The following is a 58411-nucleotide window of genomic DNA, read 5'->3' as shown; positions in this document are numbered from 1 at the left end:
AATGCTGGAGGAAGAGGAAGAAAATCTCCAGCTCAACAAAGAGAAAGTGGGAGCAGAGCAAAAAAAAATGCTGGAGGAAGAGGAAGAAAATCTCCAGCTCAACAAAGAGAAAGTGGGAGCAGAGGAAAAAAAATGCTGGAGGAAGAGGAAGACAGTCCCTAGCTCAACAAAGAGAAAGTGGGAGCAGAGCAAAAAAAAAAAAATGCTGGAGGAAGAGGAAGAAAATCTCCAGCTGATGCACCCTGGCCAGAAAATGCTGTATTTATTCACTCAGACACTGGTGTAATTAAGTCTATGAGTGAATGCTGGGAAACTGGGAAAAATAGCTACAACCACAAGAAATGAGAGAAAAAGTGACACAACAAGCTTGAAAAAAATGAAATGTCTGGAATTTCCAAAAGAAAGAGAACAAGAGGTCCACGGCACTCCGATGTCCTCAATATCTCAATCTCCAGCTCAACAAAGAGAAAGTCGGAGCAGAGCAAAAAAAAATGCTGGAGGAAGAGGAAGAAAATCTCCAGCTCAACAAAGAGAAAGTGGGAGCAGAACAAAAGGATGTCAGAGGAAAACGGAGACAAGCTGTACCAGCCTGATGAGATGGGGTCGGGGTCAGATCCTAGAGAGTAACAACCAGGACACAACCTGACCAATCAGGGGACAGAGGCAGCAAACATAGCGTGAACAGGACGCCTCACAGACATGATGTGAGAGGAGCAGAGTGGAACCATCACCACTTCCAGCGCATGCAGAGTCAAAAAGGGATTCAAAATAATGTACAAGCAACACTGGGAAAAATAGCTACAACCACAAGAAATGAGAGAAAAAGTGACACAACAAGCTTGAAAAAAATGAAATGTCTGGAATTTCTAAAGGAAGAACATAAATATGGTCAGAAAAAACTCTTCTTCTCCGAGTGACGTAACTAGAAGAGACAGACCGTTTTCACGGGTATGGGAGGGGCTGCCTCTCTGAGCAGGAGGAAAATAAGGAAAGCTCAAGCACACAGGCACAAAGGAAAAACCCGCTTGGGAGGGGGGGGGGGGGGGGGGGGGGGGGTGCTGAGTAAATAACTATATAACAAGGTTGAAACATGCAAAAAGTGAATTTTGCATGATGCAGCCCCTTTAAGGATCACGTGAAACCCATTCCTTTATTTCTGCATGTCCCAAATAAATAAATAATTCAAATCAAAACTCATTTGAGCTGCTGTTGCCTTTCTATCATTTCTAACTCATCCCTTTCCATCCTCCTCTCACTGGATAGTTTTCTCTTTTTCACTATATTCTCTGTCAACCCAGAGATAACTGTGTGATGATCCCAGTTTGAGAACTGTGGAAATTTACTGCAATACATTCCTTGAATTCTTAATGTCCAAAAATAAATAAATAAATAATTCAAATTGTAACCAGGGTTAATGACCCCCAAGTTAATTGTTTTGTCTGTTCTTGTATATTTCTGATTTCCCATTGATTGTTCAAAATTAGTGCTTCAAGTTGGTCACTAGGTGTCAGTAGAGAGCTGTCATTGTCCCTAGAAAGAGATTCTGGTGCACGAAAAAAAAAGGGTGGGAGTGGCTATCTCACTGAGATCCGCCATCTTGGTTCTCTCCCCTGGCCTGCGCCAGACTATTCAGACGTTTTTGAGCAGAAGCTTTGATTATTTTAGACAAGAGATAAGATTCAGATTATTTGTGTGACCGAGATCGACTCCAGGACTGCAGGAGTTGACCAGATGCACCAGACCCCCATTGAACCCCGTGTGAACAGATGTCCCGGCTGGTTTTTTTTGGATCCCGTTCAGCGACCCCATTCTTCAGAGCGTGCCACTCTGGGTGATGTCCATCTTCGTCCCCTTCTTCATCGTCTCCATCCCCCATCTCCACCATCTTGGGCCATCCCATGGACACTCGTTTTAAAGGGGCGGTAGGATTTTTCTGAGTGCACTCAATAGTTTTTTTCCTTTATTGGTTTTCTGGTTTTGATTGCCTGGCCGGCCAGTGTGTATTGGACATTTATCTTGACTGAAACAAGAAGATGTGGGTGAAATGATTATTGTAAATAGTTGATTCTTTTGTTGTTCCTTCAATATATTTTTTTGAACTGCCAATTGTTGTCGTGTTTGAATGAAGGACAGAAGGTCCAGTTAAATAGATAAAAGAAATTTCCAACCAACCTCCCTCCCGAACCTAGACCACACCAAAACCTGGTGCAGACACGAGGGGAGGGTTACAAAAGTGGCGCCCAACGTGGGGCTCGGGGCAATTTAAATTGAGTTCCACCCCAAATTGTACTGATAAAGGATATTTGATTGTTGACTTGAATGATTGTGTAACTACTGTGTTTACTTTGAAGTCAGACACACTTGAATAAGAATTCATATTGTGGAAAATGGAGCTTTGCAATCAGTTTGACTTGCATGGGCCGAGCACCCTCTATGTCACAGGTGTAGAAGAAGCATATACAGATGAGGAGATAAGTGACTTCTTTGCAGTTCAAGGAGCCATAGCTACGATCGTGAGGGTCCCTGATGAACCAGATCAGCCAAAGGGCAGGACCCTCATACAGTACTCCTCAGAACGGACCATTTCAAGACTTGATCCTGCGATCCTTGGCCGCCTGCCAAGCCCCAAAGATCCCACAGTTATTTGGCATGTGAGTACCATTCGTGAAGTCTGTCAAGAGGAGCTCAGAAAAGAATTTGCCCAAAAATGCTTGGCCGAGCTTAGTACTTTTGCTGGAAAAAGCAAAGCTGGCTTTTGGGCTATGCTTCAGAGTGAGATGCGACTGGCTCAGTTCGATTCGGGCCCCCCGCCAAGCCCTGATACTCACCTTGAATCCACTGATCAGTCTGCTCCTATATCTGGCAATGAGAAAAGAGCCACCAGTCCATGCGAAAACCCATCTTCTGACTCACCTCCTCCCACCAGTCTCCCTTTTCTCAGTGAGGGCACAATTAACCCACCCCAAGTTCAGAAAGTCATCGTTGAGCACTTCATTCGTAGTGATGCACCATTGTCCAGTTAAAGCCCGAGCAGAGTCAGAACTTTCTCTGGCCGTACCCCGAAGTCAAATGGCGAGGTCGACTATGATGCCTGGCGCACCCAAGTGGATCTGCTTCTTAATGATACCACATTGCCTGACTCACAGAAAGTGAGAAGAATTCTAGAGAGCCTGCTCAGCCCAGCTGCTGACATTGTCAAGCCCCTTGGTACCAATGCGCGTCCTGAAGCTTACCTCGCCCAGCTTGAGTCAGCATTTGGTGTGGTAGAAGATGGTGAAGAGTTATTTGCAACCTTCTTGGGCTCAAACCAGAATTCTGGAGAGAACCCCTCTGCTTATTTGAACCGTCTCCAATCTCTCCTTACGAAGGCTGTTTCTCGGGGGGGCATTCCAGCCAAAGAGTCTGACAAATACTTACTCAGACAATTCTGTCGAGGGTGCTGGGATCAGAGCTTACTCATTGGCCTTCAACTTGAGTGCAGAAAATCCAATCCCCCGTCGTTTCCAGAATTGTTGCTGCTTCTGAGAACAGAAGAAGACCGGCGAGCAGCTAAGATGGATCGAATGAAAAAGCATTTAGGAAGTACAAGGGCTGCATCACACGTGCATTCAGTGTTGAGCATGCCAGACTTTGATGAGGAACCTGTTGCCACGGCTTCCAAGAAACAAGATACCAGCTCCCAACTTGAAAAAGAGGTTGCTCAACTCCGGAAACAGGTGGCACAACTAATTCAGAAAGAGAGAAAGGGATCACAACCTGAACAGACCCAGAGCAGCACAGGGAATGAAACACCCTTCCAGAGTGAAAATCTAGCAGTCCGTGTCACTAAACCTGAGCTGTCATCCCAAACAGGCGGCCCACCCAGAGCATGGTTCTGCTTCAGATGTGGGGAAGACGGCCACATTGCAGTAAAGTGCATCAACCAACCTAATGCTGATCTTGTCCAGAAGAAACATGCAGAGCTCCGAGGTAAACGTGACAGATTTTGGGCCCAGCATGGAGCTCGTGGAGCATCTTTAAACTTGTAGAAGCTCCTGCTGCGGGACGACCTGGAGCTGAGGGCGTTGATCAAAACAGTCCCATAGCAATGATCCACAATGTCGAGAAGATGAAAGCCAAAGTCTCTGAAAGCAGTAATGGGTGCGATTACTACCTTCCTCAAGGGCTTGTGGGTCCTCGCTGTGTCGCTACAATCTCTGTAGAAGGTACAAAATGTGAATCTATCCTGGATACTGGGTCCCAAGTCACAACTATTTCAGAGACATTCCATTCCAGATACTTGGCATCACTCCCCATTCAGCCTATTTCTCATCTGCTTGAGGTTGAAGGGGCCGGGGGTCAGTCTGTACCCTATCTGGGTTATGTTGAAATCCTCCTAACTTTCCCTGACAGTGTAACTGGAGCAGAGGACCAAATGACTGCTTTAGCACTTATTGTTCCAGAGTGCCACTTCAACAGCAAGATTCCAGTATTGATTGGCACAAATGTCTTGTTGCAGCTCTACCAGCACGGGGTAGACAGTGATAAGCCAACATTTTTGAAAAGATCAGACAGCTTTGCATTGCTCCTTCAACATGTTGCTCGGTTGCATAATGATGATATCAAAGCTTGTCCTGTTAAGTTGCATGGAAAAAGTCCCATCACCATTCCAGCAAAGCACAAAATGTGCATCTTGGGAGATGTCAGGGTGGGGAGTACAAACTTGCACTCCTCCTTTATTCTTGAACCCCATGAGTCTTCTCCTCTGCCTGGAGGGTTGATCCTTGAGTGTGCATTAATGAACATCAACTGTAAGGCCTCAAGCAAGATCCCTGTTGTTCTCAGAAATGTGACAGACCACGAGGTCACTCTTGCTCCAAAATCTGTCATTGGTGAAGTGTCAGCTACTCAGAGTGTAATGCCTTTGAGCTCTGCTCACTCTGAGCCCACAGATTCTGGTTCTACAGGTGAGAAGCTTGCATTCGACTTTGATGACTCACCAATGCCTGAAGAGTGGAAGCAGCGAATTGCAGACAAGCTGAACTCTATCCCCGAGGTCTTTGCTGTCGATGAGCTTTCCCTTGGTCACACAACCGCTGTGAAGCACCATATTCGGTTGCAAGACCAGACACCTTTCAAAGAGCGCTCAAGGCCAATACATCCCAGTGGCTGGGAGGCTGTAAAGCAGCACCTAAGAGAACTCCTGGATGCAGGAATAATAAGAGAGTCTGAGAGCCCTTTTGCATCACCAGTGGTATTGGTGAAGAACAAAAATGGGAAAATTAGGCTGTGTATCGATTATAGGAAGCTAAATGCCCGCACTATGAAAGATGCATATGCTCTCCCTAACATTGAAGAAACATTTTCAGCCCTGAGCGGAGCAAAGTGGTTCTCAGTTATGGACCTTAAATCTGGTTATTACCAGGTAGAGATGGCAGAGGATGATAAGTCTAAGACTGCATTTACATGTCCTTTGGGGTTTTATGAGTTTAACCGCATGCCACAAGGTGTCACCAACGCACCAAGCACCTTCCAGCGGTTAAAGGAAAAGTGTGTTGGAGACCTGCATTTGAGTGAAGTTCTGGTGTTTCTGGATGATCTCATAGTCTTCTCTGAGACCCTTGAAGAGCATGAGATAAGACTCATGAAGGTGCTGCATCGTCTGAAGGACTATGGTCTGAAATTGTCACCCGAGAAGTGTCATTTTTTCAGGTCATCTGTGAGATACCTTGGTCATGTGGTGGATGCTGAAGGGGTCCACACCGATCCAGACAAAACTGCTGCCCTCAAAGACTGGCCCCGTCCCGTGAACAGAGAGGAGCTGAAGTGCTTCCTGGGTTTTGCAGGATATTACAGGCGCTTTGTGGAGGGCTATTCTAAGATCGCAAAACCCCTTAACACTCTGACTGCCGGGTATTATCCACCCAAAAAGAGGGGCAAAACATACAAAAGAGAAAAGCCCAAGAACTTTGTGAGTCCTCACGCCCCCTTTGGTGCAGAGTGGACAACCGAATGTGAGATTGCATTCAGATCACTCATTGATAAGCTAACATCAGCTCCTGTTCTTGCTTTCGCAGACCCCAAAATCCCATATGTGTTGCACTCAGATGCGTGCTCTGGTGGCCTGGGAGCTGCTCTCTATCAGGAACAAGACGGGAAGCTCCGAGTGATAGCCTATGCCAGTAGGGGCCTATCGAAGAGTGAGAAAAATTACCCCACTCACAAGCTAGAGTATCTAGCCTTAAAATGGGCAATTTGTGAGAAATTCAGTGATTACTTGTACGGCACAGATTTTACCGTTCTGACAGATAATAATCCGCTCACATATGTCCTTACCTCTGCCAAGCTTGACGCCGCGGGCCACCGCTGGCTAGCCGCTCTGTCCACCTTCAGCTTTAACATCAGGTATTGAGCGGGGCATACTAACAAAGATGCGGATGGTCTGTCTAGGCGACCACAGAGTGCACCTGAAGAAGATGAGGAATTCCGGCAGGAGAAAGACAGAATTAATGAAATGACGAGACGCGTTTTAGAGGGGGAGTCGCAGGAGATCCCCTCTGAGGCCATCTCTGCAGTACGTCAGCGCCATTCAGCTACGTCACCACGACTTCTTGTTCTTGCAGAGTCTCTTGCCATAGGAGCCTCATCAGTGCCTGATCTGTTTGCTGACCAGGGCCAAACCACCCTGCCTGGAATGACAAAGGAAAGCTGGTGGAAAGCACAAAGAGAGGACCCATCAATTAAGAAAGTCATCACCTGGGTGGAAAGTACAGTAAAGCCCAACTTCAGAACTGTGAGTAATGAGCAGGCTGATGTGAAGTTGCTCCTCAGGGAGTGGAACAGGCTCGAACTCAGAGATGGGATCCTCTACAGAAGGTGTTTTGATCGAGGAGACATGATCTATCAGTTCATCTTGCCTGAGCAGTATAGAGAGAGAGCTCTACAGGGTTTGCACCATGAAATTGGTCATCTGGGCTCTGAGCGTGTGCTATGTCTAGCTCGAGCCAGGTTTTATTGGCCGAAAATGGCAGAGTTCATTGAAAGAAAATGTCAAACCTGTGAGCGATGTTTCAGGAGGAAAGCTAAACCACAAAAAGCTGCTCCCATGGTAAACATACAGACAACTTACCCACTGGAATTGGTGTGCATGGACTATTTATCCCTTGAACCTGATAGCCATGACACCAGGAACATTTTGGTCATTACTGATCATTTTACAAAGTTTTCAGTGGCAGTACCAACAAAAGATCAAAAGGCAAAAACCGTCGCCAAAGCTCTCTGGGAGAACTTCCTGGTCCACTACGGCTTCCCAAGCCACCTTCACAGTGATCAAGGAAGAGACTTTGAATCCCATACAATCAAGGAGCTGTGTTCACTGATTGGAGCAGAGAAGGTGCGAACGACGCCCTATCATCCCCAGGGAAATCCGGTTGAACGCTTTAACAGGACCTTGTTGAGCATGCTTGGAACCCTGGAAGAAAAAGACAAACAACATTGGAGAGACTTTGTGGAGCCCCTTGTACATGCTTACAATTGCACAAGGAATAATACAACAGGCTATTCACCATACGAGTTGATGTTTGGCAGGCAGCCTAATCTGCCCGTTGACCTCGTCCTGGGTGTCAGTCCTCCTACAGAGACCTATAAAACACATTCTGAATATGTGCAGAACTTGCGTCAGCGTCTACACGAAAGTTACACACTGGCTGCAGAGAACTCCAAAAAGGCAGGAAATAGAAACAAAATGCGCTTCGATGCCAAAGTCAGAGCTGCTGACTTAGTTGATGGAGATCGGGTCCTGGTAAGAAATGTCAGCATTCGTGGGAAACACAAACTGGCAGACAAGTGGGAGCACCCCATTCATATTGTTGTGAAACGAATTGAGGGTGGCCCTGTGTATGTGGTGAAGCCAGAGAATAGCAGAGGCCCGCTCCGTACACTTCAGAGATCTGTTGCTGCCGTGTGGATTTCTGCCTGTTGAGGAGACTCCAGAACAGAGACCAGGGCTTGGGAAACCAAAGAAAATGGAGTTGAGGAGCAGTAAAGTTCAACCTCCACAGACTGAAGATGAAGATTCACAAGAAGATGGGAGGGATGAAGAGGAGGAAGTCTGCTTCCTGGACAGACATCTGCAGCCTGCTGTGTGGGGCCCTTATGTGCAGGAGATGGAGAGCACACCACTGACACGACCTCTGATTCAACTGAACCCTGACGCCCCGGAGTTCGAAGCACATTCTTCTGCTGAGTTGCTGACTGGGTCAGGCATAGGAGTGGATCAACCTCTTGCTCAGTCACGGGATCATGTCATCGTGGATATTCCAGAAAACAGTCTGTGTGACACATCACTTGAAGAGGAGAGGAGCAAAGATTCTCTGACAGTTAACAGAGAAACTGAAAAAACTCTGTCTGACCAGGAACATGTGCTTGTTACTCAGGAACATCAAGAGGAAGTTGATGTCACTCCAGAGACTGCATCAGTTCAACCAAGACGCTCCAACAGGGAGAGACACCCCCCACCCAAATTTACCTATGATGAGTTGGGAAAACCCCTGATTCTGGCTCTTCACTCATTCATTGAAAGCCTGCAAGATCGTATTTCTCAAATATCTAACTCTTACCAAGTGTCTTGTGAAGTTTAAATTACATGCAGGGACTCATGCAGTTAAGAGGGGGAGAATTGTAACCAGGGTTAATGACCCCCAAGTTAATTATTTTGTCTGTTCTTGTATATTTCTGATTTCCCATTGATTGTTCAAAATTAGTGCTTCAAGTTGGTCACTAGGTGTCAGTAGAGAGCTGTCATTGTCCCTAGAAAGAGATTCTGGTGCACGAAAAAAAAAGGGTGGGAGTGGCTATCTCACTGAGATCCGCCATCTTGGTTCTCTCCCCTGGCCTGCGCCAGACTATTCAGACGTTTTTGAGCAGAAGCTTTGATTATTTTAGACAAGAGATAAGATTCAGATTATTTGTGTGACCGAGATCGACTCCAGGACTGCAGGAGTTGACCAGATGCACCAGACCCCCATTGAACCCCGTGTGAACAGATGTCCCGGCTGGTTTTTTTTGGATCCCGTTCAGCGACCCCATTCTTCAGAGCGTGCCACTCTGGGTGATGTCCATCTTCGTCCCCTTCTTCATCGTCTCCATCCCCCATCTCCACCATCTTGGGCCATCCCATGGACACTCGTTTTGAAGGGGCGGTAGGATTTTTCTGAGTGCACTCAATAGTTTTTTTCCTTTATTGGTTTTCTGGTTTTGATTGCCTGGCCGGCCAGTGTGTATTGGACATTTATCTTGACTGAAACAAGAAGATGTGGGTGAAATGATTATTGTAAATAGTTGATTCTTTTGTTGTTCCTTCAATATATTTTTTGAACTGCCAATTGTTGTCGTGTTTGAATGAAGGACAGAAGGTCCAGTTAAATAGATAAAAGAAATTTCCAACCAACCTCCCTCCCGAACCTAGACCACACCAAAACCTGGTGCAGACACGAGGGGAGGGTTACAAAATCAAAACTGATTTCAGCGACTGTTGCCTTTCACGGACTGTGAGGACTCTGTCAGAAAATGTAACCACTACAGTACAGAAGAGAAACCATTTTGTTATAATTTACCCTGCAATTTAATAATAATTCAGCTCAAAAATATGTGGGGTGTTTTTTTATTTTTGAGTCCAGAGTGGAGCAGTAGAAATAAGGTATCAGTGACAGTCTGTGAAAAATACAAGCTACATTTTTTAAATCACCCATCCATCCATCCATCCATCTTCAACCGCTTATCCAGGGCCGGGTCGCGGGGGCAGCAGTCTCAGCAGAGATGCTCAGACTTCCTGTCCCCAGACTCTTCCTCCAGCTCCTCTGGGAGGATCCCAAGGCGTTCCCAGGCCAGCCGAGAGACATAGTCTCTCCAGCGTGTCCTGGGTCTTCCCCGGGGCCTCCTCCTGGTGGGACATGCCCAGAACTCCTCCCCAGGGAAGCGTCCAGGAGGCGTCCTAACCAGATGCCCGAGCCTCCTCAGCTGGCCCTCTGGATGTGGAGGAGAAGCGGCTCTACTCCGAGCTCCTCCCTGGTGGCTGAGCTCCTCCCCCTGTCTCTCAGGGAGTCCAGCCCCCCTACGGAGGAAGCTCCTTTCAGCCGCTTGTATCCAGGATCTTGTCCTTTCGGTCATGACCCAAAGCTCAAGACCAGAGGTGAGGGTGGGAACGTAGACTGACCGGTAAATCGAGAGCTTTGCCTTTCGGCTCAGCTCCTTCTTCACCACAACGGACCGATACAACGACCGCATCACTGCAGCTGCTGCACCGATCCGCCTGTCAATCTCACCTCCACCCGCCCCCCACTGTGAACAAGACCCCAAGATACTTAAACTCCTCCACTTGGGCCAGAGTCTCTCCACCGACCTGGAGGGGGCAAGCCACCTTGTTCCGGTCGAGGACCATGGCCTCGGATTTGGAGGTGCTGATCCTCATCCCTGCCGCTTCACACTCGGCTGTGAACCGCCGCAGTGCATGCTGTAGGTCCAGGTTCGATGAAGCCAACAGGACAACATCATCTGCAAAAGCAGAGATGAAATCCTGTGGTCCCCGAACCGGACCACAGAACACCACTCGGGTTCAGATCAGGGAGGCCGTGTGATCCAATCACCCCCCTCCAGGTCTCACCGTCGCTGTCCACGTGGGCGTTGAAGTCCCCCAGTAGAACCATGGAGTCCCCAGTCGGAGCACTGTCCAGCACCCCTCCCAGGGACTCCAAGAAGGCCGGGTACTCTGCACTGCTGTTCGGCCCGTAAGCCGAGACCACAGTGAGGCACCTGTCCCCGACCTGAAGGACCAGGGATGCGAACAACACCTGGCGCTGAGCTGTGGGGCTATAAGCAAACCCACACCAGCCCGCCGCCTCTCACCGCGGGCAACGCCAGAGAAGTGGAGAGTCCAGCCCTTCTCCAGAGGAGGGTTCCAGAGTCCAGGCTGTGTGGAGGTGAGTCTGACTATATCTAGCCGGCACCTCTCAACCTCCCTCACAAGTTCAGGCTCCTTCCCCCCCAACGAGGAGACATTCCATGTCCCTAGAGCCAGTCTCTGTGTCTGAGGATCGGGTCGCCGGGCACCCTGCCGTCGGCTGCCACCCAATCCACACTGCACCCGGCCCCTACGGTTCCCTCGGCGGGTGGAGCCCACCAGAGGATAGAGGAATCATTCCCAAAAATAACCACTGACCAAATCTATGGCGTACATACAAGAGATTCAGCCTCATGATGCAAAGACCAGATAGAGTGTTGTGGAGAGCAGTCGTTTTTAAGACCATGGTCTTGACTTGGTCTCAGTCCCTTAAAGGTGTAATACTGGATTGTCTCGAAAAGACGAAGCCAAACGTCTGTTACTCACTTTTTGAACAACACGCATTTACCAGACCATCCGCCCGGCTCTCCTGCTTCTCCCAGGGAACGCCTATCAATGGCGGAAGCGTGCGAGCACGTCCTCATCTTCTCCGGGCGTGCACGGCTCTGTTTACAGTTTCTGCGATCGGCCTCGCTCATAAAGCTTGTTTTCCGAAACAGTTACAGTTTCATTATGTCAGACTCGCCATCGGTAAGCACTAGCTGAAACGGAGGCTCACGGCTACATAAACACTCTGGATGCGCAATACGTAGAACGTGATTGGGAGCGAGCACACAACGGCTTGAGGAAAGCAGCTCGTCAGAATGATTGACAAACAGACCCACCAGTTATTTTGATGATCCACCCGGAACTCAAAGCAAATAGAAAATCCTGTATTACACCTTTAAGTGTTGGTCTTGATTTTGATTCTTGATTCTTTCGTCTTGTCTCGAGCTTCCATGCTCTATGTACAGTCAGACACTCGAGGTCAAGCTGTCCAGTGGAGTTTTCTTCCGGTTGAAATTTGTTAGAGGTATGATCCATGTGAAATCTTTTAAGTGAAATCCTTTCGTTTTATTTGGAACAAACTAAAGTTTTCATGCAACATAGGGAATGTCATCTGAGAAAACTGAAATCACTCCAGTCAACCAGAAACACACAGTACATTTATAACTTCATGAAGACGTCCTCCTCTTCCTCCTCCCTCATCGTCTTCCTCACAACAAGGATGAACCGGAAGTGACAGAGAGCTGAAACAAAGCTCCAGAAACTTTACAAAAGTTCACTTAAAACTAGAAACATGGCGGAGACTTGATTATTTGTACTTTTCACGAGAAAGAAAAACACATTCACTGTGATCAGGAGACAGTTTCAGGTCCCAAAACAATGTCTGTCTCCATGACAACAGCACAAATTCTGTAAACAATGGGGGGCGCTGTTGGATGTTTTTGGAAAGAAAACACATAAGGAAAGTTCCACCTGAGGAGCGCCGTTGTCGTGGAAACAGGCCCCCAAAATGCAATCAAGGGGCTGTCATCATTTCATGATCTCTCAGCTGAATCTCCACTGAACTCAAACACAAATCACTTGAATCCAGATCACTTTGGACCATTTCAGAGTTTGGATTCATATAAATGACAATATGTTCATGAAAAAAAATACAATAAATGACAGAAAACATTTTCATATTTAAAATCATCAACAATAGAGTACCAAAATATGTTTTTTTTCTAACATTTCAACTCATGGGGTTTGATTTTGTTCATAATATTTCAAATAAATTAAGAATTGATGATAAAAAAATGTTGCACGTTGCCTACAACAAAAACTAAAAGTAAATATCACGTTTCTGGCTTCTTCATCAAGGTGAATATTGATTTATTAGACACGTTTCACCGTGCCGGTTACATGTTAATGCAGAAAATGAAAGTAAATACTCTGAGTATCTACACATAATGTTCAGCAGCAGGGAAGCAGTCACCAGAGGGGCTGTGGAGCAGGAAGTTGCAGACCCCTGAGGTGGTGTCCGGGCCTTGCTGCTCTCCAGAGACGATGGCAGACCTCCAGACTCAGGATTCACAGGCCCTGCTCCTCTGGCGCCTTGTGTCCACTCTATGACCAAAGAGAAAGACCATCAAGCAGAGATCCTGGTTATATCAGCGCCCATCTGCAATAGCAAACGCTTAAGCTCCATCATGCTGACTTTATTTGAATCATTCATTTCATGCCTCACACCTCTAAGGCTGACGGTCGGTCATGGTAACTTATATCACCAAAATATGAAAGATGGTTTCAGTTATTTCACACTTGTGTTCACAACATAATTCCATCTGTGTTCGTCAATAGTAATCTGATGCCTTCGGTGAATAATCCAGAAAATAAAGTAAAAACATTGAATTAGAAGGTGTGTGCAAACATTTGAAGGAATGGGAGTCAGGAGAGAAAATGTCCTGACACTGAACTTCTTGCTCTTTAAATTCTTCCTCTTATTCAGGTTTTGTGGAAATAAGTCAAGTTTCTTTATCTGTGGCGAGCTGACAGCTCTAATGTCGCTCTTACCTGCAGAACAGAGACGGAGCTGTGTGAGCAGACCGGAGCGGAGGACGGCTGGAGGCTGACGGGCAGCGGGGGGGTCTGGGTGCTGAGGGGGGCCACGAGGGGCGACAGATGGAAGGAAGGGTCCTGACGGGTCTGACGGGGTCGGGAGGCGGAGGTGTCTGACTCGGGGGGAAAAAAGGCTTGATCGTCTCTGAGCTGCTGGAAGTCGGAGTCTGCTGATCGGTCCGAGGGGGAGGGCGGAGCCGAGCGGTCCCCGGGGGACGCAGAGGAGGGGAGGGTGGGGGTTAACGTCATGGTGCTGTAGGAAGGTGGGACCACGGACATGTGACTCTGAAGAAGCTGCATGATGGCCCCGATGTTCGCTGACATGCCAGACTCCAGCCTGCAACACAGACACCATCTATGGGATACAGATCAGCTTCCACGGTGTGTGTGTGTGTGTGTGTGTGTGTGTGTGTGTGTGTGTGTCCTTTAACTTTATTAGATGAAGTCAACTTTTATTTTCTACAGAGAAACAGGAAGGGGTTGGGTGTGACGGTGGATGAGAGTTTGAGCCCACCTGCTGATCTGCTGCTGCAGGGCCTCCAGTCGGTCGCCTAAATCCACCTTCTGCCTCCAGGAGACGACAGGCGGAGGAGAGCAGGGGGGGGTGGTGGGGCTGGAGGGCCAGTGGGAGGTCCGGGGGGGAGGAGGAGGGCAGAGTGGAGAGGGGGTCCTGGGGGGCTCTGCGCTCCAGAGCGGACAGACGCCGGAGTCTCCTGCAGGTGAAGCAGGTATTGAGCCGAGTGTGGCGTCGTGCCGGTGATTCAGATCGTCTCTGAACGTTTACCGCCTGTTCTGTGGGACTCGTCCTTGCAGCTGGAGCGGCCCCTGGTGCTGCAGGTCTGGACGGGACTGGTTCCCTCTGGATCTCCCGGGTGGGCCTCCTCACCGGAGAACACCGGGCCGTATCTGCACACACTCTCTCTTACAAACTGCTGCTTCCTCACTCAAGAGTTGACAGTTTGGTCAGTTATGTAAAAATCATGGCCTCAGATGAAAAGAGAAAGCATGGTCACGATTATTTAAAATGGAGACACTAAACTTTTTAGGACGTGAATAACAAAACATACAAGATATGTTGATGCTGGTCTGGTTTGCTGCTGCCGCGGTGCTCCCACTGCTTCCTCCTCCATCCAGACGCCGCTCTTTGACCCCTCATGGAAACGCTGTCCCCTGCAAACACACACAGCAGTGAAAATACACTGTGATGACGGTGATGTGGTCCGTCTCGATATTCAACTCAAACAATGTCACTTAATAAGCCACGGATGTGAAAAAAGGAGCATTTTAGACGAGCAGGCCGGAGTCCTGACCTGTGTGAGCGGAGGACAGTTTGTGTTTGTGAGGCCGGCTTCCTCCGTCACCGTCGTCTCCGCTGAGAAGACTCACAGCGTCATTATTCACCTGCACAGCAGCACCAGCACGGGAACAACGTGGTCATTTGCCACAAACTACACAACCTTTGGGTCAATATTCACCAGGTTCACTCAGTTAATACCGGAAATAATCCATCAGGACTGCACTAAGCAGAATCAGTAACAAGCAGGGTGCAGCAGGTGAAGACAGCAGAGGGGCTTTGATTGACTTGACCATCGTTTATTTCTTGTTTTTAAAGAAATCATGAATTAAAAAGCAGCTTGAATGAAAAAGTGGAGTTTAAAACGAATGAATTTGTCCCTGCAGAAGAAAGGATGCCTTTCAAGTCAAGATCACTGAAACCTCCAGCAGCTTCCCTGACAGACAGTCTGATGTGTCCAGCAGGAGGCGCCGGTGAAACATACATCTCTCAGGTTGAAGGTTATTTCCAGGTTGGACCAGAAGTGTTCACAAAACTCAGGATACATATCCAGAACCTGCAACACAGACACCGACCAGAGTGAGCTGCACTATTGAAATAAAGAAAAAAACCTATGGGCAGTAAAGGCTGCATATAAAAACGGATCCCTGCATGTTTTTTTGTCTTTGTTTAACACCTTCTTGTAATCTTTTACACATTTGACTATTGGATCAATTGATTTCTTTATGAAACTCAGTTTTGCTTTATTTCATGTTATTGTTATATAGCCCTGTGTTCCATGCTGACTATATTATGCCGTATAAATAGTATCAGGATTTCATTATCCAGCTGGTTCCTCTCTGCTGCAGCAGCCCCACAGCATCAGTCAGTCACCTCGTCAAACAGACAGTGACGGTGACGGTTCAGCGCAATGCTCAAGGACACCGAGTCACAGCTTCCCAGAGCGACGCGAGTCTCCGAAACACCAGAAACAGTCACTGGATTTATCAGCGGTTTCTTCAGAGAGAAATGAAGTCAGAGAGAGAGTCGAGGTTGAGGAAAGATCTGACTCCTGCAGACGTGTTCAAGTCCTGACTGAAACCAAACGTAACATTCAAATCTATGAGTACAGCCTCTGTGTGCGGAGGCTACTGACGCCACCACCCAAACACACTCCGGCCGGACTGCGACAGCTGTTACCTCCAGCACATCTTCTCTTTGAATCTTGTGCAGGTCGCAGTAGGTCAGAGCTCGGACGTCAGCGCTGGACTTCCCAGGCAGTGAATACAGATTGATGGGTTCCCCAAATATGTCGTTCTTACCTGGAGCAGGAGAAACGGTGGATGTGTTCAATTTGACTTTCATGGCCTGCTGGAGCTGAACCCACAATCTCAAAACCAACAGATTATTTCAACAAGACAAATTCATGTATCCACAGACTGAGAGAACATACAGCCATACCCAGGATAGCGAGCACCACGTCTCCTCTGAGGATCTCGATGGAGCCTCTGGAGATGAAGTAGAGCGCCGATATCAGGTCTCCGGCGTGGACCAGAGTGTCTCCTGGAGGGGCGTGGGTGGTCTTGAACCGCATAGCCAGGGCCCGAAGACAGCCCTTAGTAGATCCTGGACAAGAGCAAAAACAAGTGCGTGGTCTTTTTTACAGCTGAATTCAGAAACATTTACAGATTCATATACTTGTCGCTTCATTTACGACCTTTGAAGGCTTTACAGTTCTGCAGCAGAGTCCTGTTGAGGTGGAGACAAATGTCTGCCTGCAGGCACTCTGGAAAGCCTTTCAGCACCTACGAATGTAGACGTCAGAGACAGAAGGTTAACGTCTCGCTTCATTTTGATTCAAAGACCGTCTGAGCCTAACAGGCTTGGATAGCTTCTCCAAAGACCAGTCAGATCCAACTCACTGCATTCATGTCGATGCCGTTGGTGTAGGACCAGGCGTGCTGGAAGTACTCCTCCAGCCGCTGCCGGAGAGGATTGGGAATCTGGTGGAAGCGGATGAACTCTCGAACCCTCATCATCTGAGCGTGGTAACGGGCCGTGCCGGAGTAAAGCCTCTGGATGATGGCGGACACGTTTCCAAAAATACTGGCATACATGAGAGCTGCAGGAGAGACGCGAGCGCTGGATCAGTCAGCTGCTGCAGGCACAGGGGGGTCTGCTGAGTCCACAACCCCAAAATATGAGGAGGAACCACTCCAACACCCTCCATGAAATCACCTCCAATCAGCATGATGCAGATGGAGAAGATCTTCTCCGAGTTGGTGTTTGGTGAGACGTTTCCGAAGCCCACGCTGGTGAGGCTGCTGAAGGTGAAGTACAAAGCCGTGACGTATTTATCCCGAACGGAAGGACCCGAACCCAGCACCGAGTCATTGTACGGCCGCCCCAGCTGGTCTCCCAGGTTATCCAACCAGCCGATCCCGGCCGACGTGGCCCGCTCCACGTTACCGATGGCGTACCTGAGGCCGAGGAAGCAAACCGGTTCACCGCCAGGGAGTGAAACACACGAGTGAATGCGCTTGGCTGGTGAGGTGGAGCGATGTACCAGATGCAGGCCAGCCAGTGGGCGATGAGGGCAAACGTGCACATGAGCAGGAAGAGGACGGCGGCGCCGTACTCTGAATAACGGTCCAGCTTCCTCGCCACACGCACCAGCCGCAGCAGCCGAGCCGTCTTCAGCAAACCAATCAGAGTGGTGGTCTTTAAGGAAAAGGTCCAGATGACAGAAATCATCCCGTCCTCTAAAGTCTTGTGCTTCTTCTCAGTATTCTTGACCCGCCATCACTGTTTTTCACCCTGCTCATACCTCTCCCTCGCCACCGGCCCGAACCACTTCCTCTCCAGAGCGCGAGATCAGAAGGTCGAAGGGAATGGCTGCCACCATGTCGATGAGAAACCAGCCTTTGAAGTAGTGGACGGCGATGCGAGACGACTGACTCACCACCTTTCAACAATCCACCACAGACAAACAGCAAGCCTCATTTTCACTGCAGGGACACGATCCTTTAATACATCTACAGAAAAATCCAGTTAGATCTCAGCTGTGAGGAGAGCACAGGATCTGAAGTGACTCGGACAATCGGATCAGTTCACCTCATCATTGGAGTTGACGTATGTGGTCCTGAAGTTGATGATAATGTCGACAATGAACATGATGTCCACGATGAAATCCACCACGCTCAGCGGAGAGCAGGAGTAACCGCAGCTCTGCATGGCTGCCTCCTCCTGCTCACTGAGCACCAGGAAAAGGAGGAATCCAGACAAAGTGGAGAAATCAAACCTGTTAAAACGCAGCTTCATCTTCAAGCGGTTGGAGGCTGGAGAGAATCTGGACCCACCTCAGCAGAAAGGTAGCAGAGTACGGTGTGAATATGGCGGTGTAAATGACTAAAAGCAGAATGACCCAGTCCCACACCGCTTTGAAGGGACTGTAGTGAAGGATGGTCCACTTCTGGATCCTCGGGGTCTGGAGCTTGTACTCAGGTAACACATCAGCGCCCAGAGAGAGGACCTGCACAGCTCAAACGGCCACAGAGTTTACACTCAGGTAAACACACTTAAGAGGAGCTTCTCCTGGCCAAAAGGCCGCATTTCAAGACATTTCTAATCTTCCTTGAAGTTTCTGGTGGCCTCAGGGCGGTTCCAGGCCCTCGGTGAAGGTACTGATGTGAGAGGGATATTTGAAAAAGTGTGTGGCGCATCAGCTGGACCAACCTGGGTGACTTTTTCTGTGACGTGGTGCGTTCTGTCCATCAGTTTGCAAGGTCTGATTTCCCCATCGGGCAGAGTCACGTAGGCCTCAGTCTTGGTGTCCAGTAAGCTCTGAGTCATTTGCTGAATCCGTACAAACGCCAGGAAAGAACATACCAAACATCAGAGAGAAAGTTCAGCATTTTCACTGACAGCAACAAGACGAGCGTTTGAAAATTCTACACAGCATGGTTGTGCTCTCCTTGACTTTGTAAGATTCATTCTCAAACTTTAAAAGGACAGAATCTTGTTGGGAGAAGTTGAAGTCAAGCTCCACGCTCCCAAAGCATTTCATTTAAACAGTACTTGAATGGCTCTGACTGGTGTGTGTACCTGGCTGTTTGTCCGGCAGCGCAGATCAGAGTCCGACGTCCCGACGGGAACGCTGCTCTTTCTAATGGTTACCATGCCGACTGAGGGAGAGCACAGCCTCAGTGTTTTACTACTGACGTCATTCAGCTCAAAGGGTAAAATTACTGCATTCTGCGCAGTGGTAACTGCTGATGACAGTCTATTGAATGAAGTGTGTTTCCTCTCACCCGTACAGCTGCGCCTCTGCAGCATCTTCTTTTCCCGGCAGTTCTGCTCCGTCTTCACGTCGTTCATCGATGAAGAATGTTTTATGTTTGCACAGTTACCGTCTCGCCTGGAGTCCCCGTCACCTTCGCTTCGACCTCTCCCTCCCTCTGGCCTCCTGGACACAGAGTGCATCGGTAAACTGACGGCTGAAGGAAAGAAGGTACGCTCGTCTTACTGCAATTCAGAAAGAAGATTCTGTAGGAAATCAAGGCGAAGAAAAGGATCGTCATGAGTTTAAAACTGAATGCAAGGTCCTGTATAACATTCTTTAGTTTGGGCACCAACAAGCAGAAAGCACTCCTCAGTGAGAGATCTTGTGTTTATAGTGTTTCTGGATTGATCAATGTACGAGCAATGGAAGCCCAGCTTTTTTTTTTTCTTCTAAAAATAACGACTCGGTGGTTTGTCCTCTCTCCAGGTGAAGTATCTTTTAATGAAAGTTGCAGGAACATAAAACTGATATTAGTGAAGCCAGCATGAGTTTCTTGGCTGAAAAGTGTTCCAACACAGCATGTCATTTGATTCATTTCAAGACAATTTTCTGCTTTGCTTTTCCTTTAAAGCTCCTCTTGATGCCACGGTTTCTCACTTTCTTCATTTTGGATACTGATACCTGGCATTGCTGGACCTGACAGGGGGACACAAAGACAGGGAGAGAGACAGAGGGTGAAAGAAACAAGGGAGTGAACAAGCAAGAGAAAACAGAGCAGAGAGAAGGACGAGAGCAAAGATACGACGGTCTTTCAATGAATGTGGACGCTCCAGACGACCGGCTCCTGCACCTGCGTCAAGGTAAGACAGAGGGCATCCTACGGACTTTTGCTGGAGAACACAGCCGGTCGTGGTCTGGGGCGTGAAGCCGAGGATCCAGGTATGAAATTACACCAGAGCGTCAGGAGTCTAACCCACCACAGAACAACAAGGTGACGAGTCTACATGTCGAATATGGAGAGTGACTGAAGGTCATGCATACGACCTCTGACCTCTGTGAAGATCAGAAGCAGGCCAGAGAGGCCCTCAGGGCCCAGACAGCCAGTGGCCATCCCAGAAACTCCCACAGATTCACACATGTACCCTGACCAGTGTGTGCTGTGCCTCTGGAGGTGGGGTTACCTCTGAGGAGCGTGGGCGGAGGCCAGCGGCAGCGCCACTGTCGGGGGGGCAGAAGCCGGGGCGGCAGCGGCTCTACCTGCTGCCCTGGTGTCCACCGGCACCCCACAGCCTTCCCCTTTATCTCTGTTCTTCCCATCACCCTCGCTCCGTCGCCTGGCAGGGCGGGAGTCGTGGGGTCTGAGCGGCGGCTCCTCGTCCTCGTCCTCGTCCTCGTCCTCCTCGCTGTCCCACAGCATGAGCTCGGCTGCAGCCTCTCCCAGCTGCTGCCTCTCAGGGAGGGACAGCAGCTTGTCCAGGGCCACGGACTCGTGTCCCAGAGGAAGGAGGTCCGGGTGGGGAGCGCCCAGCTCGCTGTCCTGTGACAGGACCCCCACGCTGGGGTTGAGGGAGCGCAGGAGGCGGCGGAGACGTCGACGTCGAGCTGGACGGCAGACGGAGGGAAAACATGGAGAAGTTACTCTACAGGCTGAAGAATGAAAACACAGATTGATTGGTTCAAATATTTAACATTACTCTTAGCTTTACCCTGTCATTCTGATATTTTACCTTCAATACTATTTATTCTTCTCTTTTCTGTGTAGAGCTACAGCTCATCCAAATTGGAAATGGTGGAAGAATTAGAAAAAACCAAGGAGATGAGAAGACTCATGAGGCAGTGTGGGAGAGTGGCGAACACTGTCCACACTCCTGGAGTGACAGCAGAGTGTTTGGAGCGTACCTGAGGTCAGCCAGGGGATCTGCAGCACTCTGCTGAGTTCCTGAACCGGAGAGCTGCTGGGTACTCTGGGATCAGTGGGAAGCTCGAAGTTCAGAATGAACATGATGACCAGACCGTCTTCATTCTTGACTGGAACAACATCGATCGCACACTGGAAACACACTCCTTGTGGTGAGAGAACAAATGAAAAACATCCATCTTTTTATCCATTTTCACAAGACATTAAGAGTTATTGTTTAGGATTGCTGCCATTTTTCATTTTTCTGTTTTTCCCGGGAGGGAACTCAAAACTGAGAGTGATTCCTGCACAGTTCATTTACTGAGACTATTTTTAAAAAAGCAGAAGTTAATCTGACTATAAAAATGTGTCCCTAACTTGCATGAATGATGGAATAAACACTTGTATCAGAAACAAGACAACCAGACTGGCACATCAAACAGCCTCGGATCACATGTTAGCGTCTTACAAACAGTGTGTTGCTTTGGTCTCTATGTGGCTCATCGGACTTGTTGTCATCACAGGTTCCATCATTTCGACATGCAGATCAGGTTCAAACAGGAAACAGTCTTTCTTCTGAGACACATTCAGAGCATAAAATACACAGCAGAAACAGAGCTAAAAGCTGTGAGACTGGAGACAACACACACACACACACACACACACACACACACACACACACACACACACACACACATATATGTGCATAAAAAAGTTACAGCGTGCACATTTGCAAACACAAATTCAAACTAAAATGAATTAAAAGGTTCAAACAGTGTGCTGTTGCTTTATTTGTGGAGATATTTGAAGTTCAGCAATGTTCTCTGTGGAATTCATCCAGCTGAGAGATAAATGTCAGTCAGGTTTTGACCCCATCACAGTCCATGTAAACAGCACATGGGGCTATTTCCTACAGTCGGAGCTTCATGCGTATGTCAGCCCCGTCAGTTGATGGGGTCACATCTTACGCCATAAAAGCTGACACAATACTCCAGTTACCACATTCAGTTGTCATGTAAACGCTGTAATGGGGTCCTCTGATGGGAAAGATTTTATCGTGGTCAAGAGGTGAGCGTGTAAACACAGCGAACGCCAGGCGTGAACGGCCCTCACTGCCATTCTGTGGTTTTCAGTGTGTAGAGTTAGTAGAGGCAGGTTCAAGGGATCCAACAGCCTGCAGGCCTGATGATTTGAGGTTACATGTGTTGCCATGGCAACATCATCATGCTTGGGCTGACGTCACTCCGGTGAGTGTTTTCCGTGTTGGTGAAGCTTGCTGAAGCTTGCGAGCGACTGAAGTGCTTGCTGTCTCTCTCTTGCTATTACTGTTAATTCACGAAGCAATCAAAAATCGGGGTTACTTTCGCCCCCGATTGACCAGTGAGCTCTCGTGAATTACATCTCTTCTCGGCCGTTAGCGCCACCGGCGTGCTAACTAGCTTAACGTGCTAACTGGCTTGGTCCGCCGGGACCGCTATGGCGTCCTCCCCTCTGTCTTCTTTTCTTCCCTGCTCAGTGTGCCGTATGTTGAGTCAGAACCCTGCCTCCCTTGACGATAGGGGTATTTGCGTAAAGTGCAGTGTATTGACAGCGCTGGAGGCCAGGGTAACCGAGTTAGAGGAGCGGCTGCGCAGATGTGAGGGGCAGGGCAGCGCTAGCTACAGCCAGGTAGCGGCAGGGCTCGCAGCCCACTCCCGCAGTGAGAGGAGTGTTAGCAAGCCTAGCCCCGCAGCGTGTCCCGAGCAGCCGGGGCAAGACCAGGACCGGTTTGTGACGGTCCGGAGGAAGGCTAGTGCTAAGCACCGCCACGTAGCACTCCAAGAACCGCTTCACGTCTGCAATAGGTTCTCTCCCCTCAGCGACGACACGCCGGCTGAACTGGACACGCTGGTGATTGGCAGCTCTATAGTTAGAGACGTGAAGCTGCCAGCGGTGAAGGTTAGGTGTTACCCGGGGGCCAGAGTGGGGGACATCGAGGGGAACCTTAGGCTTTTAAAACAGGAAGGTAGGAGATTCCGTCGAGTCGTGATTCACGCAGGCGGTAATGATGCCCGGCGGAGACAATCAGAGGTGCTCAAATTACAAGTAGCCTCGGTGTGTGAATTGGCTAAGTCGATGTCTGATGCCGTAATATTCGCTGGTCCCCTGCCCAATTTGGTCAATGATGAAATGTATAGCCGACTTTCATCATTCAATCGCTGGTTGTCTAGATGGAGTGAGGAAAACGGAGTTATTTTGCTAAACAACTGGTGCACCTTCTGGGGAAAGCCTGGGCTCATCCGCAGGGACGGCATCCACCCAACTTTGGATGGTGCAGCCCTCTTAGCTCACAATATGGCTGATCGGCTTCGTACCCTAAATTGACAATCCAGCTATGAGCCCCGGGCGCAGAGCAGTCGTGTAGAACGCTCCTCTGTTGATCTTGTTGATCCCGTCACTAATCCTGCTCCCGGATTTTTACAAGTCAAGCATGGAGGTTTACCTAGGCTAACAGAGACTGAGTCTGTCCATAGTGCTCAAAGCATTAAAAAAAGTCAATGGGCAAAAAGCTTAACACCTGTACGAGACAGAATAACTCTTCCAGTAGGAAATACATAAAATGTGGTCTACTAAACATTAGAGCAATCTCCACTAAATCTCTGTTAGTTAATGACCTTATCGGTGACAATAACATTGATCTCCTTGCTCTAACAGAAACTTGGCTCCAGCAAGATGATTATGTGAGGCTCAATGAATGTACCCCTCCAACCTATGTTAATTTCCAAACAGCTAGATCAACAGGTGGAGGTGGAGGTGTGGCAGTGATTTCCCACTCCAGTCTTCTTCTTAAACCCAAAACTAATGTTAAATTCAACTCTTTTGAAAACTTAATACTAACGCTTACTTGTCCAAATTGGAAGAATCAAAAAGCTGTGCTATTAATTATTGTGTATCGACCTCCTGGTCCTTACTCTGACTTTTTAACTGAGTTCTCAGAGTTTTTAAGCAATATAGTATTGACTCATAACAAGATCCTTATAATAGGTGACTTTAACATCCATGTGGATGATTCTGGTGACAGTCTGAGTAATGCGTTTATTGCAGTATTAGATAGTATCGGTTTCACTCAAAATGTTGATGAATCCACTCATAGTCACAAGCACACCCTGGATCTGGTCTTAACATATGGGATAGAGGTCAGGGACCTAAATGTTCTCCCTCAGAACCCTATACTCTCAGAGCATTTTTTAATTACTTTTCAGGTATTGATTGAAGACTACTCTGCTCAAAAAAATAAAAATTCAGCTGATACGGACATTATCTGAAAAATCTGTGGCTCGGTACAAAGAATTGATCCAGCCTGCATTTGCTGCATTATCTTGTGAACTCACAGAAATGAGCTTATTGACCAGTGGTGATAATAGTGATCAGTTTGTTGACAGTGCTATGCACTCACTAAAATCTGCCCTTGATGTAGTGGCTCCGTTGCAGCTGAAAACCAATCGACCCAGGCGCGTTGCTCCATGGTTTAATTCTGAAACCCGTGTTATCAAACAAAAAACTCGGCAATTAGAAAGACTGTGGCGTAAATCTAAATCAGAACAATCTCTGAAGGCCTGGAAATGTAGCTTGCTAAGCTATAAACAAACTCTTTTTAAAGCCAAGACATTATATTACTCTTGTTTAATAGAAATAAACAAAAATAACCCTCGGTTTCTATTCAACACTGTAGCCAGACTGACAAACAGTCATACTGTAGTGGAACCAGTAATCCCAGAATCTTTAAACTGCCATGACTTTCTTAAATTCTTTAATGATAAAATCATAACCATCAGAGGTAAAATCAGTGAAGCGCTTTCCTCAGATCAAGCTCAGGGAATCCAGCCACTGCCTCCACCTGAAATACCTGAAATACTAGATAGTTTCTCATCAGTAGATGGGGCTGAGATTACTTCGATTGTAATGTCTTCTAAAACTTCGACCTGTCTCCTAGATCCAATTCCAACTAAGCTTTTCAAAGATATTCTTCCAGTTATCTTAAATACGATCATAACTATAATAAATACCTCTCTAGAAAATGGCTATGTGCCACAGTCATTTAAATTCGCAGTAATCAAACCACTGCTGAAAAAACCTAATCTTGATCCTGATATTCTAGCCAACTACAGACCGATATCAAATCTGCCTTTTATTTCAAAAGTCCTGGAAAAAGTCGTGGTTAAACAGCTTTACCGCCACCTACAGGACAATAGTTTATTTGAGAAATTTCAGTCAGGATATAGAGCTTATCACAGCACTGAGACTGCGTTAGTTAAAGTCTCTAATGACTTGCTATTGGCGGCTGACGCAGGTCTAGTCTCAGTCCTGGTTCTCTTAGACCTCAGTGCAGCTTTTGATACAATCGACCACAATATTCTCCTGCAGAGGTTAGAATGTGAGGTCGGCATCAGAGGAAAAGCCCTCTGCTGGTTCAAATCCTATTTATCTAATAGGTACCAATTTGTTCACGTTAACCAACAGTCCTCACCGTGCTCCCAGATCAGTTATGGGTAGGGCTGCACGATATTGGAAAAAACTGACATTGCGATTTTTTGGGGGCTTGCGATATATTGCGATATATATTGCGATATTAAAAATAGAAGAATTTTCACCAGATGACCTGAATAGCTCTATTTGGGGAGATGGCCACTTGAGAGAAATACGTGGTGTTTCATACCGCTTGTCAAGCGTTTGGATCATTTTTTTAAATCCCTCTTTAACGATCCACGGTGTTCAATGGCACCATGTCTTTCGCTAGGTAAAAAGTTATTGCATCCATGATTTGGAGTTCCTATCATACGGTGTTATGCCGGCGAAGGCTTCTGTAATTGTTTTCTTGAGAAGATGAAGTTTCACCTGGGGTCTTGTGATGGCGTTTCAAATGGTCCAACAGGTTTGACGTATTACCTCGTGTTGAAGAAAGCACGACGAGGCACTGTCGGCCGAGGACGTTTTTTTGTTCCGTATCGTCTTTTTTTATAGCCGAAATACATCCAAATTTCACATGTTGACCTTCTTTTGGGGACTAAATCCTTCGTCGTTTCCTCCTGCATGTCGCCTGTGTTCAGAGTGTCGTCCCACTTTGATCAGGTTTGATCAGTCTGATCAGGATATCTCATTTAAAGCACACATCAACCTGGCTTGTAAAACAGCATATTTCCACTTGCGCAACATAGCTAAAATAAGAACATTCTACCTAGAAGCGATGCAGAAAAACTCATCCATGCATTTGTTTCTACTAGATTGGACTACTGCAACTCCCTTCTCGCAGCCTGCCCAAAAAGTGTATTAAAAAACTTTCAGTTGGTTCAAAATGCGGCCGCCAGATTATTGACCGGAACTAGAAGACGTGAACACATTACTCCCGTTCTAAAATCTCTTCACTGGCTTCCAGTCGAGTTTAGAGTTAGATTTAAAATCCTTCTCCTCACTTACAAAATCCTAAATGGGATGGCTCCAACCTATCTCCAAGATGCTTTAACGCCTTATCAACCAATCAGAGCACTCCGCTCTCAAAATGCAGGGTTACTGGTGACTCCTAGAGTCTCTAAATGGACACTAGGTGGAAGAGCCTTTAGCTATCAGGCACCGTTTTTATGGAACCAGCTTCCAAGTGGTGTCAAAGAGGCAGACACAGTCTCCACATTTAAGGTTAGGCTCAAGACGTTTCCCACCCACACACATATACACATGCACGTACACACACACCCACCTTCCCCAACCCCCTAACCCCCACAGCCCACCACCACTACCCCCTTATCTACCCACCTATCCATCCCACCCCCCAGTCCCTCACCACCACAACCACCCACCCCGATGCCCTGGACTCCTCCCAGACCCGAGTTTCTGCTTCCACAACCACTCAGGCTGCAGTTCGCTTGGCCTGCCGGTACCTGTTAGCTGCTTCTGGAGTCCCATGAGCCAACAGGGCTCGATAGGACTCCTTCTTCAGTTGGACGGCAGCCCTTACTTCCAGTGTCCACCACCGGGTTCGGGGGTTGCCGCCACGACAGGCACCGGAGACCTTACGACCACAGCTCCGAGCAGCTGCTTCGACAATGGAGGTGGAGAACATGGTCCACTGGGACTCAATGTCCCCAGCCTCCCTCGGGACATGAGAGAAGCTCTCCCGGAGGTGGGAGTTGAAAACCCTGCTGACAGAGGGTTCCACCAGACGTTCCCAGCAGACCCTCACAACACATTTGGGTATGCCAAGTCTGTTCGGTTTCCTCCTCCGCCAGCGAATCCATCTCACCACCAGGTGGAGATCGGTCGACAGCTCTGCTCCTCTCTTCACCCGAGTGTCCAAAACACGAGGTCAGAGGTCAGATGACAACAACAAAGTCGATCATCAACCTCCGACCTTGGGTGTCCTGGTTCCAGGTGGTCTTATGGACCCCCCTGTGCTCGAACATGGTGTTTGTTATGGACAAACTGTGACTAGCACAGGAGTCCAATAACAGAACACCACTCGGGTTCAGATCAGGGAGGCCATGCGATCCAATCACCCCCTTCCAGGTCTCACTGTCGCTGCCCACGTGGGCGTTGAAGTCCCCCAGTAGAACCATGGAGTCCCCAGTCGGAGCACTGTCCAGCACCCCTCCCAGGGACTCCAAGAAGGCCGGGTACTCTACACTGCTGTTCGGCCCGTAAGCCGAGACCACAGTGAGGCACCTGTCCCCGACCCGAAGGACCAGGGATGCGACCTTCTGGTTCACTGGGGTGAACTCCAACACATGGCGGCTGAGCTGTGGGGCTATAAGCAAACCCACACCAGCCCGCCGCCTCTCACCGCGGGCAACGCCAGAGAAGTGGAGAGTCCAGCCCTTCTCCAGAGGTTGGGTTCCAGAGCCCCGGCTGTGCGTGGAGGTGAGCCTGACTATATCTAGCCGGTATCTCTCAACCTCCCTTACAAGCTCAGGCTCCTTTGCCCCCAACGAGGAGACATTCCATGTCCCTAGAGCCAGTCTCTGTGTCTGAGGATCGGGTCGCCGAGCCCCCTGCCGTCGGCTGCCACCCAATCCACACTGCACCCGGCCCCTACGGTTCCCTCAGCGGGTGGTGAGCCCACCGGAGGGTCGGCCCATGTCACCCCTTTGGGCTGAGCCCGGCCGGGCCCCGTGGGCAAAGGCCTGGCCACCAGGCGCTCGCTTACAAGCCCCAAACCCAGGCCTGGCTCCAGGGTGGGGCCCCGGTTGCGCCATACCGGGCGACATAACGATCTTTGCTGTCTCTCTTCTCATAAGGGCTTTCGAACTGCTCTCAGTCTGGCCCGTCACTCAGGACCTGTTTGCCATGGGAGACCCTACTAGGGGGCATAAAGCCCCCCGGCAACAGAGCTCCTGGGGTCATGCGGGCTCTCAAACTCCCCCACCACAATAAGCTGGGGCGATATTGTTGGAACAGGCTACCATTCCCTTGTCAAACAGTTGCAAAACAGAATCGAAAATGTGAGACGCACTTCGACACGGAAAATAAGAAAAAGAAAACATCAGGCTGATGACTCAGACACAGATCAGAACCCATTAGAAGAGAGAGCAGCGATGCAGGACACTTACAGATGCATTAAATGGAATGTAAAAATTTCTGTACCGTGAAGAAACTCAGGAAAGCCAGCAGCAGAAGATGGAAAAGCTTCAGGCAATGTTCCAGCACTCTGACGCCAACCCAGAGGAGGGAAAATGTCTGATGAAGTCCAGTTTTTACGCACCGTGTCAACATGTCAACCAGGGGAAAAGTGTCAGATACCTTAGAGAGGAGTGGCCGTTTTTGTTTGATGAACTTAGCATGTTGTTATTGTTTCAACGTTCATTATCCGTCTGAGCTGGCTTCAACTCTGGAGTTTCTTCCAAGGTGAGTACGGTCTGGGTATGACTCTTAGCCTTGGCTCTGGGTGTGGGTTAGCATTTCCTGAGGGGAACCAACATTGTTGTCCATGACTATGTATATTTTGTCTTTTTGTTTAAAACTAGCCAATTAAAATGCTTAATATGCTTTTATTCTACAGGTGTTTCTTCTCGATAAACCCGGAAAAAGGAACCAAAGTCAAAAACAAAAACTGTAAGCGTCGTCTCAGCGTGAACCCTCGCGTCCTCACCCTGATACAGGTTCTCTCTGATCACGAGGGGTGTCAAACCTGAATATGGCCTCTTTCTGTGGACGCTGACTGCTTGTTTGAGAAGAGATACTTTTAGTTTTTGCTTTGTTAAATCTACAATGTGTATTATGGTTATTAAGGCACAATATACCAGTGTTAATTTCGTAGACTGAGACTAAGTTGAAAAATATTCGTCAGTGAAGCTTTTTCAAGGACGAAGAGGAAGACTAGACTACACGCAAAGTGTATGCATAATGACGGAGACGAAAAGTTGTCTCCATGTCTCTGACATGTTAGTCAAAAATGTTAGGGTGGGACGAACAGATGTGAGATCCAATCAGAGCTTCTCTTTGTGTGGGACCAGTTGGGCAGAAATTCAATTAGAACGAGCCAAATGGTCACGGGTGGCTGATCCTCCCGGAAGCAGGTACCATGCGCGCGCACGGTACATGCGAATGAAAAGCAGATTATCAAGTACAAGGAAGAAACTGCACATCTGATCACAGACGAGACAGCGACTGGCTTTTTGCTGGAAAAGAGTGACATTTTTTTATCACAGTTTGAAACCTTTTGCAGTGCACTTGTTAGCTATGCCAGCTTCTCACGCGTTTGCTGAAAGGGTGTTCAGCGTCGCAGCTGATCTCACAAGAGGAAAACGCGACAGAGGAAGGGTCACTTTGAAGCGAAGCGCTTTTCTTAAAATGAACAAAAGCAAATAGAATTGTTACGTTGCTGCTACAGTGCTAAAATATTGACTGCGTTTTATGTAGTGAAGTAAACGTAGTGGGCTAGTAGTGTGCACAACCAAATGCCAAAAATGAATGCTGTGCTGTCATTAGTTTGTTCTTTTTTCTATTTGAAGAGCAGCCAGCAGCACAAGATATTTTGTTGATCTATGAAATATTTCACTTGTCTTGCACTCACAGCTCATTGATCCTTGTTATAATCGTTGTCAAACCAGACTCAGGATTATTTCATTTTCTGTATTCAGTTCACTACCTCACTGCACTGTGAAGCAAGCAACGGCGTTGGAAGGGGAACCAATAGTGCCTGCAAATATATATAGTTGTAGAAGATAAACAAAATTGTTATATTGCTGTATTTAAGTGCAATGGTATCACAGCCAAGATAGTATTCGGTTGTTACTTTTGGAGCGCTTGGTCAATTTCAGAAGACGAGGACGAAGCAAAATTAGACTAAGACTAAATCAAAAATTTCTGAAAAAATGAACACTGCAATATCCACTTTTTCTTTTAAAGTCTTAAAGGTGCACATTGAACTAAGTCTGGTAGAGGGCCAGCCACCTGCTTAGTTTATGAAGATGTTTGCAGGAATGTTCCACAGGTTTTTTTTTTCCAGCAGAGTACTGTTACTGCTGTGTTTCTAGACTGCTTATACAGAGGTGTGTGTGTGGTGACAGCCTTTACAGCAGGGTGTGTGTTGCGTTCTGTTGCATTGGATGATTCTGAAACATAAATACATTATGTACCTATCTCAATTAAATGCACTCACTCACTCACTTACAGTCCCAGTGTGTCAGTCAGATGGAGAGTTTGTTAATACCTTAACAAACATGCATTCTTACTGTGAGGGGGCCGGCTGCTCCACGCTGTCCCCTGGCCTGTTGGCATCACAGCATTATCTCCATGGAGAAAAGCATGTTTTATGCCATGCTGTGGAACATTCAAGACAAAGCAATAACAACTGTATGTAGACAAGAAGAGGACAGACCCTCCACCTGGAAATTTACATGGTGTATGTTAAGATTAGCAGGTAAACTTCATTTTGATTGAACTGGGTTGCTGTTGTGCACCTGGCACCTAATTTTAGTTTAAGTGACAGAAAAATGTACAGATTTAAGAGACTAATCTTCTACAATATTTCAACTTGGATGCAGTTATAGTTAACAAACATGTAGCTTCATTAGATGTTGCATACACTGAAAAAAATCCATTCAGTTGTTCAATAAACTTCCTCAAAGTGATATTTTCCTCTTTTGTCTTTTCTCAAGATGTATTTCTTGCATGATTTGGTTTATGCGTAGTAGTAATGATTTTGCAGGTATTAAAGTATATTTTACATTATAACTTAATCATTAAAACATAAAAATACAGCATATTATGAGTAGATTTTATGTACAACATACAGAACAGCTCCATTTAAAATGCAGAGTCTTACTGTGGTTCTACCAGTTTGAATTAGTTTTTATTTGATATTTTCCTGTTAATTTTATAATTTATTGATGCACAATAAACTATTATTGCATGCAAGATATATAGGAAACGGTCTATTTATATACAATATCTTTACGCAAAATTAACAGTTTTTTAATATTAATTCAGCTGTGATTCCATTTCTTGCAAATCAATCTATGTATTTCATCTGTAAAGTTATCCACCGTAAAATAAACAGCAGCACAGGATTTCTCTGGTAACCACAGCTGCCAGTGTTTTCCTGTAAAAGCAACTTTTTTTTTTCTTTTTTTTACAGTGTACTTCAGATGATCATTTATCGGATGGATAGAATGTTTCGCATTAGAAACATTGCCAGTCTAAAACTAAAAAACTGAATGCCTCAGTCTCACTGGGAAAGCTTACCGAGTTTAAAATGCGACTTGGGATTTAAAATTAAAATGTAAGTCCACTGAATTATGATGATGCTTTTGTATTTTCTTAATAATTTAGAAATAGGAATGCTTTAACCTGTCTTATTTTGTCGTTTCCCTGTGTCAGGTGGCGAGGCAAGAGGCTGAAGCGCTTGAGGGGGACGGTGGTGAGGAGGAGGGTGACACCACTGACAAGGTTGGAGATGGATCCCAAAGCTGGAGGAGGACGGCGCCGCCATGCCCTCTACCTCCAATCCATCCTCTGACTGCACTGCTTGGTCAAACCGTTCGTGTTGTCACCGCAGTGCAGCCCAAGTCAACACAAACCAGGGCTGAGGAAGAGGTGTGGAAGTATCTGGAGGCCGCTTCACTTCCGCTCACTGATGACCGCCTGAGTGGTGGAGCACCAGCCATCATGTGTATCCTCTCCTGTCCAAGCTGGCCAAACGATACTCATCCCAGGGACGAGCGTTGCTGCAGAGAGAGTGTTCTCCACTGCAGGGGGCATCGTGTCCGCACACCGGAGACACTCCCTCCTCAACATGTGGACCAGCTGGTCTTCCTCCACAAGAATCTGGTTGTTCCAGAACAGTGAATATTCAGAAGAACTTGATCACTCACAAGTTAGTGTATTGTGTTCGTCACTGCATTGTTCAGAAAGTTCTACCTCCAAAGGAAATACGTTTTCCATGTTTTTTTATTCTGTTTTTCCCATGTGTTGAGTAAAAACAAATAATTCTGATAATACAGAAAGTGCTTTGAGTTGTTGCTCAATAAAAGAGAAGTTGAGTAATTTGGCAGCCGACTGTTTCGATGGTGCAATAGCTTTGTAGTACATTTGGGTTACTGTTGTCAAATGCAAAACAATCGGTAACTGAGAATCAAGAATCATTAATAATCGAAAATCGGTTTGTAATCGAACCAGAACCTCAATAAATTTGAAAAATCAGACAGATTAACCAGCCCTAGGTAGAGATCAGGTAGTTTTGTTCAGACAACCGATGCAGTACAGTCTAAGGTCACAAAAACTTAGCTTGAAAGGGTGACCCCACTCCTGGCAGCAAAGCCAACACTTGATCACCTTCAGACAGCTGGCGTCTGTCAGAGCAGCAATCACAAACGTTTCATCTTTGCCTGGGATTTCACCATTTTCTGCTTAGCCACCTGCCCTGCCGCGTAGTCCGTGTCGAAAACCATTCACGTAATCAATCAACTTTAAAGGAGGGTCAGCGACCAGCCACACATCCCGGAGCAGCGTCAGGGGTCCACACGCCCAGTCCTGATTCATCTCAGTGCAGTGTGACTGCAACAAGGACTTGAGAGTCTGGCTGAAATGTTTCAGAGCACCTTGGCTCTGTGCGTGGTAAGCAGAAGCCTGACTATGCTTGACCTTACGCCGCTTCAACACTTCTGAAAACAAGCGTAATGAAAAATTTGACCCTTGGTCACTCTGAATGGTTTTCAGTATCCCAAATATGCTCATAAACTGAGTGAATGCCTTTACCACAGATTAGCTGTGATGGTGCACAGCGGATATACATCAGAATAACGTGTAACCTCCCACATCACAGTCAACAGATACAAACAGAGCTCATAATGCTCAGCGAGCTCCAGAAGCTGCTCTCTGACAGCTGTCAGCAACTCCTCCGAGGGAGACTGAACAAAATCAGCCTTAGAAGCCATTATCAGTGTTAATATCCGGGCGCACAGTAAACATTAAAACTTTCCCGCTAGCTATGTACCCAGAGACTAACTAAGCTCAACCCTAGTCTTCATGCAGCTACTAACAGGGGGTACTTATTAGGGGTGGGACGAGACACAAATTTCACGGGACGAGATGTCTCGCGAGATTGAGTCCACGAGATCGAGACGACACGAGACCCGGGGGGGGGGGGGGGGGGGGGGGGGGGGGGGGGGGGGGTTGAGGTGTGGGGGGCAGCGCGGTACTCACATGCAGCGTCGGAGCATGGAGTGTCGGGGCGGAGTGCCCCTTGTCCGGCCACGGCGCCCTCCGCTGTACACTGCGCCCGAGGCGGCCGCCTAGTTCCCCTATTCCCATTCCAACCGCGGCGCACAGACGACGCCATGACTGCATTTGCACTTCATGCCACTAGGTGCGCTGTTTGCATGTTCAACCTTATTTTACACAGACACCACAGAGGAAGAAGGGCGCCGCAGCTGCTGCAGGCTCTCTCTGCATGTTGTTAGAAAAAGAGTGTGAGCCGGTAAAACGTGGCAAAATGTTCATTGATGCGATGCAGCGTTTTTTCAATAAAAGAGAAGAACTGAACGATTGTTTCCGCACATTTTCTTTACGTCGTATCAATTAAACTGTATCACAAGTAGTTCGTGGACTCAAAAGACCAAGATTCCTTGCAGATAGAACATGCGCAGAACAGTATTTCATGTCCTGTTCGACCGGGTTTTTAAATATGAATATGAGCACATTCAGGGTTTTGCACGTGTTTATATGGCTGTGCACCATGTAATGTATTATTCCGTCAATATTCCAGTTAATAAAGAGTTTTTGCCTTATATAAACGTACTTAATCTCGCGGCATTGGATCTCGCGAGATCTAGCGGCATTGCGATCTCGCGAGATCTCGTGACACGAGATCTCGTCCCATCCCTAATGTTTTTCTTTTCATTCTGTTAAAATAATGTTTTGATACACAGACCTGCACATGCACAGTGCTCCATGGAAGGATATACCGGAGCACAGCAGTAGAAGCATCGACTCAGCCGCTTCAGCTTCAACTTCAGCCTGCATTGGGAAATGCACTGAGTCGTTAAATATTTTCATTAGTGTGCATGTTTCATGTTGAATAGCAGTCTTTCAAACAGTGCGGCAGGCTGTGTGAGTGAGTACCTGTAACAGGTGAAGGACACAGGTGAGGGTTAGCGATGACGCTGGAGTGGATTAATGCAGAAACATACTAACGTTCCCTACCTTAATGATATCATAATCACAGACCATCTGCTGTGGAGCGCACACACACACACACACACACACACACACACACACACACACACACACACACACACACACTAGCATTCCTGTCACTGTGAGGACTGTATTCATTCCCTGCATCCAAACCTCCACTTCCTTCAACCTGAGTGATATCAGATCAGAGCAACTCCAGAATTTCCCTCTGGGAATAAAGCACTATTTCTATTTTTACTACTATTGGATGATTGGATAACATTACTTATTATTATTATTACTTCTAACACTACTGTCAGGAACCTGGGAGTTACTGTGGACCAGGCCTTCTCCTTCAACACTGCAGGACCTCTAACATCAGGAGCATGTTGACTCAGACTGACTCTGAAAAATGGATCCATGCATCTGTCACCTCCAGAGGAGGCTGTTGTGATTCACCAACTGCTGATCAAGTCTTCAACTGACTCAAAAAGCTGCAGTGAGAGGACTGACATTAGCCAGCAGGAGAGATCACATCACTCCAGTATTAGCGTCTCTTCACTGGCTTCATGTGCAATCTACGAAAGAATTTAAAATCCTTCTTTCCAACAACCAGGCTCCATCGTGTCCTCTGGAGTGATGAAAACACAACAGTGTGTGTGAGAAGGGGATAATCTGTTGGCTCCTTCCATTCATCTCTAATCCACTAGTTTATAATATCTTTAAGCCGATATGGAACTTGTGCTGTAATGAAAACAAATGATCCTATTTTCCTCCTGGTCCCGACTCCCTGGACTGACCTTGAGAACGACTCCCACACCAAACATCAGGCTCTCCTATCAGCAGCCGCTCCTCCCTCCCCTCTGAGCCACAGCCTTTGTTGGGAGGTAAATCAGAGATGGGTTCCATGGTCAATAGTCACAGCTCAGCGCTGACACCATCCAGCATCCTCTCTCACAGGTTAGCGTCATGTTGCACCACCTGAGCATTCACCCTTCCATCTGCTCCAAGACAAACTTCCCCACAGAGCTCAGGACTGGAGCGCCTCAGGGACATGTCCCGAGCCCTCTGCTGGACTCCGTCCAACAGACCAGGACAGAGGACAATGATGTTCTCCACCTTCCCTTTTCCCCTGAGAACTCAAAGAGAACACTCTCCCTACCTGCTGAGGCCACGCTTCATCGACTGCAGTAGCATTAAACCTAAAGCTTGCCAATGACACTGCTGTACTCCTGTTTCTGTGTGCACAAGAACTGAAGGGCAAAACGCTGATATGAACCAAGGAACCACCGCTGGGTAGATGTGTTTCGTCCCAGGGGGCGGGGTTAGACTGTATACATCTGCCTGTGTGTTAAACAGTGAAATCCCACAGAGCCCGTTTGACTCATCACTGAGTAAAGTCAAGCCAGCTCAGATAATTCATCCCTATGAAGCCCATATCATGACACAATGCAGAAAACACTGCATTTCCTCATATTCTTAAAACACGTGAAGACGTCGGGTCATGTGACCAGCTGTTTGGCCTTTCTCCAGCATGTTCTCCTGATTCTGACTCAAACGTATGGTTAGCAGTGAAAGCCAGTCTGTTAGCAGACGTCGTGTTTTCCCCTTGAAGGCTGTAAAGCTGCAGCAGAGGGACCGAAGAGCCACGAGTGGCTGCAGAGCTGCAGGGGGATCCTGAGTGTTCAGCTTCCTACCTTACTTCTTTAAATCTCGGCTGAAGAAGGTGTGTGTTTCCTCATGTCCTTTTCACTTATTGTGAGAGTTCTCCAGCTTTTCCATAACAACTTTATATGTGGTGAATGTCCTGCTGACTCGTCCTTCACGGTCACACTGTACGCCTGCACTAATCCTGGGCTGCACTGATTCTCTCTTTCAGCGTCGCCCCTCTGTGTCTCTACTGTGTTAACTCTTCATTTTCAATTTTCACACTCTGTTGCTCTGCTGACTGCTTTGCTTTTACAGTTTAAAAGGAGCTGAGGGTCTTTCTTACCAAGCAGCAGGTTTGAAGGGCAGCGTTCTATCATTTTATACCTGGAATTTCATCACACAGCTGTTAATGTGTCACCGGCGTGACGTTGAGTGTCGTTCCCTACCTGCTTTGGTGTAAAGGGAAATCTCCACCTTCCTCTCCTCGGCCCCCAGCAGAGCTTTGGCCATGTGGGCGATGGCCGGCCTCCTGGTGTGAGGCCCGTACATGAAGCTGCAGGTGCAGGGCTTCTGCATCACCTCCGCCCGGGTGTAGCCGCACATCTGACAGAAGGCGTCGTTACAGAAGATGATGGCGCAGTTCTCCACCTGGGCGTTGGCGATGATAAACTTTCGATCTGCGCAGGAAATAAAAGAAGGCTCAGGTGAGAGAACCGTGCAGGTTTTTTGGGAAAACTCGAAGAACTGAGCTGACAAGTAATCTGGAAAGTGAACATAAGAGATAATGATGTTTTGCCCTCTTTGTTTCCGTCTAGTCAGTTCACCTGCTGCATTTTATTCTAAATTAACAAGAACACCAACAAAAACCAAGGCATTGCACTGCTCAATGCTTTTATTACACTATATTTGGTGTATACTTTTGTAGTTCAAATTCAATTCAACTTTTATAGAGATGTACTCAACAGTTCAACATGAGCAAGAATAAAAACACCGTGTAAAGGAAGAAACTCTTAAAAACAAGAAACCAGCCGAACCAGGCTCAGAGCTGGAGGCTTTCTAGACACATATAAAGAAAATATTTTACAAAAACGCAAAGAAATTTATTTAGCTTGGACTTTGAAAACCGGAAATGGTTAAAAAGAAAAAAGAAAAAGTGTTATTTTCATCAATATAATGATTTTCAGAGTTACTTGTGCACAACTACCACATGGCAGTGTTTTACATTGACTTTAAACCTTTATGTGACTCTCTCGGGTGTGGGGTAGTATTGAATGCCCCATAAAGGGTTAATATTGAGTGATTATTGGGGAACAAAAGCTCCAGCTGCTGCTGAGCTGCTCAGACATTAACGCTGGTTATGGGAGGTCATGTCAATGTTTTCGGTAATGCTCACTTTGCATGAGGACGCTCGTTTTGCAGTGGCACGGGTGTCAGATCAGCCAGTGTTCAATGGTTTCCACTCTAATGGCTCACGGGTTTAACAGCTTTAGCATCAGTACTAAACAAAGACAGTGAATTTCAACCTGCTGCGATAATCCAAAGTGTTCAGACGAAAAACACTGCGACAGGATTTCAGATTGCGCTTTATTTTCTTTGAGACATTTCAGGATCATTTCACGTTGCTGCCAGAAGAGCAAGACGACTATCTGAAATATCTTAATAATATCTCTCTATGTTCATGAGATGCAAAACAACTGTGAAAAGAAGAAGCTCCCTCGTGAGTCAAAACATGGAGACCAGCACTTTGAATTTAAGAATAAAAAAAAAAAACTGTACAGAGAAATGCAGAAGTTTCAGTAAATTTAAGATTTCCACTTGGAAAAGCACCAGTCTGGGATATGAAGGCAAAAGTTGCACCAGCACACCACCGTTCTGAATGAGAAAAAAATCTATCATTCCCTTCAATGAGCTCTTATTGGATAAGAAAAATTCATTTGTGTCACAGCAGTAACATATTTCCTCCATATTTAAAGTTCACTTTCTGGATGAGAATAATCCCTCTCATTGTGTAAGTGTTAAAGCAAACACTTCTCTACCAGCCATCTCCCAGCCTGCTGCAAAACAATATATGTAATCTCCAAAACATTAGAAAGAGCAGAACTCTTGAACGATGCATTTTACTCCATTACGTCCACATTTCATCTCCTGACTACAGGGCAGAAGGTTAAAACTCCGGAGCATGACAATAAACTACAAACTGGGTCCACAGAGAGAAAGAGCAGTGAGGTCTGGAGCCACAGAAACATTCATTTGACATAATTAGGTTTGAATTTCATCTACAAAAAGCCATATCATAACCAATCAATTCAACATTTTTGAATTGTTTCTAAATCTGTTGTAAATGTTTGTGTGCTCCCTTTTTGAAGCCGCTGTGATAATTCTTATGTGATCACTGACATGCTTCAGAGTACATCATTCATCATATGTCACAATTTTAATTTAAAAATGCTGAAAACTTTCTGAGTAGAAATAATCATTATGTCAGTGATATATTATATTAAAAAGGAAAGCAGATTTATTTCAGGATGATTCACTAGTTAAGAAGATGCTTAATTTATATTTAATTCATAATGAATAGCAAATATAATGGAAGCAAGCAAATCATTTCCTGAAGAGGAAACCACAGTGAAATCGCACGAAGTGGGAAACAGTCTGGTAATAACAGTCAAATGGAAGCGAAAGCCCCCCACCGCTGCAGGTGTGGTCAGGGACCCTGTACTTACTCTGCACCTCGAACTTGCGGATGATGGTGTCCAGGAAGGTGTTCTGGGGGGCCACGTGGCCCCTCCTCACCGGCATGCTGGCACAAGCCCCCTGTCAGACCTCCTGGAGGGATCAGCTGATTGGACTGGGCTGGGGGGGCTTTGTCACAGCTGAGTCCTCCTGCGGGGGACCGCCCATCTGGAAACCGCGGCCTCTGATTGGTCCAAACAGCAGGTGTAGGGCACAGCTGGGGCTGCAGCAGGGGCAGATCCAAAAAGCTTTTTGTGAGGGGCTGCAGCAAGAGCGGGGGAACGGGGGCATTTGGAGAGTTAATTATTTGAAGGGCACGCCTTTAAATGACATTAATTTGAGGTATTTATGTTATTTTCGTGTTTCACAATTTCTAAAAACATCTTAAATTGGATAAATTCATACTGGATTTACTAACAAGTAAATTCCTAATTCCTAATGTGTTTTTTTCTGAGATGAGAGTTGATGTGTTTTCCACATGCCGTTAATTCATCATGGTTTTATTTAAAGAAACAAGAACGTTTGTGGTAAATGCATGTATGGTCACTGTCAAAGGGTTAAAGTCAAATTAAATCCCATTTCTGACACACTCTTCATATTGTCAGCATTATGGAGAGGAAATCCACCTTGTTCTCCTCAACATATGCAAAACTGCACCACTTTATTCAATGAAGAGTCACCAAATGTGCTCTGAAAGTTTCAATCTGGCGCTCCAGAGATCTGAGCTCAGCGTACTGAACTCATCACTGCAGTTTTTAGCCAGATCAGTGTAAAATGCATGACTTTAATCCAGATAACACGTTACTCTTTTTTTAACTGATCAAACAAAGAAAAAGATTAATTCTGTCAGCAGCTTGGCCTCTGTTACTATGACTGAAGTGAAAGTACATCACGCTGTCATTTCAGAGGATCTCGAGAAGCGGATAGTTTTTTTTCGTTCCTCAGTCTCAGTCTGACCTCTAGTGGTTCAATCCTGTAATTACAGCTTTACAGTTTACAATATTCAGGTGTTTCTAATATAATATTTGGAACTAATTGCAATAAAATTGATTTTAAAACCTTTTTTAAATTAAAATAATCTTTCATAATGTTGATAACAAACTCAGAATGATCCTGAATTCTGAGACATCTCAGAGAACCTCAGATGCTCAGTGGGAGGGTGTATGGTTGAGCTCTTCTGGTTGTTTTTAAATCAACAAAGTTAAGGAATCTCTATTTAAATGTATCCACAGACTCCAGATTACACCACCTCTATGGAATTAAATCAACGTAACCCAACATTTTCCAGATAGCGTAATAAATGCAAGATCTCACAGAGATCTCACAGAGATCTCACAGAGATCATACTACCACCTCCTGGCTTCAGGACAAACCTCGGTTGTTTTATCAAAGCTGGAGTCCTGTTTGAATGATATCAGTGTGGAGAGGGGACACAGAAGGACCTCCCAATGCCACTTTGTTTATTATTATTATTTTATTGGATTTTTTTTCCATATTTACTTGTATGCTTTTATTTTCTCTCTCTTACTGATTTTTCTTTTGTTTGTGTCTTCAACATATGGGATTTTCTCCTCACTGTTGTGTAGAATGAGGTGACTTTGTTTTTCTACAATGCTTTCATTATATACATTGGAAAAGTAATAAAAATATCTTTATAATAACTATAATAATATGGATGTTCAAATACCTATAATTTGGAAAAAAATGGAAAAGTGCAGATGTGTATTTATTTTCATGATTATATCCACTGTTGTTTAATAGGAAATAATCTCTCCACTGCCTGCAGATTTTTTTTCTAAAAGTAAAGATTGTTAAAGAAATGGTTTTATTTGTCAGACTTTAGTACAGACACAGCAGTTTTTATGAGGAGGCTGCTAACTTGCTGCTTCTTCAGCTCTAAATATGCTTCAATAACAACATATGTGTTTAAAGTGTTTGAGATACTGGAGAACAAACCTTTGACCCCACAGGGTTGATTAGAAAGTCACTCTCCACGATGTAAACACAAATATAGCTGCACTCAGAAAATTATTAAGAGTGTTGCTTTATAACAGTTTTCAGATTCAAAAATAAAAATAGACAAAGTGTTTAACTTTTACGGTATGTAATAATAAATAATAATAACTATCCAGTTTCGTTTCTATGTGAAAACACCTGGTCGAGCAAGGTCATGGGTGCAGCCAGAGGCTATTAGCATGCATTAGCTGTAACGGCTAAACAGAGTTCAACAAAGCGCGTGTTCATATAAGATACATAAGATTGATAAAATGTGTTTTCACTCACCAAAGCTGAGGGCTCACTTTAAAAGAAAGACGTCTGTGTAAACTTTTCAATGACTTTCATTCATTTTGTTTTCCAATTGTCAGCTTTAGCTTTAGCGTTAAGCTACGTTCACACCGCCAAGTGCTGTCTGCGATTTTGCGTCAAAGACACGTGAAAACAAATGGGAACGCGCGTTCCAGCTGCGATGAGACGCAACGCGTCGGACGCGGCGCGTCGTCACGACGCGTCACGACGCGTCGTGCGGCGCGTCGGGGCGTTGGCGCTACGCGTCGCGATTTTGCGTCCGACGCTGAAGTTGGGAAATCTGAACTTTGGCGCGTCGCGATTTTGCGGCAAACCAATCATAGAGCGTGTCCATGGTGACGTCGGCCAGGGAGCTGGAACCGGTCCGAAGAGAAGCACTACGACCATGGAGGAGCGTGTTAAGGCTCGTCCATGCTTCACATGTACGCGTTTCCGCGTCCGCTTTGGAAGGTCCGCGCACCACCGATGCGGACGCGCTGTCTCCCATGCTACATTTTGAGCTCAGCTGTGCGCATCTCGTGCAGGCGCGGTGATCCACGCAGCCTCGAGAAGCTTTTCCGGCTCTACAGACTGTTTATCTGCTCCTTTATTACGGTTTATTTAGAGAAAATTAAGCACATACATTGTCAGTCCATTATCTTTAAGTATTAAAGTTTATTTAGCCTTTTTTTTTCTGTTTCTGAATCGCGGGGCGGCGCCGGAGCGATTAGTTACTTTTTCACTTCTGTCTGCAGACCTTCTCCTCCCTCCAGACAGTCTCTCTCTCTTTCCACGAGTTCTTTGGGGATAGTGTAATGTGTGTGTGTGTGTGTGTGTGTGTGTGTGTGTGTGTGTGTGTGTGTGTGTGTGTGTGTGTTCACAAGTGTTAAACTGCAGGGATTAAAGCAAAAAATATTTTTGACTGAATTTTTTTTTTCGAGGCCAGTTCATATTCCCCAATATGCTGCACTACAAATTAAGAATGACATCTTTTTTGCGCAATAGTTTCCCAAAGATTTCAAGAAAAAAGGTTAAATGCTGTATGAGTCCCTCAGTTTCTCCAATACAGCATTTAAGTTGTTTTAAGCGGTTTATTTATTGTTGTTTGCTTTTAAATTAAATTTTTTGTTCTATTCAATTAAACTGATGCTTTTTGCAGGGCTCGACCAAGCGCCAACCTCCGCTCATCAAACATGAAGATAATGCGGAAGTGCAAAAAAGCTGTAATTCCAGAGAGATTCCAGCAGGGGGCGATGATGTTGGTTTCAAAAAGAGCCCCGGTCTCATTGGAACCCATTCAAAAATGACGATTTTCAGAGTGCAAATAAACATATAAAGCGCCCGGTTTCAGGACGTATTTTGGTCTCTATCACTAGTTTCTATAACCGTGCTGCTTCACCAGACTCTGATTTTCACATAAATCATCTGTTGATTTTATATTATGAGTTAAAGTTTTGCATAAATCGCCCTATCACAGCTCCTCCTCTGTCCACGTGATGCGGTCACGTGACGGGCGGGACCAATCACGTTTACATCTGGTTTCAAATATTCAATGTGGAGACGTCCTGCTGGACTCGCTGAAGTCTTCAGAACGGCGGTTGGGAACTCTATGGGTGACGTCACGAAAGGTCTGTCCATTTATATACAATCTATGGGCTTGACTCAGTTTGTAATGCAGTCAAACAAGTAACCATCTATTTTTCTGTTCAGGTTTTATTCCTCAGGAAAAGGACAGAACAATTAACAAAAGTGCAATAGTGACAGAATGAAACACAAGTTTGAATTATTTCTTTTGTTTTTTGGAGGTAAAACCAAATAATTCAAGAACGGCCGCTGTTCGTTTCTGGGTTTTCTTTGTTGTTGCTGTGAGTCCAGCTGAAGAGGAAGCTTTGGAGGGTCTAGGAATTGTGACTCCAGCAGAGGAGGAGGCTGAGGAGGAGGCTTGGGAGGCTCCTGGTGCTCTGACTCCAGCAGAGGATGGATCTTGATGATGCAAATTTTTCGTGCGATGAGATTACATACAAAGTCAATGTAATGACGCGATTGCCACTCAATCTTGAGCGGCGGGTGGCCGGCGGCAAGCGTTTCCAGCGAAAAATCCGCGTGCCCGTCGACTTGCGCTGCCAGTCGGCCCCGCCCACCACTCGCCGCCCGAAGCCCGCCACCCGCCGCTTCATCACTCGTCGCTCATCGCTCAAGTTGAAATAATTGAACTTTTCAAGCGAATTGGCGCCAGGACAGCCTATCAGCGTGGAGGTCTTCACGGACGTGCTGACGCAGGGCAGCAGGACTCCGACCACGCAGAACAGTTGGCATGATGCCAAGGCGAGCGGCGTGCACGATCTCAATTGTTCACTGCCTCTGGTGGAAACCGGGCGTCAATCTGAAGCAGCGCTGGAACCAGCCATCCAGGCGCAGCTCCTGCAGAAGACGATGGAACTCACCGAGCTCAGACCGCCTCCGGCGGGCAGCAGGCAGCCTGAAGCGATGCCGGCGCCTCGGCCGCAGCTGGAGCTGACTTCCTCATTCTAACTAATAGAGCAGCGACGGTGGCAGGAGGAGCATCTCAGTCTCAATCTTTATTTCTCATATTCATAAAAACAACGAAAAGTGCTGAACAGTAAAAACAGTCATAAAAACAAAAAAGAACAAAAACCGCACCATCGATCAGTGTGTGTGCGTGCGCACACACACAGAGAGACAGACAGCCGGGTGCACACAGGAAGAAGAATCCTGCCCGCTGCTGCTGTGCAGGAGACGTGATGAGGAGCTGTGATGTTTCTGCAGGATGTTCTGTGTTACATATTTGTACCAGCGTGACGCGTCTCGCGAAGGAATTCACACACCAGCGATAAAACTCGTGCCTCTAGAGTGGTGCAGTGTCATTTGTCGCGCGGATGCAGTCGCGTTAAACGCGTCCGGTGGAAACACACCATAATGGCCTGCTATACACTGGGCCGCCGCTACCGCGTCATGGACGTTTCCTTTGTGCATTAGCGGCACCAAAGCCCCGCTTCTCCGGCCAGCTGAGGAGGGGGTACTTTTTTAATTTTTTATATTTTCTGGTTACATTGTCCCCTCATACCAGTGGACCCGTTCGCACTTTTTTTCATCACTGGCGCGGAATGGCTGAGAGAAGCTCCAGATCCTTCTCTGGGGGGCAGTGGTGAAGCCGCCCTCCTCTGTTTCTGATTGGCTAATAGCAAGGCTCTAGCTGGCTTTATTGGTTTACACCAGTGTCATTAATTCCATAGTCAAAACTCAATCACAACAAATGCACGTGTAACTTTTTTTTCCCTCCCTCATTCCAACTGACGGAAATTTGTCTACAGACGGAGAACTTTAATCCCTGTAAACTGACAAAAAAAAAAAAAAACCCAGCTTAGCTTTGAGGTTTCTTTTTTTTAAGAACATTTTAAAGTGGGTTTTTAAAGTATCAAGATCAGAAGTAAAGTTTAATGGAAAGGTTCTTGTGCTGTGGGGTTTATTAACAGTGGGGCTGGTTATAACAGCATAGATTTACTATGGTATGGCATCTCATTGACTACATCATAGTCCGCTCCAAAGACCGCCATGATGTTCTTAACACCAGAGCAATGACCAGTGCAGATGACTGCTGGACTGACCAGCGCCTCATTCGCTCCATCATATCTATCCACTTATCGCGGAAAAGAAGGTTGCAGAAAGGACAGAGCCGGCCAAAGCTTAACATTGCGCTGTTGGATGACACCATCTACCAGCAGCAGCTGCAGGATGCTCTTAGGGCAGCCTTGCCCAAACAGTACCCAGAGGATACCGAAAAACATTGGAGCACACTTTCCACTGCCATCGTGGACTCCTGCAAAAGCATCCTCGGTCATAAAAAGCGGAGACATCAGGATTGGTTTGACGAGAATGACAGCGAGATCCAACAGCTCATCGACATCAAGCGGCAAAATTTTATCACCTGGCTAGGGCTGTCGCGGTCATCGCAAAAATGAAATATCGCGATGTCACGAAGCCCACCGCGGTGCATGATGGGCCATCCAACACCGCATTAACTCAACTCCGTTAAACATCAACTCCGTTAAAGCAACGCTGTAAACACTCGACCACCGCTGATGTTACCGGAGGGGCCCTCCTACCGCTCCGAAAGTTTTGAGCATATCTTGCTTTATTAATGCCTCAAATCAGGTTTTAAAATGTATTTAACTTTTTACAGTGCGCATTTGCGCAGCGTCACCTCTCACACTCCGGGCACTCGTTTCCCTGATAACACGCACACACACACCAACACACACAAAATAGTTGTATTATTAACTGTCAATAATAATCAAGAAAATATTAAAATTAGTAAAGTAAGTCTCCCTGGCTGCGCACCAGGACGGACACCCCCCCACACGGTCCGTCCTCACCCTGCTCATTTGATTCTGGGACTGCAGGCTCCACAGGACAAAGGGATTTATTCAGAAAATGTGTTCGTTCTAAAATTAATTTTTGGAAACGAAAAACACATGGTTTGCTGTGTTTTGATGGAGGAAATAATATTTGACCCGAATTTGTAATTGGCACCTCTGGAGACACTGCAGTGCTCCTGCTGTCAACTACGTGTTCGCTGTTGTGTTTAATTTTATTACATTCGTTTATTTATTTATTTTTTTACACCATTTTATGTTGTTATTATTTAGTTGTAAACTGACAGTAGCCTGCAGTAATTCTCTATACCTGGAGGTGACGCTGAGCGCTTCCATGCGCTGCATCCTCTTCACTCCAGTCAAGATCGCTGATGTCCGACACGTCTCCGCTTCTTCCACATTATATCTCTTATGCCTCTTTTTATTGTCTTTTTTTGGGGGGATTTGGTTGATATTTTTGGCCATCTGTCTGATTGTCTGCTGTCAGAGCTGCTCCCTGTTCAGATGCCGCATATGAACCAAAGCAAATCAATAGCAGAAACAAGCAAGGCGAAGTTCGTCTTTTTTATCTTTTGGAGGTATGAATGCTTTGTAATATTATGTGTGTCATTGTTAGGACCTTATTTGCTTCAGAAACCTTATTTGCTTCAGAAAAACATGCAAAACACATATTTAGGAAAAGTCAAAGAATTAGAGGACAGGGGAATTATTTTTAACAGATTTATTTGAATTATAAAAACCCAGCCGGTCTGTCAGAACGTCATGGCTGTTCTGGTGTTAACAACTGTGAAAAAAATACTGTTTTATATATATTACTTCAACCTTTTTCATTTATTATTCCATTCCACTATTCCACCAACCCCGTGTCCGCTCGTAAAACACTTCCCACCGCTCCACCGACGTTTGTGCAACGTTTAATCGCCGCCCGGGCAGCGCAGCGAAGCAGCGGTGGTCCAGCGTCCTAGATTGCGTTGGCCTGGCGGACCCGAGCGTCCACGAACTTGCGTCTGGCGGTGTCAAGCTTGGACTGGGCGTTGGTGGAGCAGGGGTGAACGTTGCCGGGGCGGAAAATTCAACGCTCCTCACCGCTCTGAATATTTTGTGCAGCTCAAAACTTTCGGAGTGGTGGGAGGGCCCCTCCGATAACATCAGCGGTGGCCGAGCGTACACGGCGTTGCTTTAACAGAGGCCAAATTCTGTTAAACGGTGGTGAACGGTGGTGAACGGTTACGAGCGGTGATGGATTTTTTTCACTGCTCCAGGGACGCTCCAGCAAAGTTCGGGCGGTGTGACCGGGCCCTAAGATCCGGCTGTGAAGCTGCAGCTGCCGCCGCCTCCTGCCACGCAGAGCCACGGCGCTCATTTCAACAAAAGTTGAAAAAAAAACAACGTTGACAGGCTCTGTACTGCAGCAGCTACGTCTCGGGAATTTAATCATGAGATTTTGACAGCGGTTCAACAAACGAATTTGCTAAATAGAGAGGGAAAAAAAAGAGAAAAGATGGTGCGTTTATATTGCAAATCGCGATGTTGAGCCGCCCTGACATATCGCAGGGGAAATTTCTCAATCGCGACAGCCCTACACCTGGCAAAATAACATTCACTGCAAGGTTAAAAGAGCAGCCCATGCCAAAGCGAAGGCAGCCATGCAAACACAAGTTAGGAAACTGAAGAATCAGTGGCGGACAAAGAAGGCTCTGGAGATCCAGCAGCTTGCTGACTCTGGAGACGCGAGAGGCTTCTTTGATGCCACAAGAGCGGTATATGGCCCAGTCACCGCTGCCTAACCCCCCTTCGCTCTAAAGATGGACTCTTGCTTCTGAAGGACAAGGACGCAATTGCAAACAGGTGGAAAGAGCACTGGAAGGACCTCTTAAACAGGGAGACCACTCCTGAGATGGAGGCCCTTGATCAACTCCCTCAACAGCCCATAGAGGAAAGCATGGGAGAAGCACCCAGCCTGGATGAAGTACAGGACGCCATCAGGAAGATGAGAAACAACAAGGCAGCTGGACCTGACGGCATCCCAGCAAAAGTCCTGAAGAAAGGCGGCCCTGATCTTCTGAAGCACATCCATGCCCTGGTTCTGAAAATATGGGAAGAAGAGGAAATCCCTGCACAGCTTAGGGATGCTTTGATTGTCTCCATCTTTAAAAAGGTGGACAAGGCTGACTGCAGGAATTACCGTGGCATTTCTCTCCTGTCCTCCGTCAGGAAAGCCCTTGCTCGGGTCTTGGCCAATAGACTCAGCCCCCTGTCAGAGAGCACTCTTCCCGAGTCCCAGAGTGGATTTCACCCAAGTAGAGGCACCAAAGACATGATTTTCATTGCTCGCCAACTGCAAGAAAAATGCCGGGAACAAAATCTACCACTATACATGGCCTTCATAGACCTCACCAAAGCCTTCGACTCAGTAAATCGTCAGGCCCTTTGGCTGGTCCTGGCAAAGACTGGCTGCCCAGAAAAATACATTGGGGTACTGAGACTGCTGCATGACAACATGTCTGCCTCTGTACTCAGTGGCAGTGGAGACGAAACAGAACCCTTCAGAGTTGACACGGGAGTCCAACAGGGATGTGTCATCGCCCCAACACTATTCTCCATCTATGTTGCTGCTGTTCTCCATCTCACAAGCCAACATCTGCCCCCGAGAGTCAAAATTCTGTACAGAACCGACGGTTAACTTCTCAACATCAATCAGTTCAGAGCTAAAGGTCAAACCTCCACCATATCCATCATGGAGCTGCAGTTTGCAGACGATAATGCTCTCATAGCCTCTCAGAAGAGGACCTTCAGCGCATCCTGTCTGCTTTTGCCAAAGCATACGAACAGCTCGGTCTGGCCGTCAATATAAAAAAGACTAAAATACTCCACCAACCACCACCGAGTTGCAGCCCGCTCGCCACATCTCCAAACATCTCTACTGATAACATCTGACTGGAAAATGTGGACCACCTCCCATACCTCGACAGCCTCGTCTCATCGAAGGCTGTCATTGATGATGAAGTACACCGCCGCCTCAGCAGGGCCAGCTCAAGACTAAGGAGGAGAGTCTTTGAGAACCGCGCTCTCCAAGTGAATACTAAAATCCTGGTCTATAAAGCAGTGCTGCTCCCCACTCTCTTGTATGGATCAGAAGCCTGGACCGCATACAGCAAGGCACCTAAAGGCACTTGAGGCACACCATCAGAGATGCCTCCGAAAAATCCTTAGGATTAGTTGGGAGGACAGACTCACCAACATCAGCGTCCTGGAGGAGGCGAACATCCCCACCATCACTGCCACCGCTGCCCAGAACCAGCTCAGATGGATCGGCCATGCTGTCCGAATGCCTGACTCCCGCCTCCCAAAACAAGTCCTGTACTCCCAGCTAGCTGCAGGGAAGCGAGCTCCGGGAGGCCAGAAGAAGAGATTCAAGGACAATAGAAACAAACCTAAAGAAGTGCCACATAGACCTGAAAGCTTGGGAAGATATGGCAACCGACAGGGGGACCTGGAGGAATATTGTCCGTGAGGGTGTCGCACAGCACAATGCTGACCTCCTTCATGCTGCACAAGACAAACGCAGACTGAGGAAGGAGAGAGCAACCACCAGACAGGCCCAATCCAAACCCACCGCCACCGCATTCCCCTGCCCACATTCCAGCAGAATAATTGGGTCCAGAATCGGCCTCTATGCCCACCTGAAGACCCACAAGAGCCAAGAGGGAGGACAGTCATACTCGACTACGAGTGACCGCCGATGATGATTAACAGTGGGGCTGGTTATAACAGCATAGATTTACTAAAAATTACTTGAAATGACATACCCCATCATATAATAATACTACAGTTACAATAGTACAATCAGTCCACCATATCTCAACCATCAGTCCACCATCAGTCAACCGCCCTTCCCCCTTCACTCCCCCATCATCCGCCATCAGTCCATCATCGAGATCTTCTTTGGGTCTTTTAGAAAATGTCAGACCTCAATGAAGAGCACCTTTCAAACCACCATTGGGCAAAATGGTTGGAGATCTCCAGTGGAGGGTGCCGCATGGAGCCGCTGCTATAATCTCTTTTGTTTCTGCAGTAAACGCTGCAGCGTAGGACAGCTGTCCTCTGCTCCCCTAGACAGATTATCTTTGTTTTCTGGACAAGCAAAGACAGCAGTGTACCTCAGCTGAAGAAGCAAGTCAGAAAGTCTGTGGATTATGATGTGAATGTGTTTTTATGAGGCTGATTAAAGCCAGGATGAAGGTTGATTTTAATTTCAACAAATGGACATACAATATGGAGGAATTTCTTATTTGACGAATGTTCTTCTTCTATTCATGTAAATGTTCTATATAAAGCAACATTTGGTGTGATATCACATTTTTCAGTCAGTTTATTATATAACTAGATTTCATGTGTGTTTTCTATGAAGACGAAAACAAGCTGCAAACAGACGTCACAGACAGAAATGCTGGCGTTGCTATAAGCACATATTCTGAGATTATCGAAATGAGTTTCAATGCCACATAAAAAGGAAACACTAATCCTCTGATATGTTGGATAACATGGTGGCAAATGGCAGATGTGCTTCCGTTTGTGTGTGTGTGTGTGTGTGTGTGTGTGTGTCTGTGTGTGTGTGTGTGTGTGTGTGTGTGTGTGTGTGTGTGTGTGTCACAGTGAGGGTGTGAAGCTGAACATGTGTGTGCCACAGATGTCACCAAAGCTGCTGCTGATTGGCTGCAGCCCACGCACTGGCTCCACATGCCCCCTGCTGGCACTGAGAGAGAGAGAGAGAGAGAGAGAGAGAGAGAGAGAGAGAGAGAGAGCAGGATGGGGGTGGGTTGGGGTATAAAAGGGGAATTACAGGAATAAGATAAAGCAGAAGAGACCGACATTGGTAGAAACACAGAAATCTGAATTTCAGCAGCAGCTGGAGCAAAAGGTAAGACACAAGCTCTTTTTGCTGTTTCGGCCTTTTTTTATCATTTGTTCATTTTTACTCCAAACTAATATTGCTGACCGTCACAGAAGACCTGATGAAATAGTTCAGCACACACTTTTTGTATTTACCCCTGACACCTGAAAAACGCCCTCTGACACACTCACCCCATGGACGCTTTCACGCTGAAATCTTGACTGAACATGGAGACCTGCAGGGACCATAAAATAAGAGTTCACTGATACGTTTAGCTAACCTTACCTGCAAAAATCAAATCAGCCTTTCAGGCATCAAATCTTTCATTTTCAAATTTTATACCACAGTAAATCATCTATTATCAATATTTTCTACAATAAATAAATGACAAATTACTACATGAAACTATAGTTGTTGTAGTAACTTTAACAATTTGGGGATTTAAAAAAAATCAGAGTACACTTGAAATAAATTCCTAAAATTTCTATGTTGCATAGTTCAAACAAAAGAAGACTTTTTATCAAGAGGTTCGGGCTTTAAAATCTGTCAGTATGAAACTGCAGTCTGAGAAGTTTAGGAGAAAGAAACAATCATTTTAACCCATTTCACACCGAAACAAAGTTATTCAGTGCTGTGAAGCATATTTATCCTTCTGGAACCACTTCAGCGTCATGGAACAAAACTCCATTTTATTGCTGAAATGACAAAAATGTAGTTCTTTAGCCACTTTGGCCATATTAGCCCTCTTCAAAGGTTTTTTTTTTTGTTGTTGTTGTTTTTCAATTGTATCTTGTCTATCCTAGATTTTTTTTCATGTATTTATTTTATACAATTGTATTTGCTTTGAGCATTTTTAATACTTTCATCCCCTTTACAGGCTTTTTTGTAGCATTTTCAGCTTTTTGTATTTACTTTTTTTCTGTTTTAGTTTGTCCATGTGAGTTCATCTATTTATTTAGATTTTTGGGGGGCGTAGTACATTTTTAATAATGATCAATCTTTTTTTGCTACCTGAGCTGTTTTGGCTGTTTATCTGATTTAACTGTTTGAGATGTTGCTGTATGAGCCATCATAATTTTTTCTGGAATTTTTTTTTTTTTTTTGTATAAGTTTCACCTGTTTTAACTGTTTTTGTCACTTTTCCAACCTTTTCCATGTTGCATTTTTTTATTTATTTTTTTTTTTTACTTTTAATGCTTGGAGCTGTTTTTTCATCATTGTTATATTCTTTTATATTTCTTCATGTTGGCTGTCTTATCATTGTTTTTTGTGTTTTTAAAGTATATTTTATTTTAAAGTATTGTTTCCCTGGAGGAGGTGTTTCTGACTGACTGCAGGATGTGTTGACTGTGTCCAGCCTTTAAGCTGACATGTCTGGAACAGTCTCACTCGTGGTCATGACAACATTACACTGAGCTACACTAACCAGGCTGACTGAACCGCAAAAACACAAACAACACAACCAGTAAAAACACTGCCGCACTGCAATAATGACATTTAAACCTCCAAACCCCCAACTCCCATGATGCATTGCAGCACAACAGTGCAGTCAGAGAAACCTCTGCGATATGGCTATAATATGGTTTAATCAGCTTTATAGTTTTATCCATTTTGCACTTCTAACATTTTGCTTCCTGCTAATTAATCCACACATATCAAAAATAAACACGTTTCTATTCCAATGAAAGCAAATGATTCTTTTCACTTTGAATTTCCTCATTTCTTGGATTTGTTTTTCATGGTTCACCAAACGGGGGATGTTCCAGAAACTCACTATTTATAGAACTTGATGTATATATCAGTCGACAAACTCCTGAACCTTTGTTTCATTTACGTAAAAGCCACAATTATTATCTTGAACAACGGTCAAAAGAAGACTGAAGTGTTCGTTTTTTCAGCAGATCTTCTGTCTCTCGGGTCGTTTGTTTATCAGCAGTCGCTCTGCTGGCACCAGTCAGGGATGAATTTAGACAATCAGGAGAACAAGTCCATCTGTTGATGGAGACTAAGTTTGTGATTGAGTGTTTCATGGTGCTTCTGTTGGAGGCAGTGGTTCCTTCTCTTTTCTCCGTTTTCCATAATAAGCACCAGCAGGTGTCTGTGATGAAAGCCTGATCAGAATCTATATTCTGCTGCCAGAGAAGGTCTGACTGGGCGGATTCAGACGGAGAAGTGTGGCTGATGTGAAAGTGATGTGAGTTCACGCTGCGTCTGATTAGCTCCACATCCTCACCCTGATGCTTCACGCTGTTCAGAGAAACACTCAGAAGAAACGCTCTCAAACATTTGATCGTCTTTTCCTGATCAGACTGTCGATGGGTAGAGCTTCTCTTTGTTCCATCAGTTTGATGAGCTGAGTTAACAAATCATCTTCATTCTGCAAAGGCCCATTCATTCATGAGATCCCAAAGACGACGACGACCTTTTACTTTAATCCGTTGTTTATCATTTTACAGAGTATATTTATTTTAATTATAAATCTCAACATGTGACATTATCAGATCTGTTTGCTGCTGCTGAAGAGGAACGCCATCATATGAACAATCAAAGCTCGTACTGTGGTTTAAACTCATGGAAATGTCACAGCTGCTCTGAGAGGGAGAGTCCCAACCAACGATCTGGACACTGAAAAAAAGCTTTTTATCTCCTCACCTCAGGCTCAGATCAACTCTACTGTTTTACCCCCGGTCACATCATCGATCTGTGTGTGTGAGTGTGTGTGTGTGTGTGTGTGTGTGTGTGTGTGTGTGTGTGTGTGTGTGTGTGTGTGTGAGTGTGTGAGTGTGTGTGTGTGTGTGTGTGTGTGTGTGTGTGTGTGTGTGTGTGTGTGTGTGTGTGTGTGTGTGTGTGTGTGAGTGTGTGAGTGTGTGAGTGTGTGTGTGTGTGTGTGTGTGTGTGTGTGTGTGTGTGTGTGTGTGTGTGTGTGCTGTGACCTTGTCTTTCACACTATTGGAAAAATGGATTTTATGAAATCCAGTCGATGCCGGAAGAGAGAGACGTCATGACTGAAATATCATGTAGAGCAGAGACGTCGGACTGAAGAGACTCAGCCGCCTGTCCCTGAAACTGTAGATAGAATACATTTAAAATGACAACGACTGTACAGCCATTCAGTTTCACAAATAAAAGTCTTTGTGATGTTTGGATCAAGATTTGAAGCCAAACTTGAGGTGGGTGGTAAGAGAAGTTGTGTATGACCTATTTATCCACCCCCTCCTCTTCCTCCTCCTCCTCTTCCTCCTCCAAAGCAAAAGAAGATAGATGCTAAGCAGTCCTAATCGACCAGCCAAACAAACGTGGAGCATGGATAGCTCTGCTAAACTGGATTAAGACAGATAAGTAAAGATATTGAGGTGTGTTACAAAGAGCAATGTCATGAAAGGCTTCCAGGAAATGAGCCGAGCTGGACTGTGACGCTCGGTACAGTGGGCTGACCTCCAGTCCCGTCAGTACTGTTTGTGGTTCGATCCCCATCTGGTCGTGTCCTGAATCGTCCTCGGAGCCTAAATCAGTCCTGGTGGAGAGCAACAGTCATCAAGTGTGCTGAGAAATTTAGAAAAAAGAGGTACAGAAGGAGAGTGCATGGACAAGGTACCAAAAAAGATAAGTCAGATATCCACAAAAATGTAAAACTAACATGCATAGATGTTAAAAATATACTCAAATATTCACAAAAGAAAATAAGAACTTGCAAAAGATGCATAAAAGACAGAAAATCAATGAAAAATAACACAAAGCAAACAGATAGAGTCCCAAAATGATTATTATAACCTATAAAACAGCCAAAAGAAGAATTATCTGAGAATGAAGCAGAGATTTATTTGTCACTCAGACACAAAATATCACAAATAATAATGTACGTATATCAGAAACGATTAGTCACATCATGGTGCTTTTCTCTGGCTGGGACCTTGGTAGTTGTTGGTAGAATGTCCTGTTGTTGAAGGTAAAAGTTTATTAGTAATAACATGCAGTTTTCAGACAGTCCTCAGGAATTAGTCAGTGTCTGTAGTTTAACTCGTGCTTGGCTCCACTGATGCTGTCTGGCTGGGTCGTTTTTATGAATGAGAACCGGCATTTTACCTGATAAAAGAAGGAAATAGTGACACTGACAGGCGGTTTATGCAGGGTAGTGCAGTACTTTGTTTGCTGAAAGATTCTGTGTAACTTCCTGTATCACACTGAGAAACAGTTTTAAGAGGGTCTGATAAAAATCCTCCTCATTCACCGTCCTGGTCGGGACTGATACGAACCGTCTGTGAAACTGGCACCTTTGTTCTCACAAAGCCATAATTTATCTTCTTGTATTTTGATTTTTTTCATGAAGAAGAGCCATTATTTCCATCAATATTAATATTATTCTCCCAATTCGAGAGATTTTAAAGTCAAAGGGAGATTACTGCAGGAATTCTAAGCATGTTGAATCACTTCGGAGAAGTGGATTTGAAATTGTGTTTGAGGTTTTGTTATGCAACAACATTTTCTCTACATTCAGAGAAAAGACATATTGAATATTTAAATTTCAGGGCATCATTCACGCCATCTGAGGCTGGATTATGCGCTCTGTGTTTTAAGGTAGCGTCCTCACGGTGAGCTTTGGTCACTACAGATGATTGTGGGATCATAACAATATCAGTTTTCTCATCTCAAACTCAAAAATCATCATATTTGGTGTATCTGGCAGCTTTCAGAAAGTTCCCAGTAGGGAACTGGAAATGTTCCATCAGCTTGGAATTGATGTTCCTTTTAGGAAACAGAGCTTTTTCCACCTCCTGGTCTCTAATGTTTCTTTAAAGTAAGAAACAAATCCAGTCATGAAGCTTCATCGTGTTGCACTTCAGACTGATTCCAAATGATCTTGACGTCTGCTGTGGTTTTTAGATCCATCCGCAGCTTGAAATATCATTATTTCCATTGCAGATACTCTTTGCTGTGGCCTCGCCCCTCAGTGGGACTGGCTCCAGCACCCTGCCTCCCTGAACAGGTGGAGAAGATGCAGGATGCTATTTTTAGGAAACATACTTGTGATACTGATACATACTGTGTGTGTCTCATTCACCTGTGTGTATCTGTGTTTGAACATGGCAGAAATTTCAACCTGCCAAAGATATAGAAATGAGCAGTTTAGGCTCTAAAACCCTGCGACAGGAAAAGAGGATACATTAGTTAAAAGCTTTATCAAAAAGGAAGGTTTTTAAAGACATCAGTGTTCTCTGCAGCTCTCAGGTTCTCCAGCAGGCTGTTCCAGAAACATGCTGCGTAGTGCTGGAAAGAAGCCACATCGCAGGTTTTCATGCTAGGTTCTGGAGCAGCTGAAGGTTCTGGAGCAGCTGAAGGTTCTGGAGCAGCTGAAGGTTCTGGAGCAGCTGAAGGTTCTGGACCAGCTGAAGGTTCTGGAGCAGCTGAAGGTTCTGGAGCAGCTGAAGGTTCTGGAGCAGCTGAAGGTTCTGGAGCAGATAAGGATGTGGCAGTTTTTTAGTGGGAAATTAAGATTTTACAGTCATTAATCAATCTTGTGAAAAAGACATAGATGAGCTTCTCAGCACTGACCCAAGAGAAAACAATCAATACCTTCCAATAATGATAAAAAAAAAAAAGTGTTTTAACTGCATGCTTTTAATTTTCAGAGTCGAAAACCTGATCTGATGTGTTTAAAGACAGTTCTTGTAATTTTGACAGATGTTTCTCTCTTCACCTTAGCTCCAGTTTTGTCATCACTGAGCTGAAGGAAGTTTTCTGTGATTTAATACCTACAACACAAATCATCCGTCTTCTACGCCGCTTCATCCTTTTCGGGGTCGCGGGGGGCGGGAGCCAATCCCAGCTACGTTGGGCAGGTCTCCAGTCTGAGCACCAGCTGACATATATAGACACACAACCCTCCACACTCACATTCACACCTAAAGCCAGTCCTTGGACCCAGGACCTTCTTGCTGTGAGGCAAGAGTGTTAATCACTGCGCCACCGTGCGGCCCCAATACCAATCAGAACGTCATCATATCTTCAGGAGACACGGTAATGTACAGCTGTATGTCTTCAGAAAGCAGTGAAAATCATTTATGTCCCCTGATCATGTCTCCAAAGGGAACCATGGACTTTTAAAAAGAACTGGGCCTAATATTGAGCCTTGGGGCACACCGCATTTGATTTGATGAATCCCTGAGAGCTTTCTGTTGTCATACAGTGACACCTAGTGCTCACAGATTTTATGTACCAGGATATTTTGATGATGATCCGTGGTCGAAACAGGCGGAATGGTTGCCAGTCACATCTGGTGAGTGAATATCATTATCGTGCTTCTGACGATGCTCACATGGTCGCCCAAAACTTTTTGGCTTGGCTACACATGCACGGTGTGCACCATGGCGGCAGTGCATGATACGCCGCCCGTGCACGCCACAACAGCGAAGAGCAAGAGATATTCAGTTCACAGTGCGCTTGAGGCTTGTCTGTACAGCTGTCCGAAATCAAGTAAAGTCTGCCAAACTGGCAACCTGTGCTGCGCTCTCTGAGGGGGAGAATGTTATGAGGAACTTACTGAATTCAGTGTAATCACTCTGAAAGAGCCGATAATAAAACTACGATCACATTATTCACCAAAAATGTCTGGTTCTGCTAAGTGAGTAGCAGGCAGGGGCGTCACTGGGCTTTGAGGACACGGGGGGCTTAGCCCCCATGATGGCCACGATGTGAGTGAAAGTAGGAACACAGGAACACTGAACTTCACAAATGGCTACCAAAACTGAGAAATTATTCCTTATTTCAACTTCTTTATTTTTAACACAGTACAACAGCAAACAGGCTTGCACAGTAACAGCATGTTTACAGCAGCGGTTCTCAAACTGGGTTCTCCGGACCCCCAGGAGTCAGCGGGCCATAGCCCATAGCTTGGAGGTCTTTGAAAAGATTCCAAGTAAATTAACAACAATATCATGCTGCATCAATAAAAAAATAAAAAAAGTTTCTCTCTACATATGGGTAGCAATGCACCACTAAAACAAACTGCCGGTAACTCCTCCGCCTTAGCTCAGCTTTGGACCAATAAAGACTGACAAAATTGTTACGTATCACGTTAATCTGTGATCATTACTGGCATCGATTCTCCTGCTGCTAGTGTTTCTAGCAAGTGATGATGGAAACGTATTGAGTTCAGCCCTCTTCATCAAGTGGTGCCGAGTCTAACCGGCAGAACTGCGAACACCTGCTTCTCGGACAGGATCCATACTGGGCTTCGCTCGGTGTGTTGAAGCAGGGAGAGAGCTACAACATGCTGGACAGGAGTTCTCCAGGAACATGTTTAATTACTTGGATTTATGTACACTGAAAAGTCGCTGTACCTTGTTTAAAATGATGAAGTAGCCACAAAGTGAGAGGATAAAAATATTCATCAAAATCAAGAATTGTTGAATGATTGAATCGTAGCTCCCTGAATCATCATCAAATGGTGAGGTGCTTTCGATGTCGCAGTCCTAAACACCAGATAACTGGAACACCTAAGAATACAGAAAACTATTATGATGCATGCAAGTAAATAAAATCCAACTGAACTGCATGCAATGGTAATTCAAACTGTCTGAAATGTAGCTTTGTGATTTTGGCTACCAAGGTGGAATTTTGACTTCAAAATAAACCAGAATTCCTGAAATTTAGAACTGTTTTTTCTGTCTGGCTGCCATGCTTTTTTATGAGTGTTGACCACTGCTGATCATTAAAAGTTGTTTGATCAACCAAACAACAAAATAAATGCAATTTATCGTGCAGATGTTATGCTACGGGTTTTTTTTTTTTCTTTTTTGTCGTGTAACTCACTGGGGTTATTTTTTTTTCTATTTTATTTATTTTTTTATTTATTTATTGTATAATCTGGAGTATAAATTGTTTTTTCCTATAAATCTCAGC

General features: G+C 45.9%; 1 protein-coding gene across 1 annotated transcript; it reads right to left on the bottom strand.

Moving 5' to 3' along the window:
* Positions 1-12931: 12931 nt before the first annotated feature.
* On the bottom strand, positions 12932-39004 carry LOC115405374 (potassium voltage-gated channel subfamily H member 6-like). Its single transcript, XM_030114939.1, has 22 exons — positions 38929-39004; positions 36652-36882; positions 20914-21078; positions 20196-20616; positions 19696-19710; positions 19043-19197; positions 18825-18916; positions 18468-18587; positions 18092-18264; positions 17847-17985; positions 17560-17697; positions 17299-17453; positions 16971-17212; positions 16655-16854; positions 16450-16537; positions 16194-16358; positions 15933-16054; positions 15238-15309; positions 14244-14337; positions 13974-14172; positions 13415-13796; positions 12932-12967 (listed from the first exon to the last, which is right to left on the bottom strand). Exons 1-22 carry the CDS (start codon positions 39002-39004, stop codon positions 12932-12934), a joined length of 3480 nt encoding a protein of 1159 aa, XP_029970799.1.
* Between the last annotated feature and the right edge of the window lie 19407 nt (positions 39005-58411).

Source organism: Salarias fasciatus, chromosome 18 (assembly GCF_902148845.1).
Source record: "Salarias fasciatus chromosome 18, fSalaFa1.1, whole genome shotgun sequence".
In the NCBI taxonomy this organism is placed as follows: domain Eukaryota; kingdom Metazoa; phylum Chordata; class Actinopteri; order Blenniiformes; family Blenniidae; genus Salarias; species Salarias fasciatus.
This window is presented reverse-complemented; position numbering and strand designations above follow the sequence as displayed.

Excerpts from the sequence above, each read along its gene's own strand:
- LOC115405374 (XM_030114939.1), bottom strand. The coding sequence starts at position 39,004 with ATGCCGGTGAGGAGGGGCCACGTGGCCCCCCAGAACACCTTCCTGGAC. Across the intron at positions 18,265-18,467 it reads TCACAGAAAAAGTCACCCAG|GTCCTCTCTCTGGGCGCTGA; the intron begins GTTGGTCCAGCT and ends TGAGCTGTGCAG. Across the intron at positions 16,538-16,654 it reads ACGGCATCGACATGAATGCA|GTGCTGAAAGGCTTTCCAGA; the intron begins GTGAGTTGGATC and ends CTACATTCGTAG.